The following is a 68,457-nucleotide window of genomic DNA, read 5'->3' as shown; positions in this document are numbered from 1 at the left end:
CTCTTGTAGGCTTTGAGGTTTGTTCCCCTCTCCCAAGTGTTCTCCTCTGCATCACAGCCCTGCCATTTCACTAGGAACTCTTGGTGATCTTTCCTTGAGGCATGAACCACTCTATCATCAAGGATAGCTTCAACACGCCTTTTCCCGGTTAAATTGGGCCCTCGAATACTGGGTATTGTGAGCTGGCTCCTTGAAGGATCCTCCGTGTCTTCCCGAAAAGGTTTCAGGAGGCTGACATGGAAGACAGGATGAATTTTCCACCAAGCTGGGGTATCCACCCGGTATGCAACTTTCCCAATGCGCCTTTCAATGGACAAGGGTCCAATGTATTTTTGCAATAGGCGAGGGTCATGGACCCCCGCAAATAAGTAACGCTTTGAAATTTTGACCATCACTTTGTCTCCTACTTGGTATTCAACAAAGCGACGATTCTGATCAGCATGCCTCTTCATCCAGCTTTTGAGCCTTGATAAGATAGCTCCGCACTATCTCCAAATTTTGCTTCCACTCTTTAGAGAAGCTAGCAACTCGAGGAGATTTAGACATATTTGGTGCATTGACTGTGTGTGGGAGTAGCGGTTGTTGTTCGGTAACAATTTCAAAAGCGTTTTTGTTTGTACTAGAGCTCTTTTGTGAATTGAAACACAGTTGAGCAGCATCCAGAAGCTTCACCCAATTCTTCTGCGATCCGGTTACAAAATGACGGAGATATTCCTCCAACATACCATTGAACCACTCCGTCTGGCCATCAGATTGCGGATGAAAACTTGAGTTGTGACTCAGCTTCGACCCAAGGCACTTAAAGAGTTGGGTCCAAAAGTTACTAGTGAAGCGTGAGTCACGATCACTAACAATGTCTTTGGGCAGGCCCCAATATTTGACTACATGAGAGAAGAAGAGTCGAGCTGTATATTGTGGGGCAGCAATAAAGGTAGCATACTTGGAAAACCGATCTACCACAACCAAGATAGTTGTTAGATCTCCGACCTTGGGCAATCCGTTGATGAAATCTAGGGAAACACTTTCCCAAGGTCTCTTTGGGACAGCTAGTGGTTCCAAGAGTCCCGCATGTGTTAAGCGGTCTGACTTGTCCTTCTGGCATACTAGACAAGTCTTCACATATTGAGCAATGTCATCGGCTATTTGAGGCCAATAATATGCATGGCGAAGTAACGCCATGGTGCGTTCTTCACCGGGATGGCCGGCCCACAGAGTATCATGACATTCAACCAGAAGAGTCCTTCGTAGATCTCCTCATTTAGGAACATAAAGTCGGTTCCCTTTCACTTTCATAAAACCATCTTCCATGTAGAACTGGCGAGTCTTGCCCTGTCCTACCAAATCAACCAAATACTGTGCAGCAGGATCTTTGATGAGTAAATCCTGTATCTGGTCTTTGATGGAGGTGGATACTTCGCTCCCCCTTAGGGCGGCGAGTAGGCACACCGATGCTAGATCAGCTCTTCGACTGAGCGCATCAGCAACATGATTGGTCTTCCCACTTCGGTACTACAGGTTGAAGTGGAATTCAGCTAGGAGTTCCTGCCACCTGGCCTGTCGACCATTCAACTTCGGCTGGGTCATGAAATGGCTAACAACTGTGTTGTCTGTCTTGACCACGAACGGGGTCCCCAGCAGATAGTGCCTCCACAGGCGCAAGCAGTGGATGACAGCCAATAATTCTTTCTCATGGGCGGCATAGCGCCGCTCTTTATCTTTCAGCTTCTGACTCTCGTACGCTACATGATGCTCTTCTTGTAGCAAGACTCCACCGAGGGCATAGTCAGATGCATCTGTTTGTACTTCGAATGGCTTGGCCCGATCAGGAAGGGCCAAGACGGGGCTACTAGACATAGCTTCTTTCAATGCGTTGAAGGCCTCTGCTCGCTTGGGTCCCCATTCCCAAGGCGTAACCTTCTTGAGGAGTTCTGTCAATGGTACTGCAATGAGGGAGTAGTTTTTCACAAATCGCCGATAGAAATTGCATAGACCAAGGAACGCCCTCAAGGCGTGGATATCCTTAGGCGGCAGCCAATCTGTGATTGCTTGAATCTTCTGCTGGTCCATCTTGATCTGCCCTTCCTCGATGACATGTCCGAGGAAGTCAATTTGCTTTTGAGCAAAGGAGCACTTAGATAGCTTCGCATATAGTTCATGCTCCCGCAATCGAGCTAGGACCTTCCGCAAGTGCATCAGGTGTTCCTCCAATGTTTGGCTATATACCACAATGTCATCCAAGTAGACCACCACGAATTCATCAATGTACTCTCGGAAGACTTGGTTCATCAAAGTGCAAAATGTAGCTGGGGCGTTAGTAAAGCCGAATGGCATAACCAGGAAATCGTACGACCCATATCTTGTCACACAGGTCGTCTTGTGCTTATCACCCTCTGCAATCCGAACTTGCCAATAACCTGTCTTCAGGTCTATTTTGGTGAACACTGTCACACCACCCAGTCTATCGAACAAGTCTGCCATTAGCGGAATAAGGTACTTGTTCTTCACAGTAATTTTGTTTAGAGCCCGATAGTCCACACAGAGTCGTAGACTACCATCATGTTTCTTTTGGAATACCACAGGGGACCCGTATGGGGATTTGGAGGGCACGATAATCCCTGTGTCTAGCATTTCCGTCAATTGTCTCTGAAGCTCGGTGAGTTCGGGTTGTGACATTCTGTAAGGTGCCCGGGCAGGTGGCTTCGCGCCCGTCACCAGCTCAATTTCATGGTCCACAGAGCGCCTAGGCGGTAGTCGCTTTGGCATGTCTTGTGGCATGACATCTTCAAACTCTAGTAGTAGCTCCTTCACGGGTTCAGGAATGGGACCCGAGGAGCATTCTACATCTTCGATGCAGAGGGTTGCCAGGAACGTAGGTTCGTTTCTTTTGACCCCCTTCTTCAACTGCAAGGCCGAGATGTTTTCAACGGCCATCTTCATGGGCATGCACGGGATAACGCAGGGCTTGGCCCCGTTTGCTCCCATCATCAGTAACATGTCAGCATACGGTACAGGCATGGTGTTGGTTTGCCTCAGGAATTCCAATCCAACTATCAACTCGAAGTCATCTATGATCACCACGCGCAAGTTGAATTTTCCTTCGTAAGGGCCAAGCTTCATCGGTACTTCTTTGGCTATTCCACCCACTGGCTGGGGAGGTGAGTTGATAGCCTTGACACGGCCTCTACCTTTCCCTACGACTAGACCAAGGCGCTCCACCTGAGTCGAGGCTAAGTAGTTGTGGGTAGCACCCGTGTCTACCATGGCCCGAATGGGCTTGCCATTCACCTTCATCTCAACGAACATTAAGGTCCTCTCGTGCTTAAGAGGAGTCTCATCATCCGCCTTCTTTTTCCCTTTCTTGGTGACGGGACATGGGTCCTTCTTCTTACGGATACCAGCACTAGTCTCTGCTAATGCCTCAGAAATGGAGCCAACAATTGCATTGAAGGCACCTACGGGTTCAGTCTGATCCGCATCGTCTGAATCGTCATCTGTCCCATCATCAAAAGTCTGATGGGCATTCATCTGTGCATGTGGGCACTCATTGTTCCAATGTGGTCCGCCACAATGACGGCACCCTGAAGGAGGCTTCCTCCCCCGATCATTGTTGTTAGATGCAGCACTGTTGCTGCCTGTGGAGGGAGCCTTAGGTTTGGTTGAGTTCCGATCTCCCCCACTTCTGCTAGGGCCACCATTGCTAGACTGGCCCCCTTTGAATCCCGCTCGGGTAGGCGGTTGAGGCCTATCCTTCCGAGCTTCCATTTGATAGTCCCCAAGGCATTCAACTGCTTGGATCGCCTTGGGCAGGGTATCTACCCGTTGTCTTTGTAGCTCCATACGGGCATAAGGTTTCAGCCCTTCTAGGAAAGTGAAGAGCTTGTCTTTGTCCCCCATGTCGCGTATGCTTAGCATGAGCACGGAGAATTCCCACACGTAGTCCCGTAGGGATTTGGTCTGGCGGAGCTCCCGTAGCTTTCTCCTTGAATTGTATTCAACATTTTCGGGGAAGAACTGTAGGCGTATGGCTGCCTTCAGTTCTGCCCATGTTTCGAGAGCATCTTCACCGGCCTTGATGGCTTTGTATTTCACCCGCCACCAGAGTTTAGCATCACCCTGAAGATACATGGCAGCAGTTGCTACCTTCTTGGCTTCTTCTAGGCCCCCAACAGCATCAAAATATTGTTCGACATCAAAAATGAAGTTCTCCACTTCCTTGGCATTCCTAGCTCCACTGTATGGCTTTGGCTCAGGAATTTTCAATTTTTGTGTCGCGGAGGTGGGGTTTGCAGCGCCCCCGACCTGGTTTCCACCGCCTCGCAGTAGGCCCTGTAAGGCAGCATTGACAACATTGAGCTTGTCTGTCAAGTCGTCAATAGTTTGTTGCATGGCAGTCACCCTATCTGCCTCTTGTGCCCTGTAAGCTAAATCCTCGGCACGCTCCTGTTGGAGTCCCTCGAATTTGCCAAAAATTTCGGCTGCCTCTGTGGCTGCCGTTTGCCGATCTCCCTCGGAGTCACGACTGATGTTTTCTATGTCAACTTCGGCCTGGAGCACCCTGCGGTCCAGGTCATCCAACCTTTGCCCTAGGCTGGTTCTTAGTTCAGGCACCGTATCCATGATGGGCAGTAATCCGTCAACCGTCTGTTCAAGGGCCGCAATGCGGTCCCCATGATTCACCATGGTCAGAAATGGTGGTAATGGCAATGCGTTCCCTCGTCCGATGTCGAGCCTAGGCTCTGATACCAACTGTTACGCGGCGCCTTCCTGAGATTCCTTGGAAGGGCGACGTAAGGCTAAGCAACTGATGTCAGTGCAGTTGCTGTCCGCCAACTGAGGTCCCCTCCGTACGCTAGACTAGATTGTCAGTGCCGTACGGGAAAACCAATACCAAGAGCAATTGAGAGAACAGGAATGAGAATTGAGAATGAAAGAAAGCTTGATTGCATTAATGAAAGCTATTACAGAAAGGCAACGCGGTGTCGAGGGGGAGAGACACCAGTACAGAGAATTGTTTGCTTTCTAGAAAGTTTGATTGCTTGATCCCCCCTAATAATACTTAAAAAAAATAATCCAAATCTACAAGACTAGACTTGATTAAGCTACAGAAACATAATGGAAGTACATGGAATAAAACTACTCTATATTTACAATGAAAAAGACTTAGTTTGCTATTAGGCAGAAACAGGTCCATTGTCAGCAACATAGTCTTTGGCATCAGGGTTTGCGCGCGCGACATTGTCCGCGCCCGGCGCTGTTGGCAGCTGCCTGCGGTTGGGTGCTGGCGAGGGATATCGGTGGGGTGACAGAGGCACATGCGCTCTTGTCACTTGGCGCGGCCAAGACCACGGGGCCGTCCGTAGCGCTAGGCATTAGAAGGCTTGCTAGGACGCCACGGGGCGTGCCTAAGGGGTCATGGGGCACGGCTGAAAAGCCGCCCATGACAGATTAAATGTAAGTTAGATATTTATTAATAGATGGCCTCATTTTGTCATATAATTCCTTGCCTTGAAGTCAGTGTCACACCATACACTTTGAACTTCCAATCGTCATGTTCCCTTATATAATATTCCCTCTATTACAGTTATGTGAACCTATTTCCTTTTTGGTTCGTTCCAAAAAGAATAACCTCTTCTAAATTTGGTAACAATTTAACTTAAACTTACAATTCTACCCTTAATGAGAAGTGTTTATAACCACACAAATGCTCTGGCCCCTTTTTGACTTGTTTAGGACCACAAATTCCAAAAGTCTTTATTTTTTCTTAAACTTCATGCCCAGTCAAATAGGTTCACATAAATTGAAACGGAGGGAGTATTTGTACCGTTGAAGACAACTTACACAATTTACGTGCCACTATGTAGATCATTAGTCGGTCGTGATGAATTGCATCACGGGTCGACATGGCGATGGACGTACTGACTTGCTACATTCAAGGGAGGTGCCGTAGCGCATATTATTTGCAGACGACATTATTTTGCTAACGAGATGTGAGATGGTGTTAACGCGAGGTTAGAGGTGTGGAGACAGACCTGGAGTCTAAAGGTTTCAAGCTGAGCAGAATCAATATAGAATACTTGGAGTGTAAGTTTAGTGGTGTTACTCAGGGAATGGAAGGAGAGGTGAGGTTGAATTCACAAATCATCCCTAGGAGGAGAAGTTTTAAGTACCTCGAGTCTATTATACAGGGGAGTGGGGAGATTGATGAAGATGTCACATATTATATTGGGGCGGGATGGATGAAATGGAGACTTGCTTCCGGTGTTTTATATGACAAGAAGGTACCACCAAAACTTAAAGGTATGTTTTATAGAGCGGTGGTCAGATCAGCTATGTTGTATGGGGCTGAGTGTTGGCCAGTCAAGAGCTCTCACGTCCAGAAGATGAAGGTAGCAGAGTTGAGAATGTTGAGATGGATGTGCAGGCACACCAGGTTAGATAGGATTAGGAATGAAGTTATCCGGGACAAGGTGGGTGTGGCCCCTATTGAGGACAGGATGCGGGAAGCACGACTTAGATGGTTTGGACATGTGAGGAGGAGAAACACAGACGCTCCGGTAAGGAGGTGTGAGAGGTTGGCATTAGAGAGCCTTAGGAGAGGTAGAGGTAGGCCGAAGAAGAGTTGGGGTGAGATGATTAGGCATGACATGACGCAGCTACAGCCGACCGAGGACATGAACCTAGATAGGAAGGTGTGGAGGTCGATGATTAGGATAGTAGGTTAGGTAGTCTAGATTATTCACACCGGTAGTGTTAGCACGTACTTTTTTTTTCTTCTTTCCGATCATCTTACTATCTTTCTATGTATGTTGCTTTTACATGGTTTCTCGGTGTTGTCCTATCTTGTTTTATTATTATTATTATTGTGGTACCTATGCTTTCCTGAGCAAGGGTCTATTGGAAACAACCTCTCTACCTCCACAAGGTAGGGCCGTAGGGGTAACGTCTGTGTATACACTACCTTCCCAGACCTCACTATATGGGATTATACTGGGTATGTTATTATTGTTGTTGTTGTATGTAGATCATTAGCATAATAAGCAACCAATAAAAAACTAAAACGACAAACATTTTAAACCAGAATATGATCCTTGACAAGAGGGTGTGAAGGCCGAGTTAGTAGGTAGTCGAGCGTACTTTTTTTTCATACTAGTAATATTAGTTATGTTCTATTTTCTATCAGAAACAACTTCTTTACTTTCATAAGATATAGGTAAGGTTTACGTATACATTACTCTTCTGATACTTTACTTATGGGATTACATCAAATTTGTTGTTATTGTTGTAGGCAAATATTTTAAACCAAATTATGCCACCAATAGATGGAGCATGTAGAAAAATTTCAGCAAGGGGATAATTGTACATGTAATGTGTAAGCATCTATCTTTCTTCCAAAATAGCTTTGCATTGGTGAAGTGTTTAAATGAAAAAACTAAATCACACTCGTTATTTAAACGTAAGCTTTGCAGTTTACCATAGTGATAAAATTAAAGTCAAAATACATATTAATTAACTATGCACATGTAATAAGAGTCTATAAAAATACATGTCATGTAAATTGGTATAAATATTAAGTTTGAGTACGTTTTCTTGGTAAAGTGTTTGCATGTATTTGCAACATAAGATGTTTTCTCCATGTGTTGAGCATCTATTGAAGTATATCTTCTTGTGTTTTCCAGTAGTCAAGTTCTTTTGTATTCATCGATAATAAAATCCAAATTAATTACTATAATTTAAAAAAATAAAAATATTCATAAATTTGCACCATGAAATTCAACCAGCTGTTGTGTCGTTTGGAAGCATACATGTGAACCAGTGTGCTTTAAGTTACATTTACATGTAAAACTGCAATTCATCTCTTTCAGAATGTCAAAAATTAAACAAAACTATGCAACATGATACCAAAAAGACCAATATGACTATCATTATACCAGCAAAACTTGTGAGTAAACTGATACTATGTTTACTATGTGAACTGATACCTATGCTACTATAATATTGTACAATCTAGACGTAGAATACCGCATTCTAACACTATGCTCGCAACTATATATATACTTGTTACTATATATTCGTGCGTTGCACGTAATTATCTCGTATTAATCACTAAACGGCATGTAAAATCCAAAACTATCATGCATACTGTTGCGATCAAAAACACTCACGCAAGTATACATGGTCGTCAAGTAATAGAGTAGCGAGTAGAGTATCGTTCCCACGAAGACTTATGATTAACTTTTGACTGGTTCAAACTCAAATAACGTATCAATTCAAGAGATTTCTCACAAAATATATAAGTGATTAATTTACTACCTAAAACTATCAAGCAATGAATTAACTAGAAATCAACCAAAACAATTAAGCAATTTCGGATAACAATCAGTAGGAGAGGATATTCCAGGGTCAAACATTAACTAACAACCGTGTTGCGTTCTTGGCTTAAAATGACTAATTGATCTATCTAGATTGTTGATTGACAGGGTTGATGTTGCTCATAAGAATTTGTCGAGTTCTTACTCGCCTATTCAAGCTAACTTAATGCCTATATGTCTATGGAATTAAGATTAACAAGAATGCATTTAAATTCCTGTATTTCAACCAAGCAAGGCAATTAGGTATATGTCTATCCTAATTGCGAATCCGTTCCCCGATACCCGGGTTCAAGAACCTGCTCTATTCAATTCTATATGCAATCTAGAGTTCTCACTTTCGAGTTCAACTCTAGATTCGTAGATAGTATTTCACTGTTAGCATCAGTGAAATAATTAAAAACAGAATTAAATAAACAACCAATATGATAAAATCAAATTCGTCAATTTAAACTTCAAACATTAACATTCACGTAGCACCCATGACCCCAGACAATAGGGTTCTTAACCACTCATGTTCATACAATCATAAAAAATAATGTTTTCAAACATAAAATCAATGAATACTAGAAGTAGAATAGAAGAATTGATCAAATCCATGCTCCCGAGTGTTTCGTACTTTTGTTCCTCTCTCAAAGTCACGCCCCCTCCCAAAATAGGTTTAGGTTAACTTTTATATGAGTTGGGGGCGTCTTGGGGTCAAAATAACCGAGTCCTAATCGGAACAGGATAACTTCACGTCTCGAGCGTCCAGGGCAGCGTGGGGCGCCGGCCCTGGCGCTCAAAATTTCAAGCTTATGTGAATTGCACCACAAGCAGCGCCCCACGCTGCCTGTGGACCTCAAATTTTATTTTTCGCTTTTTCTTCCCAATTTCGCTTTAATTCGCGCCATTTCGTCCTAAATTGCATCCGAATGATTTCTACACATAGAAATACCATAAATTAGCGTAATTCATTATATTATACATCTCGAATCTTCGAGACATGAGCAAAATGTGAGGCGATATACAAAATATGCATACATTAAATCGATTATCACATACAACATATATAAAAGTAAACTAAAATAATAAGAAAAATGAGACATGGTTCCTTCAATTGAAAGATGTTTAAAATCAAACGATGCTTTTGAAGAATTAGAATCAACAACTAGAAAGTAAACAACTAAATAAGCCTATAGGATGATTTAGAACAAATTAATGGACTTTCCTAAAGATATGTACCGATAGTGTGAAAGTATATATGAATTAAACAACATCAAGTACCTGTATCACCATTGAAAAGCAGTTCAATGAGAAAATAAACTGACAAAAAACCAACATCTCAAAGTGAGTATAATAAAATATTCCTTTGCAAATTCATTTTATCAGCTATACAAATAAAAGTTGTCAAAAAGTTCAAAATAAATTGATTGTTTTTCCTATTCATTCCCTTAAAAAATAAATTGTACGGCCTTCTGCTCTACTTCTATTTTTAATAAACATAAGGTTTTGAAATATTCGAAAAAAAAGAAAGAATAGAAAATCATGGTTCACGGTAAATTTAGGAGTCTTCTCTTGTCATGCTACTTCATTCTACTATTTCTGTCTTTTCTCCAAAATTCTTTTTCTAAATGTATCATCGATTCTTATAAGAATTCAATTTTAACTCAATTGTTTTACTATTTGAATCGTTATTTCCTACTAATTCTACAATTCTACTTGCATAACACTTTAAAGTGCCTCTTACCCAATTTAACTATAAATTTATATACTTGATAATCATCATCTAACTTTCACTAATGCGCTATTAAATATCTTTAATTGAGTAGCATGACAAATATACTCCAAGAACTCATCAAGCTAATCTCTTTACCAATTCCACACGGACAAGAATAGTATTTCAATATATATCATGAACCTTGAGAACTTTAGTTCTTAGTTATCGCTGAAGTTAATGCGCTTTTTCATTTGTCTTCTCTCTTTCTTGCCAAAATTCTAAATATTTAGGTTGGTTAAATAATTTTTTAAAGAGATAATTTCATGTTGATTAACTTATACTCAAAATTAAAGGGAATAGATAAATATAGATAATTGTTATAAGTATACAAATTTATAATGAGGGAAGGGGAAAAGGAATTAGTGTTTCCTTCTTTTAAACATCCATCAGATTGTTTTTTTATACTTAAAATCTATTAATTTTATGTACATATAAATTTAATATCCTATTAATAAGGATTAGGAGAAATCTTAAATATTCGATTACTTTAATGCCTCCAAAAAAGAACCACAAGAACCATCCGCTACTTATTTTCTTTTGCAGATATTTGCTAACTTTATGGTTAATTGGTTATAGCTTTTACTCTTTCGGAAATATGTATATCAATTAAATATGATTTATAACAACAAAAAAAAAAAACTTCACCTAATATCTATTTACAAAATCATATATGTGTTTTCTACTGAAATATGCATCACGTCCGGCGATATTAATACTTATATATTAACCATGCAAAGAAAATTAGATTGTTTGCATTAATATATATATACTTCTAGGATGACAAAATAAAATAATTTTTATAATGCATATACGCTAAAAATCATCTTATCTTGGTAAGAAAAATATTGTTGATGGATCTGGCTGTTATACAACCAGCAATAGTTGCCACGAGATCTTTCTTATATTTTTGTAGTGCCAATAGTTCCATTTGACTCTACCTTTCAGCTTTCCATCATCCATGAAAGAAATATATTTCTTGCGATTATTATTATACATAAAAATTTAGCTTATGCGTTAAAATATTTCTACAACATGAAATATTCCATACTTCATATTTATAAGAGAAGGAAAATGGAATTGAAAGTCTATGCAAAGTCATGATTCTATGGTATAATGTTAACTTGTCCAAGTGGATAATACATTTAATAGATGACTTCAAAATCCTAAATATTAGATCAATCCCTAAATAGTATAGTTTAATATTCTTGAAATAAAAATAAGCAAACTGAATTCCAATAATTAGGTATTTATTTATGGGATAGCTTAGTAGATTCACCCGTCAAAGAAATTTGGATTTGTGTCAACTTCCTCCAAGAAGAACGTGTATGGAAGATATTTACTTGTTCTAAATGTAATATTTTTAAGAATTGTTTCCTAAAAGTAAATAGGAATCAAATAGGTATTTTAAGGTGTATCCTAAAAGTAATAAGATTACATGACTAAAGATATTTACTTGTTTAATTTTATATGAATTAGACATCCCGAAAGTAATTATACTAATAGGATTCCTAAAGGTAATCATGTAGGATTCCTAACGTGTAGTATTATGTCCTAAAACTAATAGGATTATATGGCTAATATCTAGAATTCTGGTTATGTCATTTTATTATGAGTTATTATACTTAATATTATAAGTATTATTATATTATTACTAGTCCCTATGTTCGTGTGTTGCACGAGAAATACGTATTAAAAAAGAATAAACTTTCAATTGCTTGTACTATTGAATATGTACACAGTAGGAAGTTTAATAATCAATTTCTTAAAATAAAAGTAATATAATATATAATTCAAATCAAGTTATCAATAAAGTTTTTGGCTTAATATATTAAAATATTTTAGAATCACAACGTTATGTGATTAAAGCTGTAAAATACAATATTATTCACTATTATTTATAAAGCGATAATTTACTTTAGTTAAGCCTTAGAGTTTTATGAAAGTCTAATGTGTTAAGCGTGTTGAACTCTACTTCATGCCTTCGTGGCCCTAACGTTTTCTTTTTGCGTTGGAAGTTACTTTGTTTTAACTATTATATATTTTTATGTCTAAATTTTTTAAATTTCTTGACCGCACATCCAAAACACATTTGTTTTAACATACGAAGAAATCATATTGTACAAAAGTTATGGAAATGAAATATTTTATGTCAAACATTATAAAATGCATATCGAAATAATAAACTTTTTATTACGATAAGTACTTGACGTCACTTATTATTGAATATGTATGAAGTTCAATAATCCTGTTTAAAAAAGTAGTATATATATTATCGAAACCAACTCATTAATAAAATTTTGACACAATTACAAAGTAAAAATGGAACTGAACATTTTGAGAGTTATGTTAAAAGATTTAAAATCACTTCGAGAATGCATCAAAAACTGATGGAGAAGATATATTCAAAATTTATGATCATGTTGTGTAATAAATTAACTTTGATAACTGAGGTGTAAAGATTGCTATTTGTGGTGATTTTTGTACTTGGTTCTGCAGAAGAATTGAACTATATCTAATATTTGACTTGTTTTGGTTCTAATCCACAATCAACTTCCCGATTGTCTAATATTTATAACACAGAACTATAGCTAATGAATATAGAATTTAATTTCCATTCAAATAATGAATGGACAAATACTTTCCTTTACAAACTGGACTCTAAGAATGATATCTTGACTTGGACTCTACAATAATTGAATTGCTTTTACTTTTCTAGGCATAACGTTTAAGATATAATTTAATTATGGAAAGGCATAATAGGCGGCTAATATTTTATGATTATTTTTGCCGGTCAACATTTAGCGTAGAATATTCGTGCTTTTATAATAATATAGATAGATAGATAATATAATATAATATATAGATAGATAGATAAATAAATAGATATAGATATATACACACACTTCATTTTTCAATCCATGTTAAGGTTCCTACAGTTAGGTATATGTTTGGAAGTTCCCAAGCACATGGGGCAAGGTGTGTAATTTTCCTCCTGAAAATGAAAATGGCGATCATCGAAATAAAGATCATACTGGCATCTAAGAATAATAAACATGACTAAGATAGTTTTAAACCTTGTCATGTCGATGTCTCTAACGTAGATGAAAGTTGAAACCCGCAACCATACTGGCACGAAAAGAGAAAAAATTCATAAGGCCAAGAGTGGTGAAGGAAACTAAATTGGATAGAGATCAAGATTTTACTAAAAGGAAATAAAAGAAGAGAACTGTATTTTACTAAACATAGAAATATGGATTGAGAAAGGAAGTCAGCATTACCTAGAGATGATTTGCTCTGGTTCTTTGGCATATGAGACCGCTAGAACTAAATGGAGCAAGTCGAGGCTGATATTAACAGGAACCAATTTTGTAGGATCTGCAGCAGATTCTGCACCAACTGGTATAAAGCTGATACCGTGGAGCATGTGTTCCACCTCCAATTTGGTAGATTGACAAATCACTGAAGTTTAATAGATTAGAATATGGTGAGAGTTCATTTGACAGGCCATAAAAGTACTCCTAAATTTGGACTAGACTTAATGACTGCAAATGAACGTGGTCGAGGATTAAGTCGACCGCGGCATAATGGCGAGGAGTCATCTTAAGAAAGATTAATTCCGTGGTCAAGTAAAGGGTGTATGAAAGTAACGGTAAGATAAGTTTAGAAGAGAAAGAGGGAATATTCCATTGAATATTCCTGCAATTGTATCTTTTTAGGGTTTCTTAGGAAAATCCCTTATAAATAGGAAGAGATAAAGAACAAAAGGGGGATCTTCACTTTTCTTATAAGAGCACATTGTAAAGGGTTGACTACAAAGATATACAAAAAGCTTGTCTTGTCCACTGATTACATTGTTCGATATATGCTTTTTGTTTACAAGATCCAAAGATTCCTTGTCCATCTTCACTTTCTATTACTCCACGTTGTTGTCACGAAGGAGAATCATCCAAGTTATCTAACATTTGTGTGATAAATTCCTTCTTATTACATTTATTGCCATTATCTACATTTATTGCATGCTTTTATTACCGTATTCATTGACAATCATTGAGCATTTGTAGGTGGTATACAACACTTTTGGATTCAACCCTACATCATCAATATACATCTAAACGTTAGATCTAGTGGTTATTATATTTAACTAGGATTCACCCTCTGTTTTCTCATTAATTCGTTTTAAGAAAAGGTCTAGCACTTTCTTGGTAAAACAATTTGGCGTCGTCTGTAGGAACTTTCTAGTTAATATTTTAGTTTTTTATAGATAATATATATATATATATATATATATATATATATACGATCTTTTTCTCATTTTGCACGAACTAACAATGATAGGAAAAGGATATGAAAGAATGAAAGCAGTAATGGACGTCACTGCCAACCTCTTGAACACCATCAACGAGGTTGACAGAGAAGACGAGGAGAATGTGACACCGAGCGCTACACCCAGGCGGAGTGACTCACCTCCCCCCCATGGAAGTGTAACCGCTTCACGCGAAAGGAGAGCCTCCACGTCCATAACTGAGGAAGTACCACCAACAGTGAAAAACTACTGGATATGTGGTTGACAAGTACTCTAAAATCCTTACTCAACAAGCCCGTTCAAGGGGCGATTAGAAGCGCCGCATGAGCGGATACCACAACAATCGCCAATGAGCAACCTGCTCCTGCTCCTCTCCCAACAGGTAACACTCACACAGCTGTTGACGCAGGTAACGATGCAGTTGCGGCCATTCTAAAGAAAATGGAAGAAATGAAGAACGAGAATAAAGCGCTCCGCGACCAAATGAGGGAGCATCAAGAAAGGGTTGATAAGATACCGGGCACCCTGAAACTGCTACCAAAATGGGACGTCGACCGGTTCATCGAACAACCGTATAGCGATGAAGTAGCCCCACATGCCATACCCAAGACCTTCAAAATTACTACATATTTGAAGATATACAACGACACAACAGACCCCGAAGATTACATCATTCATTATGTCACAGCAGTAAAAGGAAACGATCTTTCAAAAGAGCAGGTACCATCAATGTTGCTGAAGAAGTTCGGCGAAACCCTAACAGGGGGAGCCTTAACATGGTACTCACAATTACTAGCGCGTTCAATAATAACGTTCGAGGAAATGGCCAACAACTTTGTCACCGCCCACGCCCGGGCTAAGAAGGTGGAGACCAGGGTGAACAACATATTCACCATCAGATAATCGCCTAGCGAGGGACTCAGGGACTTCCTCGCCCAATTCAACAGAGTAAGAATGAGCTTGCCAAACGTATCAGAAGGGATGGCGGTGGCAGCTTTCCAAAATGGTTTGAACAAGAATGGGTCGAGGGCGACCAAAAAATTTTTAAGTAGACTCATGAAATACACTTCCACCACTTGGGAAGAAATTAACAACGCCTATTGTGCCGAGGTGAGGGCAGGCGAAGATGACCTCAACGGTCCAACCCAACAGCTAACGTCAGTCCAAACGGAGTCGAGGAAAGATCGTCGTAATGACGGCCGAAGAGACCATTCAGGTCCACACCTCAACCGGGACATGCACCAACCATATGTCAGAACGGCCATCCCACCATCTCCTCGCCATACAGAAGGGCCGTCCAGGTCACATACAGGGACTCAGCGAAACGAAAGAGGTATTCCACCACTCTTATCTGCTCACAATTTTTGTGTTTCCCCCTCAGAAATAGTGTACGCACTGGAGAAACTCGGCCCAAAGATAAAGTGGACACAAAAGATGAAGTCCGACCCAAGTACCAGAAAATCGAACCTCTTCTATGAGTTTCATCAGGAAATGGGCCACAAGACCGAGGATTGCATAGCCCTATGGCAAGAAGTGGTGAACATGCTTCACCAAGGACACCTAAGGGAGTTAATCAATGGCCGAGGAAGAGCCAACTTCGGCCGCAGACGAGAACAACACCAAGGCCCTCCAAATCCACCCTCCCCTGCCCGCACCATCCAAATGATTATCGACGGGGGCGACTAAGCAGCAATCAACCATGTGAATTTTACCACCACACATAAACTGAAGCGGTCGATCACCCACTAGCGGTATGATGATCTCGAAGACAGTATCATCTTCGATAAGTCAGATACCCACAGTTTGACCTTTCCTCACTTCTATGCTCTTGTCATTACTTTACGTATTTCAGATACTGATGTAAAAAGAATAATGGTAGATGGCGGAAACGGAACATGTATTATTCACCCTCGAGTTCTTGCATAAATGAGACTCGAGGACAAGTACCACACTGCATAACGCTAACAGGTTTTAACAATCCAGTTGAGCGAACCTCAGAAGAGATAACGCTGCCCGTTTTGGCCGGAGGCGTCACCCTAGAAACAACGTTTCATGTCATGAACCAGGACACAACTTACAACGCCTTCATAGGGAGACCATTGATACACGACATAAGGGCCATCCCGTCCAGCCTATATCAAGTAATCAAGTTTCCTACTTCATGGGGGATATTCAGCATTCGAGGCGAATAGCGCATAGCCCAAGAATGCTATCGCATCGCCCAAGATTGTACATACACTCAATAGTCAAAGGGAATAGGCTCGGAAGCATAGCAATTACCAAAGTCGGGGCCCGAACTCGACGAACAAAAAGATGTCATCAAGGACCCCGACGTCATTGAAGCAGCAGGGTCAACGGTAGAAGACCTCGACCCTATCCAACTAGACAACAGCGATAACAACAAAAAGGCTTACATAGGCCATAAACTCTTAGAACCAGGTAAATTTCATAAGTTTTTAATTGACAACGCTGATCTGTTTGCTTTCTTCCACGCAGATATGCCAGGTATCCCAAAAGATGTTGCCACACACAAGTTGAACGTCGACCCACTCTACCTACTAGTACGACAAGTAAGAAGAAAATTCAACACCACAATCAATGAGGCCGCCAGTGATGAAGTGGATAAACTACTCGCTAACTGCTCCATCTGAGAGTCGAAATACCCCCAATGGGTCGCCAATATGGTCATGGTGAAACAGAAAAATGGAAAGTGGTGGATGTGCGTGGATTTCCTGAACCTAAACAAGGCCTGCCTGAAAGACTCCTTTCCGCTACCTCACACCGATCAACTCATCGATGCAATGACAGGGGCACGAGTTATTAAGCTTCTTGGACGCCTACTCAAGTTACAACCAAATCCTCATAGAGGAGGAGGACCAGGAAAAAACCACTTTTATCACCCATCAAGGGACGTACTACTACAGAGTCATGCCATTCAGGTTGAAGAACGCAAGAGGGACTTATCAAAGGCTGGTCACCAAGGTGTTCAAGGACAAACTTGGTAAAACAATGAAAGTTTACATAGAAGATATGTTGGTCAAATCAAAAAGGAAAGAAGACCACATCGACCACCTAAAGGAAGCCTTCGATATACTAAGGCGATACGGTATGAAGGTGAACCCCCGAAAAGTGTGCCTTCGGTGTAACCTCGGGAAAGTTCTTTGGCTTTCTAGTGTCACAAAGAGGCATCGAGGTCAATCCCGACCATATCAAAGCCATTAAGGGTATACGCGAAGTATTGACCAGCAAGAAATAGGTACAAAAATTGGCCGGCCGTGTAGCTGCCCTGTCGAGGTTCATCTCACGACCCTCTGACAGATGCCACAAATTCTTCAACATGCTTAAAAAGTACAATGGAATCCAATGGAATTCAGAATGCATTGAGGCCTTAAGAGAACTAAAGGCATACTTGTCCTCGCCCCCGCTACTCGCCAAAGCAGAACTCGGTGAGCGCCTCCTAATATACTTGGCCGTATCAAAGGTCGCAGTAAGTGCAGTACTGGTCCGCGAAACCAAAGGTACACAATCTCCAATCTATTACATTAGCAAAACCTTGGTCGACGCCAAAACGAGGTACCCCCACCTCGAAAAGTTGGCCTTGTCATTGGTTACAGCTTCACGAAAGTTGAGACCCTAATTTCAATGCCACCCCACATCGGTGGTCACGACCTTCCTCCTAAGGAGAATCCTACATAAATCCGAGCTATCGGGGAGATTGGCCAAGTGGGCCACAGAATTAAGCAAGCACAATATAACATATCAACCGCGAACAACGATAAAATCGCAGGTACTCTCCGACTTCGTCGCCGATTTCAGTGCCAAAATAATGCCTAAGGTTGAGCAGGAAACTTCTCATACCTCTCCTAGATTACCCGAACTATGGGTCCAATACACCGATGGCGCATCACACGCATCAGGATTTGGACTGGGAGTCATACTCGCGGTCCCAACAGGCAAAGTCATCTGCCAGTCCATACGGTGCCCCGATATGACTAACAATGAGACCGAGTACGAGGTCGTAATTGTAGGACTAAAGCTAGCTCTCAAGTTCTGAGAACGACGAGTCATCCTCCGATGCGACTCACAACTCCTTGTCACCCAAGTCACAGGGACTTTGCAAATCAAAGAGCAAAGGCTACAAACGTACCAGGCAGAAATTCATAAACTACTGCTAGAATTTGACGAATGTCAACTCGACCAGATACCTCGAGCACAAAACATCGAGGCAGATGGCCTCTCCAAGTTAGCACCAGCCACCAAAAACATTACAAAAGAAAACGTGGTTACCCTCCTCCACTCGTCAATAGACCAACTTGAGGTACACTCTGTAAATTTGACTTGGGACTAGCGCAACCGTATTATAGCATATTTGCAGGAGGGAATACTCCCATCAGCCTAAAAAGAAGCCAAAAGAGCTTCGAATGTAGGTGGCCAGATACAACATCATAAACCACGACCTATACAAAAGAAAATTTAGCGGTCCTTTGGAGAAATGCCTAGGGCCAAACCAAACAAGAAGTGTCCTCGAGGAAGCACACGAAGGCCACTACGGTGCCCATACCGACAACAGAGCCCTCGTTAGATGCCTCATACAAGCAGGCTATTATTGGCCCACCATAAAGAAGGAAGCCACCGACTTCGTCAAGAAGTAGGAGCAGTGCCAGAAATACGCTCGTATGATACACCAAATGGGCGAGCACCTCCACTCAGTCACATCGCCATGTCCATTCATCAAATGGGGAATGGACATTGTCGGACCCCTTCCAGCAGGACGAGGTAATATACGATTTCATTTGGTTTTAACTGACTATTTTTTCAAATGGGTAGAAGAAGGTGCATTCGTCCAAATATGTGAACAGGAAGTTATCACATTCATATGGAGGAACATCATATGCCACTTAGGCATCTCCAAAGAAATCAGCTGTGACAAAGGACACCAGTTCACTGGGAAAAAGACTACCGAATTCTTCGAGAAATGGCACATCAAGCGAATACTCTCGGCGCCATATCACCTTGCCGAAAACGGCCAAGATGAGTCCTCCAACAAAATAATAATAAACATCTTGAAGAAAAAGCTTGAGGACGTCAAGGGACTGTGGCTGGAATTACTTCTAGAAGTGCTATGGGCATACCACACCATGCCAAAGACAAGCATAGGAGAAACACCATATTCAATAGTCTATGGAACTGACGCAGTGATACCATTTGAGGTCGGGGAACCAAGTTTGAGATACTCCAATGAGAGCGGACCAAGCAACAACAAGAACAGATTGCAAGACCTCGATGAAGCGGAGGAGCGAAGAGACATGGCTTACATAAGAATGATAGCCCAAAAACAACAAGCAGAATGGTTTTACAACAAAAAGGCCAAAGTACGACCACTTAAAGTTGGGGACTACGTACTCAAAGCCAAAATATAGGCAAGCAAAGACCCAAGAGAAGGTAAACTAGGAACCAATTGGGACGGGCCATACAAAATCACGGCAGCAAGAAACAAAAGATCATTCCAACTAGAAACAATGGAGGGAAAGCTACTACCAAACAATTGGAACGTCGCCCACCTCAAATACTTCAACTTCTGAGAACGGACGCCCTCCAAGTCGTATTCTTTTTCCCTCACCCGAGTTTTATCCCAATTGGTTTTATCGGGGAGGTTTTTAATGAGGCGATGAAGGGGAAATCTCGAAGTTCAAGAATAATTCATCGCCCCGCCTATCGACTACTTCTCCAGGCCGAACGATGAAGGGACTAGGTAGACTAGAACTTCTCAAATGTATGTATGGAACAAACAAAAACATGTAATATTCTCCAATGAATGAAATAAGCAAAGCAACATGCAACATATTTGCACAACTCCACCAAGTCATTTTACATTCTACATTCGACCTCGCTCGAATCACTCGACATTCGACCTCGCTCGAATTACTTTACATTCAGCCTCGCTCGAATTACTTTGCATTCGACCTTGCTCGAATTACTTTACATTCGACCTCGCTCGAATTACTTTACATTCAACCTCACTCGAATTTCTCGACATTCAACCTCGCTCAAATTGCTCGACATTTGACCTCGCTCGAATTACTTTACATTCGACCTCGCTCGAATTACTTTACATTCGGCTCGCTCGAATTATTTGATTTTCGACCTCATCAAACCTCGACCTTGTTCGAGCTAATTAATGCTCGGCCTCAAGTCGGTCTATGTTCGACTCAGCCAAAATCAACATCACATACAAACGGCCAAAAATTCAGGGACTTCCCCACAACAAAAAAAGAGAACGGGAATCCGAAAATACATAGCAAAAAGGCAATTGTTCCATTTCAGTTGTCGGATTACAATACTTTTTACAAAGGGCTCGAGGACGCCCTCACAAAAATAGCAAAGCAAAAAAAAAGTACAAAAGCTTCATGCCATATCATTGCCATTAGCATACTCATCATCATACTAAGGATTAAAGGCAAGCCTATCCGTGGCGTCGTCATCCTCATCCTCGCCAGGTGTACCAGGGTTGTAACCACAAGCTTCATGGGCTACATGTGCCTTGACATGGATGCCCTCAAGCTCCGTCTCGGAAACCTTCTCGGCAACCTTCAAAGACTTGTACACGTCAAGTTGAGCCTCGGCATGGACCCACATCTCATACAACTCCTACGACACACCAGGATCGGCGGAAGTATGAGATGTAGATGGTTGTGCCTGCCGTTGTGTCTTCTCGGCCCTCAGGACAACGACTTGCTCATTTAACTCAGACAATTATGCCTCTAAACCCATGATCCGCTCCTCCAACCTCGCCACCTTGAAATCCAGCGTCTCCGCCTCGTTAGCCCACTCAGACCTGCAAACACAGAGGGCATCTTCTAGGGCTGTCGCCTCAGCTGCAACGACCATTCTGACTTTTTCAGCTCGACCCAACTCGTCGATCTTGGCAGTCAACTAATCCCTCAAATCGACGACCCTTGCCTCCCTCTGCTCGAGTTCAACCATTAAAGATGCCACCTGCACATGAAGATCAACATTCTCGGCCATCACTCCCTTGCTCACCTCGAGCTCATCCACTTTAGCCTTTAGCGCTGCCTCAAGCATGATGCACCTGCTGATGGCCCTCATAAGTTCCTCGTCCCTCTCCCTCAGCTCTTCATCCTTCTGTTTGATCCTATCACAGACGATTGAAATTGTCCATCCTGGCTGAGAAAATCGGCTAGAGTTCGGTACTCTCGGTACTTGGAGGTTATCTTCTTGCTCTATCTTCATATTAAGGTTCTGACATGCAAAAAAAAAAAAAGAGGTCAGTGTAAGCAAGTTACACATAGGAAACTATCCTAACATGGGAAAAGCAAACTTACTCGCAGGGCTATACCAGATATACCCAACGATAGGTTCGCATGCGTCCTATTCTCGGAAGCCGTGCACAATAGAGCAAAGTCCGACACCGCCTGTTCTTAGTTGGCCAAGAGGTCGTAATACACGGGAATGACTATGTGACAATTAGGACCCTCCACCCTTATCTACACATGAGTCCTCTCCATGAAGGTTCGTACCTCCTCAGGCTCGATGTCCGAGCCAGAGTCATCATCCCCGCAGGGACAGCTTTACCTCTCCCGGCTGCCGATGTTGAGCCACCTTCAGCAGCCCACGTAAGCTCTCCGCTACCACGAACCCCCTCAACCTCAGAGGAACTCTTCTCCATGGCAGCACCCGCCGTAGAAACGGCCTCGGCATCCGGGGTAAGCACTGATTCTTCTTCCAAAGCAACGAATCTTTCTGGCTCGACGTCAGCGACAATGGCCTTCCCGGTCTCCACCCTTTCTCTTTTCCTTGGCGATGCCTCCTCGCTGGTAGATGGCTTGTCTACAAGGTGAAAGATAGGCTGAGAAGATATCTCATCCGATACGGCAACAGTTCGAGGGGCGCAGTCCCTCATTGGTGGAACTTGAGTCCGACCTTCTCAAGCAGGCTCAGCTAAAGCAAAGTGCATTCCAGCCGATGCGATAGCCTGGCGAAATGCAGGCTGGAGCCTTTGCCTTTTTGTAAACTCGCCGACCTGGCACCAAAGGAAGGTCGCATCAAAAGATGATAGTGAACGACAATAAGTTGAAAGGTAGAAATAACGCTTACTAGACGGAGTCTTGGGTCCAAAGCGCTTGTAGAAAGATACCTAATCGTGAATTCCCATGGTGTGGGGTAACATGCGAGATACCCAATCTTTAATATCGAAGATGGGAGAAGGTGCATGCCTCTCAGCTAAAAACAAGGAAGCCGCGAGTGAGTCAAAAATAAAAGAAGAGGAAGAAAGAAAATAACGAACATACGGAAAGATACTTACGATTATAGTTCCATTGCTCGGGAAACCCGGTCGGATTCGCCACCAGGTGCTCAGTCTTGATAAATAAGTATTTATGCCAGAACTGTCGGTTCCCCTTATCATCTATCCCAGCCACCAACCCTTTGATCCCACAAAGTCGCAAATGTATCAACGTGCCTTTATAAAAGTTGGGCGAGAATAGATGCAGCAGATGGAAAATATCGACTTCACACCCGGCCAACTCTGCATACTTCGCTAGCATCGGAAAATTTTTGTACACATAAGGGGAGAGTTGAGCCAAGCAGACGTTGTAAAAGCAACAAAACTACTCCGCTAAAGGGGGAGAGGAAGAGAATAACCAACTAAGAACGGATAAACATAGAAAACACAATATCCAAGTTGGTGAACCTATACTATGTCGACTCCCGCCGAAATAATCTTGACATGAGAAGGAATACGATATTTGGACCGGAGGTCGGCTATTTGAAGCGGCCCCATCTCAGAAAGCTCTTAAGCAGGAGCGGGAGTAGGTTTTTTTGGAAAGTCATTTATGACCAAAGGATTCTTGGGAACCACCTCCTCTACGGTGGGGAAGCTTTCTTCCTCCTCAACCATGGATTCCTCACCACAGGGAGGAATGGCCACCGATAAAGGAATGGCATCTGAGGCTCCGTCGTGAATATGAGGGGAATATGACATATTTTCATAGTAAGGCATGTACAACAAAGTCAGAAAGAGAAGATATCAACTGGGAAAGAAATCGGGGACTGGAATTGAGAAAGCTATAAGAAATCGAAAATGGAGATCAGAGAAGAAGGTCAAAGAAGAACAATATGCATGCAAAATGAGAAATGTTGAAAGCTTCGAAAATGAAACCCCTCTCCTCTATTTATAGGGTTGGGTAACACTGGAATCAAGGCAACAAGCCACTAATGGCACCAAAATCGAAGCGACAGAAGCACAGACACTGCATTGGGAAGACGCATAATGATAATGCACGTGGCATGACATCATCCTACGATAGCCACACCAATTTTAGCCTCGCCGCCAGTTCGACCTCTGCCGATTCGATTCAATCGTCACGACCAAATTTCCCCTAAACGACTGCAGACAGAATCCGCTTATCGAGGGCATCCAAGATCACGACCTCAAAAAGCAGAGGGACTAACTATATTGGTCAAAATTTGGACTAGACTTAATGACTTCAAATGGACGTGGTCGAGGATTAAGTCGACCACGACATAATGGTGAGGAGTCGTCTTAAGAAAGATTAGTGTCGTCTTAATTGAATATTCCTTCAATTATACTTTTTAGGGTTTCTTAAGAAAATCCCATATAAATAGGAAGAGATAAAGAATAAAAAGGGGATCTTCACTTTTCTGATAAAAGCACGTCGTAAAGGGTTGACTACAAAGAATATACAAAAAGCTTGTCTTGTCCATTGCTTACATTGTTCGATATACGCTTTTTGTTTACAAGATCCAAAGATTCCTTGTCCATATTTACTTTCTATTATTCCACATTGTTGTCAGGAAGGAGAATAATCCAAGTCAGCTAACATTTGGGTTATAAATTCTTTTTTATTATATTTATTGCCATTATCTACATTTATTACATGCTTTTATTACCGTATTCATTGACAATAATTGAGCATTTGTAGTTGGTATACAACACTTTTGGATTCAACCCTACATCATCAATACATCTAACCATTAGATATAGTAGTTATTATATTTAACTAGGATTCACCTTTTGTTTTCTCATTAATTCGTTTTAAGAAAAGGTTTATCACTTTTTTTTGGTAAAACATCAATAATAAGTATAGCATATATTCCTCTACAGCACCACAACAATGTGTCCAAGCAACTTCAACACAGTTATCTGCCTCATCGTCAATCCTAAATCATTATAACCACCTAAATTTAGTGGTTGTGTTCAATATCAAACCGACGTCCATTTAGTAACAGGAAATGTAAAAGCCAAAGTGTGTTTTACAAGTGAAGAGCTACCAAACCATATATTGACTCTAATAACTTTACTGTTGAGATGCAAGGCCTGATTCATTAATCAATTTTTCCCAGATCCTATCAACTTCAAGATTCTTTGGTTATATCTCATCTAAGACTTGATTTGTTACGAACCAAGCCCATGACATGTATTGTCCATTTTTCCCTTAGGCCCATACTAATTTATCCTTTTTTGGTTGCACGTAGTATGTGGATTTGTGTCATGCCTTATAAAGTTCTTCACTTCCTCTCCCATTCTGATGTAGGATTAGCCTAACGTGACATATACACCCCTTTTTTGCTTGACCCACCCTCATCAGCCTCAATGAGGCTTGCCCTACCACCTTTTCAAAGAAGTGGGATTCGTCTAATAAACTCAGTTGGCCGCTGAGGTTTACCTCACCACCGTACTAAGGGGATTCGACTTTGATACCATATTTGTCACGACCTAAGCCCATGGAATGTATTGTCCGCTTTGTGCCTAGGCCCATACAAATTTATCTTTTTTTGGGCTACGCCACCTCGAGCTCAAAAGCAAGCGTACTATGTGAACTTGTGTCATGCCTTATAAAGCTCTTCACTTCTTCTTCCATTCCGATATGAGATTCGCCTAAGGTGACATGTGCACTTCTTCTTACACAGAAGCTTGCCACACTAGAAGCCTACCAATCCTGTCTGACCTGCCCTCATGCCTACCAATCCTGTCTGACCTGCCCTTATTAGCCCGCCCTCCGTTATAGGCATCATATGATTGTTTCTAAAGTCATAAATGGTCATGCAAGGAGGACCAACCTATATCCGATAAGGGGTTCTCCCATCATACGATGGTTTCCTCATTCACTAATTTAATTCTCATATACCTTGGGTAATACTATTGGAAATATATCAATTGTTCCATTTTAGATCTCTCTCTTTCTCTCTTCAAATGACATTCCATTCTCTCTAGAGGTACATCCATTTCTTCTTCTTCTAGCTCTTTTATCAATTTTCAAGCAATTGTTCTTTTGACGAAGCTTTTGCTGGAGCTACATTTGATTCTATCACTGGTGGTCTACAGTGTTCAACCAAGGAAGAGTTTTCGGATATAGAGCCCGTTTGGATTGGCTTAAAAAAGTGGCTTTTCCATAGAAATAGTTTTTAAGCCAAAAAGCAATTAGTTGGAGGTGCCCAACTTATTGCTTTTGGCTTGTTTTAAGCGGTTTTAAGCTTATTTCAAGCACTTTTTGACTTTGCCAAATATTAAAAAAGCTAAAAACAAAAGCTTAAAAGCTGATTTGACTAGCTTAAAAGCTAATTCAAACACCCTCATATTAAAGGTTGGGTTAATTATATGATGGACCTGCTTAATATCTCTTATGTTATTAGGCCAAACTTTCAACAACAATACATTTTAAGTTTAAAATAATGTGTATATCTGGATAAGGAAGAGATATAAAGATAAGAGCAATTTAGTATAGAATATTCTAGAATCACATTTAGGGTAATAACGTTTATATTAATTGTCTCATTGTATAATTGCCCCATGGTACAAAGTCTATTAGAGGTCTTTGTCTTTTTATTCCTTATTTTTATAAATATAGGCATATACACAATGTAATATGATAGAGAGACAAATACAATATCAAAAAGTTTTTTTTTTGAGAATTCTTCTTTGTCTTTATGGTACCAAAACATGTGCTTTGAATTCTAGAACTGTTTTTTGAGTTCTCGATTTTTTTCATGTTCATTCTTCCGTGGAATGGCTGTCAATCAAGCCACACCTTCTTCAGCTAGTGGAACCTCAACTGGAAATGTCACCAATCCTGTTGATGGAACTACCACAGTCATAACCTCAAATCTAGTTGATGGTCATCCTTATTTCCTCAATTCTTCTGATTCACCTGGAATGAATATCATTAATGTTAGTTTTGATTGAACCAACTATGGAAACTGGAAGGGGAGTTCTAATCTCTCTTTCAGCCAAGAACAAGCTAGGCTTTACTAATAGAACATGTCAAAAACCAGATGAAAGATCACCACTGTTTGAGCGGTGGAGAAGATGCAATGGCATGGTCATTGCTTGGTTGTTGAATTCTTTGAGCAAAGACATAGCTGAGAGTGTGATTTATGCTCAGACTGCAGAAGAACTTTGGAGTGAGTAAGAAGAAAGGTATTGGCAGGCTGATGGTGCAAAGCTGTTCCAACTACAAAGGTCAACAATTTCTCATAAGGAACCAATGATGTTGCAGCATACTTTACTAGACTAAAGAATATCTGGTATCAAATGAAGGTGCTTAATACTTTCATGACTTGTTGTTGTGAATGCATATGTGGGGCTAAGACTCACAACCACAGGGTGAATGAGGATAAGAAGTTGATCCATTTTTTATGGGACTCAATGAGGGATATTCTAGTAACATGGGGACACAGTGGGGTTATGACTAAAACAGAAGGTTACAGGACTTGGGTTCTGCGGTCTGCACATATATGTGCGGCCGCAGAAGGGAATTACGTTCCGCCAAATTTTGAGGTGCGTCCGCAGAATGGAAGTATGGTCCGCATAATTGCAAGTGCAGCTGTACTTCAGACTTTTAAAGTTCAGAGGCTCAGAAGCCTCTCTGAAGACAATGCGATGGCCATTTTGCAGCCACATGAGAAATCTACGGTCTGCACATTTTAAATTGCAGATGCAGATGCACTTGCTTCACTAAGTTACCTAGAACTCTTTATCTGCGGACCACATAAATTTAAGTGCGGTCACAAATTTCAAAAACTACGTACAATCATATTTTTCTACTTAGATTTTTCAATTACTTGCACAAATAGACATGACAACATGGTATAAACATGAAATTTCACTAACCTAATAATTAGAGCATGTATTATGATTACCCAGTTCAGATCTACCTCATATGGACATATGGATGAACTCTAATAACAGATGGCCTAAAAAGAAACTAAAATTCTAAAAATTAAACTAACACAAAAAGTTATCATGAAATGAAGCATACTAGATAGAGTGAGTGCACTAGATGAATAAGCACAGGTGGTTATCTGTGGGGATAGTGAAAATCTCTCAAGAAAATCAACAAAGCAACAGTGTTTGGTAAGAGAGTGAAAAGTGAAAAATGATTGTCAAACTTCTAATTATACCACAAGTTTTTAAGAGGGCAAAGGGTCGAGTGCGGTCCGGACTATGTCACCTGGAGCAATTGTCTTTGATATCATTGTGCGGTCCGCACATTTTTTGATGTGGTCACAGATTTCACGTTCGGTTGCAGATCAGCCTCCGCACTGACAAGCTCAAACTTCAGAGAGTTAACATTTTTACACCTTTTCAATATTCCAATTGTGCGGTTTGCGTGAGAAATATTGGTCGTGATTGCCTTTCTGTTGTGGCACACATAATTGTGCAGTACGCACAAATATGTGCGGTCCGCAGATTGTTTGAACACTTAGCCATATTTTTGTCCACCTTTCTTGCAAATCGCACTCAACCCTGCAGCGCACTTCAAATCAAGTTAGAATAAAAATAACACCTAACTACAAAAGAAAAAGGAAAAAGAACATGGGTTGACTCCCAAGAAGCGTCTGATTTAACATCGCAGCACGACACACAATACTCTTAAGTGAAGTAAATGACCGCCACCATGTGGCTATCTACAACCTTGCCTAAGTAGTGCTTCACTCGGTGACCATTAACTCAGAATACTTTATTACTTTTGTTCTTCAAGTCTAATGCACCGAAAGGTGTCACAAAAACAATTTCAAATGGACCACTCCATTTGGATTTTAGCTTTCCGGAAAATATTCTCAACCTTGAGTTAAACAACAATACAAAATCGCCTACCTTGAACTCTTTGTTCCAAATATATTTGTCATGGGGTTATTTCATCTTTTCTTTGTATAAGGACGAACTCGCATAAGCATGATACCAGAACTCATCCAACTCATTCACATGTGTAATATGCAAGTTAGCGGCTACATCCCAATAAAGATTCAACTTCTTTAAAGCCCATATTTCCTTGTGCTCTAGTTCTACCGGAAGATGACAAGCTTTTTCGAACACCAACCGGTATGGAGACATTCTGATAGGTGTTTTGAAAGTCGTCCGATAAGCTCATAACGCATCATCTAGCTTCTTGGATCAATCCGTCCGATTAGCATTCACCATTTTAGACAAGATACTCCTTATCTCCCGGTTAGAGACTTCCACTTGCCCACTAGCTTGTGGGTGATAGGGAGTCATGGCCTTGTGAGTAACACCTTGCTAAGTAAAGTGTCAAAAGATTTGTTGCAAAAGTGTGACTCCCTATCGCTTATAATTGCACGTGGAGTACCGAATCTTGTGAAAATATTCTTCTTCAAGAAGGCCACTGCACTTCTCGCCTCATTATTGGATAAAAAGACATCCTCAACCTATTTGGACACATAATCTACCGCAACTACGATGTAGGTGTTTTCACAAGAACTCATAAAAGGGCCCCTGAAGTCAATGCCCCAAATATCGAAAATATCAATCTCCAAGATGGTTATGAGAGGCATTTCATTTTTCTTTGAGATTCCACCGTCCTGTTGACATTCATGACATCTTTTCATCAAATCACTAGTATCCTTGTAAAGAATAGGCCAATAGAAACCACAACTAAGTATTTTGGCCGCCGTTCTCGCTCCACCATGAAGACCACCATATGGTGAAGAATGATGATATTCGGCCAAAAATACATATATTTATATTTTGTTGCCTTATGTTCTAGTACTTTTAATCATCTTTTGAGTGTTAATTATATTATTTTGTGCTTAATATTATATTTTAACTGTGTAAAAATAAAGTGGTGTGAAAATAAAAAAAATTGAAGCAAAATTAAATAAAATACGGAAGAAAAAAAAGAATAAAATAAGGTGACAAAGAGGTGTTACCCTTTGGTGTTTGTCCCCCAAAATGTAAGACAAAAGGGAAGGGCAATTCAATTGAAAGCAAAGAAGGAATTGAGTGTGCAAAAACTCACTGGTTTCTGCGCCAGCCCCAACACTAGGTGTTGGTCTGGACGCTGGGGTGCGTGACTTTTCCTATTTCTCTCGGATTAAGGTTATTTCAGCCCTACACAATCCCAACTTGTATAAAAGCGATCCTAAACCTAATTTGGAAAGAGAGAACATTTTTAAGAGGAACTTTTGACCAAGGGAGAGCACAGAGCTGCCATGGAGGTAGGGTTTCATCTTTTCTTCCACTAAATTTAGTAATTTTTATATTTCTTTGTATGATTTGTTATTTGGCTATCATTTCTATGTGGAGCTAAACTTTACGTTCTAGGGTTGTGGTTCATTCATGACTATTGTTATTCAGATATTGATTTTGCTTTCTTAGTTTATCATATTGGTTTATTTATTCAATCTTCGCTTAATTATTTTATTTTATCAATTAAATATTATCTACGAATCTTGAATTGAATTCGAAAGTGGGAACTTTAGATTGCACATAGGATTGAGTAGAGCAAGTTGTTGAACCTGGGCATCGGGGAATGGATTCGCGGTTAGGATAGACATATACCTAACTGCCTTGCTTGGTTGATGTTTAGAAATTATAAATGCGTTCTTGTTAGCTCTAATTCCATAGACATATAGGTATTAGGTTATCTTGAATAGGCAAGTAAGAACTCGACAGTTCCTTATGAGCAATATTAACCCCGTCAACCAATAAACTAGATAAATCAATTAGCCAATTCAATTGAAGAATACAACAGGATTATTAGATAATCCATAACCCTAGATCGTTTTCATCGCATTGATAGCATAAAAATCTGCTATCCCTTTGTTTAGAGTTCATTATTTGTTTTTCTTTATTTTAATTAGTTTAGAATCAAATACTTATAGGTTTAATTCTTGTTTAGATAATTGAGATAGTTTAATTTAGTAAATAGTTGATAACAAGTCCTCGTGGGTTCGGCACTCTATCTTATCACTTTATTACTTGACGACCGCATATACTTGCGGGTGCATTTGACCGCAACAAGTTTTTGCCGCCATTATCGGGGACTTAGAATTAGACATTATTCTAGATTAGAATTTTACTTTTATCTTTGCCGTTTTTTTTTTCATTTTTGTAAATATTTTTATTTTTATAGTATTTTGATTTTTTCTCTTAGTGTGTTTCTAGTTCTCTCAACATGGCATTGATAAGTGGGGATTTTGACAACTTATTAGCGCCTTTTTGCTTTCGTTTTAGTCCAAAAGTGTTTAATTGTAATTTCGAAAACTGATGAAATATGCTTAATTGCAGGAGTATTGGGAAATGAGCCACAAATATGAAATCCAACTAAAAAAGAAGTGATCTGAACTCAATGACAAAAATCAGGCACAAAGGGCCAAATGCGGACCACATATTTCCATATACGATCGCAGAATGTGAAGGAAGTCCATTAGAGTCTCAATGTGTCATGCCCCGAACCTGGGGGGTGAGACTGACACCTGATGCCTCACCTAACCAAGCGTACCAACTTGCTACTGAGGTATTCTGAACATATAATGTCATACTTTGACCATGGGGCCACATTGCAAGACAATTTATGAAGCAAAATATAAAACTGAACAGAAACTAGCTCTGGCTAAACATCAATATAAAGCTGGGCCGACAAGGCCGTCATAACTACTACAGATGACAAACCAACAAAATATACATGCAAGCCCAACATACTGCACTAACTGACAAAATATATCTACAAGCCTCTACTGATGGATGTACTATGATCGTAGTAAGGCCCTGACCTACCCATAACATATATACACAAGATGTACACAAAACTCTAGACCTGTCAACTCTGAAGGACATGGAGCTTACCGATCAAGCTAAACTGCAACACTTACTGAGGAGGTTTACCCGTCTATCTATCTGAACCTATACGCATGAAATGCAGCATCCCCAGAAAAGGGACACTAGTACGAAATAATGTACCGAGTATGTAAGGTAATAAAATAACTGAAAGCTGAAACTGAACTGATAATATAATAACTAGAAGTAACTGGGAGTCAAAAATGATTTGGAGATATACTTACCTGCTGATACTGACTCAACTCTCTCAATATAGTAAGTAAAATAAATTTTCGGCCCTATAAGGCTTAGAACGTGTAACTGCTCTGCCATAGTAGGCTCGCTCATAGGCTATCGACCATAATAGGCTCTGTATCTCTGCCATTCTAGGCTCTCTCATAGGTGCTCCACCACAGCAGGCTGGTATATAACTTAACATCTGATCAAGATTACCCAATAGGGGCCTGCCCACCGATTATAGCTCGATGGTGGTGAAAATACAATAATATTATATATATATATATATATATATATATATATATATATATATATATATATAGACCCTCTGCTCTCTTTACTGAAAGAAGACAATACTCAATTGAATATAAAGTCCCAATAAGAGAGAATACTGTAACTTATGAGACTATGATAATGTACATAAGTTCAAGAATACGAACATCTCCTTATGTCTCGTTAACACATGTTATTATGAGATCATGCCAAAATGAAGGAAAGGTTACCCATAACATACCTTATCACAATCTTTCCAATCACCAAGTTGAACTCGCCTCTTCACACCTTAATCTACAACAACGACAATAATACTATCATTAAGTGTAACAAACCGACCGGTTGTTTTGAGAGTTAGAGCCTCAATCCCCTATTAACTGCTTCCCCCGTATCTATTTCTGCTATTTTGACTTGCCGGGAGGTTTCATTTTGGTTTCTGAAGTATTTTGGCACACTTAGTCCCTAAATGGGAGCTTAAGTCTTAGAATTTGGACCGTAGTCAGAATTGTGTGAAGATGACTTTGGAATGGAGTTTCGTCGATTTCTTTTAGCTCTGTTAGGTTATTTTGGGCTTAGTGGCGTGCCCAGATTATGTATTTGAGGTCTGTAGCTCATTTAGGCTTGAAATAGCGAAAGTCAAATTTTTGAAGTTTTGGGCCAGTAGTGGAATTTTTGATATCGGGGTTGAAATATGATTTCGGAAGTTGGAGTAGGTCTGTAATATTGAATATGACTTGGGTACAAAATTTGAGATCAATCGGGCGTGATTTGATAGGTTTCAGCATCGGTTGTGGAAATTTGAAGTTTCAAGTTCATTAAGTTTGGATTGGAGGGTGATTTGTGTTTGTAGCATCGTTTGATGTGGTTTGAGGGCTCAACTAAGTTTGTATGGTGTTTTAGGAATGGTTAGTATATTTGGCTGAGGTCCGGGGGGCCTCAGGTGTGTTTTGGGTGCTTAACGAATTGGTTTGAGACTTAGGAAAAAGGCTAAAGCTATTGTATCTGGTGTAACCGCACCTGCGCACTTTGGGCCGCAGGTGCGGAGCCGTAGAAGTGGATATGAGACTTGACATTTTGGGTCCGCAGGTGCGGTGAGGGGTTTGCAGAAGCGGTTGGGGACCACAGGAGCGGGCTCGCAGGTGCAGCCCAATACTCGCAGATGCGGTCCCAGCCCTCTTAAGTTAATTTCGCACCTGCGATGGTTTTTCCGCAAGTGCGGGGCCGCGTATGCGTGTAAGTAACTGTAGGTGCAGTTTAGCTAGTAGAAAAAGGGGCTAAATCGAGGGATTATGTCATTCTTCACCATTTGACTTTGAGAGCTCGGATTTAGGCGATAATTAGAGAAGTCTTTTGATTAATCCATATTTTGATTGGAGAATTGGGGATTTTTAACAAAAACTTTTCTAAAGTCAGTAATTGAGTTTTGAAATCGATTCGGAATCGGAATTGGATGAAATTAGTATGGTTGGACTCATAATTGAATGGACTTTTTTTTTAGTTTTAAGGTGTGGGCTCGGGTTGGGAGTTTTGGTTGTTTTTGGGCTTTTGATTAAAGATTCGACCTTTTTTGATTGGGATTGGTTCCTTTAGCATTGTTTGATGTATTTGAGTCATTTTTGGCTAGTTTCGAGCAGCTCGAAGGTCGGAACGCGTGAGATGGCATTTTTTGAGCATCGCTTGGCTTGCTCGGTATTCGATCTTTTTCGAGGTAAGTAACTCTTCTAAACTTAGTGCTGAGGGTATGAAACCCCGAATTATGTGTTATGTGATGGGTGTTGAGGTAGCGCATATGCTGGGTCATGCGCGTGTAGGCGTGCACCGTGTGACTTGTAACTCCGCTATTCCTATGGTACTATTTAGTTACCTGATCTTACTTGTAATCATGAAATTTCTACATACTTGAGCTATTGAGCAGTGATCCATTTTAGACACCTTGTCTAGGCTACATGTTTATCCTGTTGGGACCCACTGAGGTCATTTTTGTTGTTGAGTTATCTGTTTTCATTGCTTTATATACTCAGTCATACGCATTCGTATGCATATCATATCTCAGTCTCTACTATTATTTATTGATACATCATTTCATCATATTTGGGCTAGTTTCATGACATTGTGAGCTCGAGAGAGAGAGACTGGAGAGATTGATGACTGAGTGAGGCCGAGGGCCTGACTGTGAGGATATAGATACTATAGCACGTGAGTTGTCCATGCAACACATGAGTTGTCAGTGCGGATTCTGATATTGATACTATGGCACGTGAGTTGTCCGTGCAGATTATAGCGCTTGGGTTGTAGGAGTCCCTCCGGAGTCTGTACACGCCCTAGTGAGCGCGGTTGATTATATTGGGGGATGGATATTCCCTGGGCCAAATGGGACATATACAGTACCGAGTAGTTGATCATGATGAGTGGAAAGTGTGAGACAGTGAGATTGAGTACTCTGAGAGTGTGAGTACATGATTCATCTTTGAGATACATGGCACTGTATGCACACATGACACACAGGCATAGAGATGAATTTTTCCTCATGATGTATGGTATCACATCATTCATGACTTTTTACACACATTTATATATGGGCATAGAGAGGTATTTCACACATGCTATCTGAAAAGAAAATGAAACATCTTATTTATTGTGGAAATTGTTTTTTTTGGAAAATTTACAGTTATCAAACTATCTCAGATTTTTCGACGATTTCGGTAATAAATTTGGATTTTCATTGATATTCTTGAAAAAGCGAAACTATTTTAGGAAAAATTTAGAAAAAGCAGAGCATTTTATCTATAAGTTACTTCCTTATTTATATTCTCTACGTTGTTATGAATTGTTGTTGGTTATTGGTGTTGGACCTGACCTGTATTCCAACTCGTCACTACTTTCAACCTAAGATTAGGTTTGTTACTTACCAGTACATGGGATTGGTTGTACTGATACTACACTTCTGCACATTGCATGCAGATGTTGGCTGATGTTGTTACTATGATCGATGGTTGCTGGATTTGAATATGTACCTTTGTTCCGGTTGTTGCTGCCTCTTGTTCATGGTAGCCGTAGATTTATAAAACTCTATTTATGTACTTTTCAAACAGAAGATGTATTTACTTCATATCAGCTTTATAAATTCTATTCTTAGAAACTCATGATTTGTACTACTAGTCCTTGAGAAATTTATAAGATTCAGATAATTCCTTTGTTTAATGGCATAACACATACGGAGACACCTAAAGTTGGTACAATCTTTCACTTAGACACTTAAACTAGGCCTCTTTCCAATTAGACACGTTTCTTAGGCAGTTCTCATACCAATTAGACACAAAACTATGACATGGCAAAGAAAGTGTTTCTCAGTCTCCTTGAGCGCGTGAATGAAATAAACATGGCATTTTTTAATTAATTAAATATTAAAAATGCATTTGACCACAAAAAACCCTATTTTCACTAATCCCCCTCCCCCCCCCCACCCACCCACCCACCCAAAAAACAAACTGTGTTCCATTATCTTCTCCATTTTTCCACTATATCAGCTCCTCCACTATCCTAAACCTTCCTCCTCCGTAATAATACTCCAATAAGTCATCTTCTCCTCATAAATTACCTAACAACAACCATTTTTCATTTATCATCACTAACCCTCAATTCCAAAATTCCACCAAAACTTCTCCTCCAACCACCATAATATTTCACTGCCATAACATCAAAAAGTAAATAAAGCTGCAGGAAAAAAACCATCAAGCAGAACTATCAATCTCAAACCAAGACAACTAAAAAGTGGTGAACAAATGAGACCAACATCCTAATAAATAGAATAAAATTACTTGGCCATTGTTAATGTAGTTTTGATATTTTTGCAGAAATTCTTGACTTCATTAAGGAGTTTGATAAATGGGTTTTATGAACTTTAGGCTTTGGAGTTTGGATCTGTTTGACGCCGCTTGCCAGACGAGATCAGACGACAAAAATTGGACAACGAAGAGGGAGCAGGGGTGATGTCGGCGACGGGATTGGAGACATCGGCGGGTGGGGGAACGTTGGAGGTTGGGGACGAAAGGGGTATTTGTATTTTAGTGGAAATAACACTATATAGCTGAGGTGGACAAAAAAAATGATATGACACGATTTATAATGGTTACTTTTGCCACATAGACGGAGATTGCAGAATACGCGCTTGGTTAATTAATAAGCCAGCAAAAAATGTGTCTAATTGGTATGAGAATTGCCTAAGAAATGTGTCTAATTGGAAAGAGGCCTAGTTTAAGTGTCTAAGTGAAAGATTGTGCCAACTTTAGGTGTCTCCATATGTGTTACGCCTTGTTTAATTATCTTATTAATATTTTTGATAATAGATAGTTATTAGTTGCCTTACCTAGCGGGTGCCATCACGACTAGTGGATTTTGGGTCGTGATAGATTGGTATTAGAGCTCTAGGTTCATAGGTTCTACAAGCCATGAGCAAGTATCTAGTAGAGTCCTGCGGATCGGTATGATGACGTCCATACCTATCTTTGAGAGGCTACATGGCATTTAGGATAAATTTCCCGTCTTTCTTTCCTTATCGTGCAACATTGATTCAGCTCGAAGCGTAACTCTTTGAATTCCTTCCACACATTCGTATGCGCTCATGAGCGCTCGCTATCAGCTGTGCATCAATGGCTTATGATTCCAGGGATCAGGTGTGAAATGTGATTTCAGTATGCTGATGATGGGCCAGTCTAGAGGACTTGAGGCCGGGTTTGATTGTAGCTTGAGTACAGAGGTGTTGATTTTGTAAGCACGTGCTTTTGGATTTATATGTCTGATAGTGTCCCTATTAGTGGAATTTTTGGCTGGATGGCTACATGATGAGTATGATGTGACTACGAGATGTGTTCATATGGTTTGAATATGACGAGAAGGGTTTGCTTGAGGTGTAGAAAGAACTATTGGGTGCTTGATTTCCATATTGATTTGACATATAGCCTCGAGTTATGAGTATATTGGAGGATTATTTTTCATGTCGTTTAGCTGTGAAACGATTTTGGTTCTCATGCCTTGTTGGTGAGTTCAGACTTAGAAAGATTAAGTAATTGCGTAGTAGTTGTCATGTGAAAGGGTATAAAGAGATGTTAGTTTGAGACAAAGCAGGTGGGTTATAACCTGTGAGGTAATATACAGATGTGTGATTTTATGATGTTGGGTGGAGGCCTTGTTTTCCACCAGTGGGTTATATTTGTGTGATTTGAAGTATTATATGGTTTGTGTTACACGAGCTTATGAAGGGTTTAGTTGAACTTCAGTGCGGGCTTTTAGCATCAACAGAGTATGAGTATTGTAAGTTATCAGATACTTTATTCCTTGTCTTTTAGCTAAGTGGGGGAGTCTGCTATAGATGGGTTGATTTCATGGTTACGTGTTATATTGGTTTCAGTTTGAGGTATACTAGTGAATTAGTTATGACTTGTAGAGGTTGAGTTCGAGGATGACTCGAGTAAAAGAATTTCTGGATACGGGTTGTATTATGTTTTGTGGGTATATGGGAAACATTGAATAATTGAGTTATTATTCGTAAAGGATGTAATGTGCATGAAGCAGGAATTTTTTTGGTTGCATTAAGGTGGGGTTACTTCCTTGGGTGTTGGTGTGCTAATGGGGCACAAGTCGTTTAGTCCGTTTGGGCAGTGCAACTGAGATTTTGGTAGAGTGGATGAGTCTCGAAAATAGTTCTAATGGATTCAAGATTTAGATATGGCAATTGAGAATTTTGTGGATTTGTATATGGCTAGAGGCTGAGAGTTACATTGGATGGTGTCGAGACTCGCAGTATTTCTATATCATTATGGATTCTACATTCAGTATCAGGAAGGTAAAATGAACAGCTTTAGATTCGCAGAAGGTCTCTTCATAGTGGGTATCTTGGTTGTGGTACTTTTTGGGGTACTTAAGAGGAAATTCAGCGGCTTATAAGCCTTAGGGCGGTGTGGTTCTATGCTAAAGTTTGTAGGGCAAGTTTTGGTTAAGATAGTAGTGTTCTAGCAAGGAAAAGTGTCAATTTGAAGGCATTTCGGAAGGAACTCGAAAAATTAGGACAACTTGGTAGTAGGTTGGATCAGCACAGTAATGGATATAATCGGTTCCTTGGGTACTTATGATGCGGCTAGTCTCTATAGGTGTTTCGTGGTAATGCTCTTGGGTTCTGGCGACCTACGTAGCTTGGTTGAGTTAGAGGGATTCAGTCCTGACGGTTTGGTTATGTGCAAATGGGATTCGGAGAGTTCTTGATGGTTTCTACCACGGTTAGAGATGTATATTTCCTACTGGAGTGAGGAGCATATGATGTATAGTATTTTCTTCTGGATGGGATCAAATGGAAAGTCCTTGGCTAACTGTATGCAGTTGCTTGTGACTCGGAGTGGATTGCAAAGTTCTAGTATTTTTCATATGATGGCATGGTATATATGCGGTGTGTTGTGTAGGATTGAGATTTGCATGTGTAAGGTCACAGTTTATTTTTGAAGGAAAGTCATGAGTCCTTAGGCAGCATGGATGGTTTCAGATGACTAGGTAAATGATATTACTATCTGGTATGGCTTGATGAGAGTATACATTTCAGAAGGGCAATGTGTTTTGATTTATGGATACTTCATTAGTATTGCGGCACTCTCCTAATTGATCGACCACTGCTATTCAAATTTTTCTATGTGGCACAACAAAACTTTAGAATTATTTCTCGTGGGATGATCGTGTAAGAGAGATATTTTAGACATTCAGGCGGTGGATTTTGGGATTAGATATGTTGATTTGTGTGTTCTATGGATTTGGAGACTGGGAGTTTCCAGGAGCAGATTGTTTCATGGTTGTGGACTATGAAGTTGTGGTCGAAGCTAGCTAGATGATAGTATGTGTTATGATTCAGTCATTGGGGAATTTTAGAGGGCTATTTATCTATTTGTGGATGACTATAGTTGATTTTGCGGTCCATTGGTAGGGCCAATTAGGATGTGTATTCTACACCGAGCCAGATTGGTTGGCTCCATACTGCTATTGTTGAGGGATGTTACATTCGGTTATTGTTGAGCTTATTTGTGTTCTGAAATGATCTGTGAGTTACTCTTCTATGCTACGAGGAGTTGTGATTAGTTGGTTATATGCACATATGGTGCGGTTTTATTGGGGTATTTTAGCGAAATTTGAGCGAGAAGAGTATTGGGTATTGCTTGGTTGATGGCGTATTGGTTATGCTCTTTCGGGTTTTGTGTGGCGCTGTTTCATTTGCTTCTCCGTGGTTATGGTAATGCACTTTGGGTGCTTGATGTCGAATTTTGCGTGGCATTTTGATCAGGGTGGCTTGAGGTGTATAATATGGACCAGCATTTGGATGGGTCACGCATATGTTGAGACATGATCCTTTGTGTTAGATTCATGTGTTTTTGTTATACGGTGTGTGATAGGTTCTTAGCACTACATTGTGGCGGTACATGTTGAGCTTGCAAGGCAGTTCTCTCGTCTGAGTCTTTTTCCATTATTGAGTACATTTGGAATGTTGCTTATTGGTGCACGAATTCCAAGAGTTGCAGCTTTAGATTGTATTGATGTGTCATGTCACTAGAATGGTCGTGTTGGATGAGATGGGGTCATTGGACCTAGAATGAATACTATCGAAATTGATCAGAACGTGGTTGGAAGAATAATATCGAAAGTCGGCTTAGAAATTTGCTATAGTCCTTGTCAAAGGAGAGGGAGCTCCATGACTTGTTGATATGACGAATGGTTATGCGTTTCTGCGTGTTTTTTTCAAAATTGGCAGTATATGAAGGTATTAGAATGAGGCTTTATTTGATAAGAGGTTTATTACCTGAATTGGGTTGTTTTGAGCAGCTACCGAGATTAGAAATTATCGCTATGAGTATTTGAGTTTTGAGGTATATCATGTGATTACATCTTCGGTTACGAATATGGCTTGATACAGCTTGTTCATACTTATACAGTGTGTCGATGCGAGATTTTGATCTTATAGAAAATTCCAGATGTTGGAAATTGGATTCTAAGACTTATGGGCTAGGTTGGATTAAGAAATTTCAGTCATGTTGTGTTATCAGACCTATATGGGATAGGGTGATGTGGGATCACCCCCGGGTATGTGCATGGTAAGGTTACACTGCAGTTTGATGGCTTTGAGAACAACTCTGGGCACGTTCGAGGACGAACATATGTTTAAGTGGGGGAGAATGTAACGACCTGACTGGTTGTTCTAAGCAATTTCACTTCGCTCGGCAGTTTTTGGGCATGAGTAGCTCCGTATGATGTATTATGACTTATGTGAATCGTCAATTTTGGTTTTCAAATTATTCGGAATTGATTTGGAAGAATTATTCTTAGCTAGAAGCTTTAAATTTGAAAAGTTTGACCAAGTTTGACGTTTTAGTAATTGATCTTGGATTGGATTTCTGATGGTTCCATTAGCTCTGTTGGGTGATTTTGGACTTAGGAGCGCTTCCGGATTGTGATTTGGAGGTCCGCAATTAGAATTTGGCTTGAAATGGCGAAAGTTGAAATTTTGGAATGTTTGACCTAGAGTGGACCTTTTGATATCGGGGTCGGATTCCTATTCCGAAAGTTGGAGAAGGTCCGTAATATCAAATGTAACTTGTGTGCAAAATTTGAGGTCAATCAGACGTGATTTGATAGGTTTCGGCATCGGTTGTGGAAGTTTCAAGTTTACTGTAATGACCCGAGCGGCCGTTTTGAGATTTTGCACTTCTCTCACTAGTTCTCGGGTATGGCTAGCTTCGTGTGATGTATTATGACTTATATAAATTGTCAGTTTTGGTTTTTAGGGTAATCGGAATGAATTTGGAAGAATAGTTCTCAGTTTGAAGCTTAAAATTTGAAAGGTTTAACTAAGTTTTGACTTGTTTGTATATGATCTCGGATTGGAATTTTTATGATTTGGTTAGCTCCGTTAGGTGATTTGGGACTTAAGAGCGTGATCGGAATGTATTTTGGAGGTCCGTGGAAGGTTTAGGCTTGAATTGGCAAAATTGGAATTTTGGCATTTTCCGGTTGATAGGTGAGATTTTGATTTCGAGGTCGGAATGGAATTCCGGAAGTTGGAGTAGGTCAGTTGTGTCATTTGTGATGTGTGTGCAAAATTTCAGGTCATTCGGACGAGATTTGATAGACTTTTTGATCGAAAGCAAAATTTGGAAGTTTTTGGAATTCTTAGGCTTGAATTCGATGTGATTTTGGAGTTTTGATGTTGTTTTGAGCGTTCCGAAGGTTGGAACAAGTTTGAATGATGTTATGGGATATGTTGGCATGTTTGGTTGAGGTCTCTAGGGCCTCGGGTGAGTTTCAGATGGTTAACGGACCAATCTTTGGTTTTGAGTGTTGGCAGATTTTACTAGTTTGTGTTGCAGAAGGTTTGTTCATCGCGTTCGCGGAAGGGCTTCATGTTCACGAAGAGTGTTCTCCGGGATGGCAAATATTTTTCTTGGCGCTCGCAAAGGTGTAGGCGCGAACGCAAAGGGTAAGCCGAGTATTCATCGCGTTCGCGAGGAGGTTGTCGCGTTTGTGATGGTTGAGCTAGTAAAGGTCCGCGTTCGTGAGTGGTTCATCGCGATCGCGTAAAAAGATTTCTAGGTCTGAGGCAATTGTGCTTTGAAAATGCGAGGGAGCTACCGCATTCGTGAAGGGTTAAACCTGGGCAGTTAGTTTATATTTTAAAAACGAGGGTTTAAGTCCAATATCACAAAAACCATTGGAGAGCTCGGGAGAAGGTGAAATTTGAGGAGATTTTCAGTGGAGCAATTGGGGTAAGTATTCTTGATTCATATTTGGTTTAATTCCATGATTTAGTCTTGAATTTCATCATTTAATTTGAGAAATTTGAGTGGAAATTGGGGAAAAATGGAAGAAAAGTTTGAGAATTCTTTTGGGGATTCGAATGGGCAATTGAGGTCGGATTTTGATGAATTTGATATGGGTAGACTCGTGAGAGGATGAGGATTCTACTGATATGATTTTTATCGGATTCCGAGACGTGGGCCCAGGGGCCGGGTTTGAGCAATTTCGGGATTTTTTATGTAAATTGGATACTTTCGAGTGGGCTTTGTTCTCTTAGCATATTTTGATGGTATAAGTCTGATTTTTGTTAGATTTGAAGCATCTGGAGGCCGATTCGAGGGGCGAAGGCATCGCAGGCTAGAGTTTGGACCGGATAAAGGTAAGTAATGACTGTAAATGTCTGTTTTGAGGGTATAAAACCCCGAATTTCACATCGTTGTGCTATTTTGAGGTGACGCACATGCTAGATGGCGAGCATGGGGTCGTGCACCGTTGGGGATTGTGACTTAGTCCATCCCGAATGACTGTTTTACTGCGTATTTGATTGAAAACTATTTGCTATCATTATGTTTTGGACTGAATGTCATATTTGGGCCTCGTGCCAACTGTTTTGGACCCTTAGGGGATCTTTACTACTATTCCTCACTGTTTTGACTTTATACTTGTACTCAGTCATGCTATAGCCTACTATTTTCCTAATTCAGCCATGTTTACTTTGTTTTAACATCTTAAATGATATTTTGAGATGACCATCATATTTCTACTGTGCCCGAGTGGCTTTTAGAGATTTCTGACTGAGTAGGGCCAAGGCCCTGTGTTGTGAGGTTATTATGGGATCGGGCTACGCGCCACAACGATATTTTGTTGATTCATGATTATTAGGCCGACGACCGATTTGTATGCCTTGAGGTGGATTGATATGAGGCCGAGAGCCTGTTTGATTATGCCACGAGATGGCTTGATATTGTGCTTGGGCCGTAAGGGGCCCCTCTCGGAGTCTGTACACCCCCAGTGAGCACGGGTACCCTGAGTGAGTGATATATTGATTATGCCATGAGATGGCTTGTTATTGCGCTTAGGCCGTAAGGGGCCCCTCTCGGAGTCTGTACACCCTCAGTGAGTGTAGGTACCTAGTATGAGATGTGATATAGCCCGAGGGGCTGATGTTGTTCCATGTTATTGCCCGAAGGGCAGATCGTGATTTATGATATGCCCCAGGGGCTGATTACGAGTGATTGTGAGGTAGCCCGAGGGGCTGGTTCTTTTGATATTATGCCTGAGGGGCGGTTTATGGTACATGTTTTTGCCCGAGAGGCCGTTTATGTTTCCATCCTTTTTACTCAGTGTTTTATCACTCGTTTGAAACTATTGAAAGTTGTTTTAAAAGGCTTTTACGGAAGCTGAGCTTGATTTACGAATTAAAATATTTCTGTACTTTTTTGGAAATATACTGCATTTGATGTAGCGTTATGACGTGGTTTATGTGTTTTCTTACTACTCAGCTTTCATTTACCTTTATTACTTACTGAGTTGGAGTGCTCACATTACTCCCTGCACCTTATGTGTAGATTCAGGTATTTCTGAACCAGGTAGTGTGTGTTGATTGCTCAGAGGCAGAGTCATCGGAGTTTAGCAAGGTAGCTTCCCGGCGTTCGCAGCATAGCTTTTCTCCCTCTTGTTTCCATTAGATTGTATTTAGTACATTTTTAGACTCTTCATTGTATTCAGACCTTAGTAGATGCTTGTGACTTGTGACACCCCGATGTCGGGCTTGTATATTATTTCCGCACTGTTCATTTAGACTCGTATTATGAAATATTTGATTAATTAAAAGCTTAAAAATGATTCTTATTGATTAAATGGTTAATTCAGGAGTTGTGTCGGCTGGCCTAGTTTCACGATAGGCGCCATTATGATCGGGTCGATTTTAGGGTCGTGACAAGTTGGTATCAGAGCCTAGGTTACATTTGTCTCACGAGTCATGAGCAGGTTTAGTAGAGTCTCACGGATCGGTACGGAGACGTCTGTGCTTATCGTCGGGAGGCTGCAGAACCTTTAGGAAAAACTTCACATTCTTGAATTCTTATCGTGCGTCCTTGATTCATCTTGAAATGTAACTTTTTGAATTCTTTCCACGCGTTCGTATGCGTGCATGAGCTCTCGGTATCAGTTGTGCATTGGCGGCTTGTGATTCTTTGATCGAGGGGTGAGATATGATCTCTGTGTGTTGATGTTGGGCTAGTCTGGAGGACTTGAGGTCGTATTTTTACCTATAGTTTGAGCACTGAGGCGTTGATTATGTGAGCACGTGCTTTTGGATTCGTATGTCCGATAGTGCCCCTACTAGTAGGAGTGATGAGTGGATAGCTACATGATGAGTGTGATGTGACTGCGAGATGTGTTCATATGAATTGAAGGAGACGAGAAGGATCTGCCTGAGAACAGAAAGAACTATTTGGTACTTGATTTCCATCTCGATTTGATGTATAGCTTCGAGTTATGGGAGTGTGAAGAATCTTTTCATGTTTTCTAGTTGGGGAGCAAAGTAAATTTCATGTTACGATATGAGTTTAGAATCAGGAAGATTAAGTGACTTTGTAATGTTTATGATGGTGGAAGGGTGTAAAGAGATGCTAGTTTGAGGCGAATCAGGTGGGTTATCTTCTGTGGAGTGTTCAGAAGTTGGCGTGATCCTTTATGTTGTTTATTCGAAGATATCCTTTACCAGTGAGATATATATGTGTTGCAATTTGAATTTGGGTTGCTTAAGAGAGTGGGCTTGACTGTTACGAGGGTGAATGTGAGATTTGTAGGAGATTTAAAGTACTAGATGGTCTGTGTTTCATGAGCTTATGAAGGATTGAGTTTAATCTCACTATGGTATTATGGTAGTAATAGAGTACATGCATTATGAGTTATTGTGTGTTTTGATCTATGGCTTTGAGCCAAGTGGGGGAGTCTGCTATTGATTAGTTGATTGCACGGTTATGTGCTATATTGGTTCCAGTTTGAGGTGTACGGGTGAATCAGTTATGGATTACAGAGATTGAGACCAAGGATGGCTCGAGTAAAGGAAATTTTTTACAAAGGGTATATTGTGCTTCATAGGTGTATGAGAATCACGGAATGTCTTGAGTGGTTATTGGTAAAGGATGTGCAGTTCATAGAGCAGGAAGTGCTTGGTTGTAGGTGAGGCTACATTTTGTGGTGTTGGATTGCTATTGGAGCACAGGTCGTCCAGTCTGTTTGATCGGGCTAATTGTGGTTTGAGTAGAGTGGATGACTCTCGAGAATGGTTCTAACGGGTTCAAGATTTTACATGTAAAAATTGGAGATTTTCAAGTTGTATAATTGGCTAGAAACTGAGGTTTGCATTGGAGGGTATCAAGACTCGTGGTATTTCTATATCATTAGGGGATTCTATATAGCAGTATCAGGAAGGTGAATGTAATGGCTTTGGATTCGCAGGAAGTCTCTTTAGGGTAGGTATTTCGAATGTGGTGCTTTTGGGAATATTTAAGAGAGTATTCAGCGGCTTATGAGCCTTAGACGGTGTGGATTTTATGCTTGGGTCTCGTGTGGTGAGTCTGGGTAGGGGAATTGTGGTGTTATATCAAGAAGGAATATCAAGTTGAAGGTAAACCAGAAAGAACTTGGATAGATAGGATAACTTGGTAGTATGCCGGATAGGCATGGTAAGGATATGATTAGTTCTTTGGGTGCTTACGAGGTAATGAGTTTCTACATGTGTTTTGTTGCAATTCTCTTAGGTTTTAGTGACCGGCATGCTTGGTTGAGTTAGAAGGATTCAGTCCTGACGGCTTAGTTTTGTGCAAATGAAATTCGGAGAGTTCTTGATGGTTTCTACCATGGTTAGAGATGCGTATTTTCTACGAGTGTGAGGAGCAGATGTGTAGTGATTTTCTTCTAGATGGGATCAATGGAAAATTCTTGGCTAGTTGAGTACGTAGCTGCTTGTGGCCCGGAAGGGATATGAAGTTCTCATGTTTATCCTAGAATGATATGGTATGTGCGGTATGTTGTGTAGTATTGATATTTGCATGTGTAAGGTTACTGTTCAGTTTTGAAAGGAAGGTCATAATTCTTGGGTAGCATGGACAGTTTAAGATGACCAGATAAATGAGATCACTGACTGGTATAGCTTGATGAGAGTATGCATTTTCAAAAAAAGAGCAAGTGTATGAGTTGATGATACTCCATTAGTATTATGGCACTCTCTGGTTGGATCGACTGCTAATATTCAATTTTGCTTAGTGGCACAGTAGAGTTATAGGAGTACCTCTCATGGGATGATTGGGTATTAGAGGTGTGTTGTATATTCAGATGGTGGAGTTGGGATCGGATATGGTGATTCACGTGCTGAATGGATTTGGAGGCTGGAGTTCTCATAGACAAGTTAGGTCGTGGTTGTGGATCGCATGTATCGGCCTTGTGTGGTGGCTATCGGGGGTTTGGAGAACCGAGGGGATCCTTTGTTGCTTGGTATGTTAGATTTTGGATGTGATATTGAGAATAGACTAGTTGTCTCAATGTTGTGTTATTCTAGGCTGATGTGCTAAGACGACGACGTTGGCTATGCCGGAAATGCCACGGATTGAGTAGCAAGGTTCGATGGATTATGTTCCTAGTAGGGTGGTTTCATTTATTGAAGACCCAGCGGATGGCTGGGAAGGGTTGTCTTTCTTATTTGGCCTTCGTGATGCAAGTCAATGCAGAGACTCCTACCACTGAATCAGTTCCAGTGGTGAGGGATTTTTCGGATATGTTTCGTACTATCGGGCATGTCGTCGAGCAGGGTTTTTGATTTCGGTATTAATTTGGTGGCGGGTACCATATCGTATGGCACCGGCAGAGTTAAAGGAATTGAAGGAGCAGCTTCAGGAACTCCTTGATAAGGGGTTTATTGGTAGGCCAATATGGATGTGTGTTCTACATCGAGTCGGCTTGGTTGACTCCGCGTTGTATTGTTGAGGTATGTTTTGATTCAATTGTTATTGAGCTTATTAGTGACCTAGGGAGATTTATGAGTTACCTTTCCGTGTTGCGAGGTGTTGGGATTTGTTGGTTAGAGGCATTTGTGGTATGGTTTTTTTTTTGGGTCTCTCAGTGGAATTCGAGCGGGATGAGTATTGAGTATTGCTCGGCGGATGGCGTATCGGTTGTGTCCTTTCGGGTTTGTGTAATGTTATGTCAATTGCTTCGCACTGGCTATGATGATTTGCTTTGGTTCTAGACAGCGAATTGCGTGCGGTTGTCGATTTTGAGCATAGTGACTTGAGGTGTTTCATGTGGACTAGTGTTTGGATAGGGTCGCGCATTGCAGCGAAGTTATGTGAAGGTATGACCATTCGAATTGGATTTGTGTGTTTTGTTTCTATGACGTGTGACGGGTTCCTAACATTTGTTGCGGTGGTACTAGTGAGCTTGCAGTACAGATCTTTCATTTGAGTCATTTTCATGATTTGAGTATGTTTGGATTGTTTCTTATTGGTGCGCGGATTTCACAAGTTGTGGCTTTAGTTTGTATTGATGTGTCATGTCACTAGAGTAGTTGTGTTGGATAAAATGAGATCGTGGGATCTATAATGAATACAAACAGATTCAATTTCAGCATGTTGGAAGGATAATATCAAGGTTCGGCTCAGAAATTTGCTATGATCCTTGCCAAAGGAAAAATGGCTTCATGAATGGTTGATCTGAGGAATGGCTATGACTTTCTACCTATTTCATTCATCATTTGTAGTATAAAGAAGTGTTGGAATGAGGCTTTATTTGATAAAAGGCTTATTATCAGAATTAGGATGTTTTGAGCAACTGCTGTGATTAGAAGTTATCGCTACGAGTATTTGAGTTATGTGGTATATCATGTAATTGCATCTGAGGTTGTAGGTATGGTTTATTACAGCTTGTTCGGGCTTATTCAGAGTATAGATGTGAGATTCTGATCTTGTAAATGATTTCAGAAGTGGAAATGTGGTTCAAAGGTTTATGGGCTAGGTTGGATTGCAAAATTTCAGTCATATTGTATTATCGGACCGTTATGAGATAGGGTGACATGGGATCACCCCCGGGTATGTGCATGGTAAGGTTACATAGAGATTTGATAGTTTTCAGAACAACTCTGGTCATATTCGAGGACGAACGTATGTTTAAGTGGGGGAGGATGTAACAACCCGACCGGTCATTTTGAGCTTTTGCACTTCGCTCGGTAGTTCTCACGCATGGCTAGCCCCATTTGATATATTATGACTTATGTAAATTATCGATTTTGGTTTTCAGGGTAATCAGAATGAATTTGGAAGAACAGTTCTCAGTTTGAAGTTTAAAATTTGAAAGTTTTGACCAAGTTTTGACTTGTTTGTATATGATCTCGGATTGGAATTTTATGATTTGGTTAGCTCCGTTAGGTGATTTGGGACTTAGGAGCGTGATCGGAATGTATTTTGGAGGTCCGTGGAAAGTTTAGGCTTGAATTCGCGAAATTGGAATTTTAGTGTTTTCCGGCTGATTGGTGAGACTTTGATTTGGGAGTCAAAATGGAATTCCGGAAGTTGGAGTAGGTCCGTTGTGTCATTTCTGAAGTGTGTACAAAATTTCAGGTCATTCGGACGAGGTTTGATAGACTTTTTGATCGAAAGATAAATTTGGATGTTTTTGGAATTCTTAGGCGTGAATCCAATGTGATCTTGGTGTTTTGATGTTGTTTTGATATTTTCAAAGGTTGGAACAAGTTTTAATGATGTTATGGGATATGTTGGCATGTTTGGTTGAGGTCCCGAGGGCCTCGGGTGAGTTTCGGGTGGTTAACGGACCAATCTTTAGTTTTGAGTGTTGGCGGATTTTGCTGGTTTGTGTTGCAGAAGGTTTGTTCATCGCGTTCGTGGAAGGGCTTCACATTAGCGAAGAGTGTTCTCTGAGATGGCAAATTTTTTTCTCCGCGTTCGCAAAGGTGTAGACGCGAACGCAAGGGGTAAGCTGAGTATTCATCGCGTTCGCGAGGAGGTTGTCGCGTTCGCGATGGTTGAGCTAGTAAAGGTCCGCGTTCGCGAGTGGTTCATCGCGATCGCGTAAAAAGATTTCTGGGTCTGAGGTAATTGTGCTTCGCAAACGCGAGGGAGCTACCGCATTCGCGAAGGGTTAAACTTGCGCAGTTAGTTTATATTTTAAAAACGAGGGTTTAAGTCCAATATCACAAAAAACTATTGGAGAACTCGGGAGAAGGTGAAATTTGAGGAGATTTTTAGTGGAGCAATTGAGGTAAGTATTCTTCATTCATATTTGGTTTAATTCCATGATTTAGTCTTGAATTTCATCATTTAATTTGAGAAATTTGAGTGGAAATTGGGGGAAAATGGAAGAAAAGTTTGAGAATTCTTTTGGGGATTCGAATGGGCAATTGAGGTCGGATTTTGATGAATTTGATATGGGTAGACTCGTGAGAGGATGAGGATTATATTGATATGATTTTTATCAGATTCCGAGACGTGGGCCCAGGGGCCGGGTTTGAGCAATTTCGGGATTATTTATGTAAATTGGATACTTTCGAGTGGGCTTTGTTCCCTTAGCATATTTTGATGGTATAAGTCTGATTTTTGTTAGATTTGGAGCATCTGGAGGCCGATTCGATGGGCGAAGGCATCACGGGCTAGAGTTTGGACCGGATAGAGGTAAGTAGTGATTGTAAATGTCTGTTCTGAGGGTATGAAACCCCAGATTTCACATCGTTGTGCTATTTTGAGGTGACACACACGCTAGATGGCGAGCTTGGGGTCATGCATCGTTGGGGATTGTGACTTAGTCCATCCTGTAAGCACGTGATTTTTGACCCTCCCCGAGAATTTTCACATTTTAGCATGAATATGTGAAATTAGGTCTAGTATAGCTATTTTAACTATTTTTACTTTATTTCGTTGCAAAAAGAAAATTTCAAAAAAATATAAATTTTAGTTTATGTATCTCTCATAAACTTGAAAAATACAAAAAATTGTACTTTATTTTGGTACTTTATATAAATTCGAAAATTACAAAAATATAGTTCTATTAATGTTTGCAGTCATTATAATTTTGAAAAATACAAAAAATATTACTTTATATTTTTATCTTTATTAAAGAACGAAAATTGCAAAAAATAGTTTTATTAATATTCTATAGTCATTTTAACTTTGAAGAATACAAAAAAACATTACTTCATATTTTATCTTAATATTTAAAAAACGAAAATTACAAAAATAGTTTTATTAATATTTTGTAGCTATTTTAAATCTTGAAAAAATATTTAAAAAATATATAGTTTTGTTTGAATACTAGTCTTATTTTTGGTAGTTATTTTGCTTACATAGGACTAGTTAAGCAACGTGTTCCTATTTCTCGGGTCCGGGCAAAAGAATAATATTCGGGTTCAAACTACCCGGTTTTAGGCCTAATTTTCGGACCTAGCCCATAATAAACCGTGTCCAGGACACGTGGGGAACCCCACCACGCGTGGGGGACATATGCCTTGAACCCCACCACGCGTGGGCTCATTTTTCTGGGCATTGTGTATCAAATACACGGACAAAGGACCAACGAAGGGGACTTTTGAATTTTTGGGGAAAGTTCGACATTGTTCATCAGCTTCTTCTTCTTCAAAAGAAGAAGAAGCAAACCCTACTGTAAAAAAAAACGATCCCTACCTCCCCGCGTCAAAACCCACCGGCAACCACCCTCCTCCTCCTGTCCAAACAGCCCCCTCCATCACCCGAACAACGCCCAGCTCCTCCGAACGACCACCATCGTCGTTACCATCTCCGCCATCGTCGACCTCACGACCACCAAACAAAACCAGAAAAACCATACCCCGAAACCACCTACGTCCACCCCCCGTCGTCTTCCCCACCGTGAAACCACCATAACCAAACAGAAACCAGTCGCGAACCACCCCCCCTAACGCCTGAACACCACCGGACAACCCCGACCGGAGCTGCTCCACCATTTTCAGCTTCGCTGCATTTCCGAGCAGCTGGTTCTGCATGCTTTCGCGTCGCACCCCCTCGTCGTCCCCCCCCCTCGTCAATGACCCACCACCAGTCGACCATCCTCCTGTCTGAACTCCCGTCGTCACTGCCCAAAACCACCATGAACGACCACTAAACTCCCTCCATCGCTGCAACCCCGACGACCACTGCTGTTCGTCGTCCCCATGTCCAGCGATGCCTCCGGCCATTAAACACTGCCCTTTGACCCCACAGTCGTCGACCAAACAGTCCGTCAGTGAGGTCGAGTTGTAGTCGAGTTCCAGTCCAAAGTCCAAAAGTTGAGTCGAGGTCCGGTTCGTCGAATTTGTTCCGGGGTTTCGTTGTTGTTCCTCGTTCAGTGAAGTCCGGCTTGAATTCCGTCGGGGTCGTGTTTGTCGTCCTGAGTTTGCCGAGGTTCAAAGGTTAGTAAACCTCAAGCATTAGATAAGGAAATGTCACGTTAAATGTTCGAAGATGCAATATAGAAATTGGTATGATAATTTTCTGCTTATGTTTTAATTTTTGCTCATTTTGCGTTATGTGATTTTTGTTTATCCGATGTCATTTGATTAAATTGGACTCGTTGTTCTATGACACAAGTTGGATGCTAATCTGTTCGTCATTTCCTTTGCTTAGTTCATTCGGACAAAATTAGTATTAGTACTTGTTGTTACTACTTCCGAAACACTCGCTCACTAAACTCATTTTATTAATTTTTTGACAAGTTATGAGATTTTAGCAGTAAAGAAGCCCTAAGGTTTAGTATTGTTAAAGGCGCAAAAATGACATCCTTTTAAAAATAAAAATAATAATAATAAAAGAAAAACGAGACAAGCTTCGCCAAAAAATAAAAATGTACAGATTGCGGAGCCCTCACAAAATATATGTATTAAACACTTAGACTCCGGGACGGGCCGTTTAGCAAAATTCACGGCCCTACCCAATATAATAATGCGCTAGTTGCTTTAGGCGCGCCTTTAATAATGTTATCTCCCTAAACTCGGGTGTACATTTATGTGACCCAAATCCAAATCTCAACGAAATCGAAATGTGTCTCTAATCACGGGTACATTGACTGTGACGTGGTATAAGATGCATTTCCATGACGTTGCAAATTCCTTTTTTTTTAATAATGAATGAGACGAGCCTCGCCAAATAAAAATACAAATTGCGGGGCCCTCAATAATTAGTCATAATAAATACTTAGAATTTGGGATGGACTGTTTAGTGAATTTCACTGCCTTCCCTAAAGATAATAACGCGTTAGCCTCTTTAGACGCGATTTAATTAAATTACTTTCTTAAACTCGGGTGTGCATTTCATGCGACCCAAATCCAAATCCTAAAACATCAAATAAAATATGTTTCGGATTGTGGGTGCATTTCATGTGACACAGTCCAAAGATATGTTTTAAGCGATGTTCACATTCCTAAAAAATAATGATAATAAAGCGGTAAAAGATAAAATTTGCACATGGTTCATAATTGTATTAAAAATCAGATAAATAAGCCAAATATAACAGTTGAGCGACCGTGCTAGAACCACGGAACTCGGGAATGCCTAACACCTTCTCCCGGGTTAACAGAATTCCTTATCCGGATTTCTGGTACGCAGACTATAATATAGAGTCATTCTTTTCCTCGATTCGGGATTAAAATTGGTGACTTGGGACACCCTAAATCTCCCAAGTGGCGACTCTGAAATAAATAAGCAAATCCCGTTTCGATCGTCCTTTAATTGGAAAAAAACCCCCCTGCGCCCCCTCGGGTGCGTAAAAAGGAGGTGTGACAGCTCTGGCGACTCTGCTGGGGATAAATGACTCAGAACCACTGGTTCAGGGTTAAGAATTCGAGCTTGAAATAATTGTTATTATTTAGCTTTATTTATTATCTGATTTTTTTACATGTTTGAGCCTAAGGTGCTAAATGCTGCTTTTACCGCTTTGATATTATTTGAACTGTATATAAACTGTGCCGAAACCTTTCTCTTCTTACCTCCGGGGATGTGCTTACTGGTTGAGACTCCCTATTCTGTTAGTGTCATACCCTAAATAAAAGAGGCTCGGAAAGTTTCTAAGCCGGCTGGCCTTTTGGTTCCCGGAAAGGAGCTCCTTCCTCAGCTCGAGTTGTCCGCTCGGGTACACTGTCTAGAACACCGACCCAGGTTTTTGAACCTAGTATAACAAAGCCACATGCCGGATCCCTAGTAGGAACGTTTATTTGCATCATGTGCATTTGACTTAGGGGACTCAACATAGGGGTTGGGTCCGTCTAGGACAAGCAACCTGAAAATAATAGACCATCTTATGGCATCCTATGTGCTACATGTTGTATTCAGTCAAGGGCGAATGAGTCAATGGGTCATTTGGTCATTTCCAGCATGATGTTATTTTAATCAAAGCATGGGGAACATTTGTGGAATCCAAGAAGCCTTGGAATTCCCTATGTCCCCCACGCTTGCTTTTTGGGAAAACACATGGGGAACATTTGTGGAATCCAAGAAGTCTTGGAATTCCCATATGTCCCCCACGCTTCATATGTTGGAAAAAGCGCATGGGGAACATTTGCGAAATCCAAGATGTCTTGGAAATCCTTATGTTTCCCATGCCACATTTTGAAAATAACAATAAATATAAAAAAATAAAAATACATATAAAAACAAGGCATGAAAATTCAAAAGATTTTGTATGTTGTCATCATTTTCCACAAATTAGAAAATCGTGAAAAGATGAGGAAATGACAGTGTAGAGATATAACTACTTATTTTTAGAAAGAAAAAAAAAACAAATGTCCAAGTAGTGTCGAAACTCTGCCGAAATTTTGAGAATATAAAATAAAAAATATATGTCTTATTAGTTTGTTTTATTAAAAAAAAAGCATTAATAGAAAAGAAAATTGTTTGTCTTGCCATAAAAATGAAAAAAAAGAGTCTTGTTTTTAAAATATGTGTTATTTATTTGTTTATGAAAATGACAAAATTAAAATAATCCAAAAATATTTTCTCCATTATTGGCTTCTCTAGGAAGTCTTTCTAATTGTTTTCAAAAAATAATATAATATAAAATAAAATAAAAAAACAAATCCGAAAATATTTTGATTCTTTTTTCAAAATTGAAAAGAAAATTCAAAATCCAAAAAAAAACATTTTGAGAGGCATTTCTTTTATTAAAAGCAAAATTCCGAAAAAATATTTTCTTCTTCTTCTTTAGAATAAAGAAAAAAAGAGCAAATGAAAATTCAAAATATATCTTAGAAGTGTTTCTTGTAAAAAGAAAATCAATCAAAAAATGCTTCCTTTCTTCTTTTAAAGTAGTTCTTTTGCCCGAACTACGCGGGTTTGATTCTCACCGGATGTGAGATACGTAGGCAACCCTCATCGGGTCCAACCCCACCTTTTGCTAAAATAGCCAAAAATCAAAAAATTTAATCTTGTTATAAATAAGTCGGGTGATGTCCAAACAAGTCGGGTGATGTCCAACTTCCCCTTTTACAAAAAATAGCAAAATAATATGTCAAATTTTAATTTTGTTATAAATAAGTTAGGTGATGCTGTTTTGTCCTGAATAGCCGAATGTTCCCGAAAGGGACGCCGGAAGGCTGACTTTGCATAAACAACCACCTTTTGGGTCATTTTTTAAGACTTGGTCCAATTGACCCACACAGCCTTAAAAATCTTCGTCCCCGAGACGTCAAAAGGCCGTGTTTGCAATATTGACTTTTCTAAATTCAAAAAACGATAAAAAGAGTCATAAATAAGCCAGGTGATTCTGCTTTGTCATAAATAGCTGAATGTTCCCGAAAGGGACGCCGGAAGGCTGACTTTGCATAAATAGCCACCTTTGGGTCATGTTTAGGATTGTTGGTTTAGTTGACCCACATAGCCTTATAAATCTTCGTCCCCGAGGCGCTAAAGGGCCATGTTTACACCGCCAAATCTTTTAATGTAATTTGGAAAGAAAAAAAAATCAAAGAGTCAGCGGTCATGTGAATGCCGTCTTTTGTCATAATAAGCCGAGCCAGCTTCGGCCGCGTCTTAAACCGTTCTTGCCGAAATAGCCTTAGAGTATCTTTCAGTTGTCGAAAGGTTATTTTCGTAAAAGAATGGACAAGTTTGTAAAGTGTCAAAATAATCCTCCCCGGCCTCAAAATTCATGTGAAAATTGGAAGGGGCCACATTTGCAAAAATAACTGTTTGGTTGCATTTGTCGAACAGAGAAAGGGAGCTAGCCTTTTGTTTTTGAGTTTATAAATCTCTTGATTAGAATAATGTGGGTTGCTTGAGTTTCAAGTTTGTAGGTCATCTTCAAACCTTTGAAACTCAGTTTGTTCTAATATGAAAATTGAAAAATGTTTACTGTTGTTTATCTTTTATTGGCACGAACTACGCAAGGTCTGATTCATGCGGGGTCATGATACGTAGGCAATCTCCATAAGATTCGACCACAACAAAAAAAAATGAAAAAAAATGAAAAAGAGAAAAAAAAAAGAAAAAAGGAAAAACAAAGGTAATAAATAAATAAATAAATAAATATATATATATATATATATATATATATATATATATATATATATATATATTGATAATAATAAGGACCGACTGAGTCCATTCTAACATATTTGGTTTTGAATTGTGAAGAAAGTTGAGGTGGTTGGTTTGTGCCTCAAAGAAAAATGACAACTAACGTCGAAGCTGCTACAAGTGCTCCAGAGACTCAGAGTGGGAAGGTTCCTCGTCATGAGTCACAATTTGCGACACAACAAGAGCAGTACCACTCTCCTGAGTATCACTCGTACTCGTTTGATCTTGCTGCAAAAGCTGAGAAGCCTGCCCGAAAGATGGTACAGGAAGAAATGACCCAACGAGTGAAAAGCTTGGAACAATGGTTGGAAAACATGCAAGGGCTAGCAGGCCAAAAGAGTGTTGCCTTCAAAGATCTATGTATGTTCCCCGATGTCCACTTGCCGCCTGGTTTCAAGACCCCCAAATTTGAAAAGTACGATGGACATGGAGATCCCATAGCCCACCTGAAAAGGTATTGCAATCAACTGAGAGGGGCAGGAAGAAATGAAAAATTGTTGATGGCTTATTTTGTGGAAAGCCTTACGGGAGTAGCCTCCGAATGGTTTATGGATCAAGACACGTCTCGCTGGTATGTCTGGGATGACATGGCACAGGCCTTTGTCAGACAGTTCCAATACAACATCGACATTCCCCCAGACCGCATTTCCCTTTCAAACCTGAAGAAGAAACCAAGTGAAAGTTTCAGGGAATATGCCATAAAATGGAGAGAGCAAGCAGCTCGAGTTAAGCCACCCATGGATGACCACGAGCTAATTACTGTCTTCCTTCAAGCGCAAGAGCCAGATTACTTTCAAAACATGGTGTCCGCAGTTGGCAAAACCTTCTCGGAAGCAATCAAAATTGGAGAAATGGTAGAGAATGGTCTTAAGACAGGCAAAATTATAAGTCAAGCTGTTCTTAAGGCCGCAACTCAGGCTGTCCGGGTTGAGTCAGATAATCTTAGCGGCACAAATGAGGAGATTGAAGAAATCATGATGACATCAGGGTCTAGAAGAGGTCCCAGGAGAACATCTCGAGGGTATGAGCAGCCTCCTCAAATTTTCTATGGCTCCCCTGAGCAGTATTATCCACCTCAGGACGCTCAATACTCTGTCGCTCCACCTCAGTATGTTGTCCAGCCACCAAAACACCCCAGGAGGCGAGCACGAGCATCACAAAATCTCCAGAAGTCTCCACAAAATTTTCAGGTGCCCTATAACCCACAGCCAAGCCAGTGGTATAAAGGGGAACAAAGGTTGAAAGATAATTTTACACCAATAGGAGAGTCCTATGAAAGCTTATTTGAGAAATTAAGGAATCATGACATGATTGCACCTATTCCTCCAAATCGTGTGGACCCACGTGCAAGAAGCTTTGACCCTTCTAAAAGGTGTGAATACCATTCCAATGCCCAGGGGCACAATGTTGAAAGCTGTCGGGATTTGAAAAGAGAAATAGAAAGAATGATCCAAGAAGGGCGGATTGTGATCAATAACAGTGACATGGAGCACTCGAACCCTATCGAGAACTTGTTGACAGAGGGTGACGATGTTGAAGCTGGTAATATTGATGCAAAGCTCAGTGGCTAAAATGCCAATTTTGATAAAGTGGGAGGACGTTTTGTTCCTTGGTCAGCAAGAGAGAAGCTTGTGGTGGCTCATTTTGTTGTCATTTCTGTTGTTCGGATTATTAGGGTTATGAGTCGGATGTTGTCTTATCCAGTTTGTTTTTAGGATTTTGTTCGGGATTGTTTTGATTGTTTTGTTATTCAAACCATTTTGCCGGTAGTCTAATACAAAGTCGGTCTTTTGTTAGTTCCAGTCGTCTTTTGTTTAGTCCTTTTATCATTTCGTTCAATGACGATTCTAGGGACATGACATGCGCACACACTTTGGGCCTAGTCTTTAAAGTTAATCATAAAACCCTAGAAAGGCGATCAGACCATTTAAAGAAAATAAGGACGGTTTGAGATTATTCAGAGCTTGAGTCATGTGGAACTGGGGCAAGTTAAGCACAAAGAAAACCGTTAAAAGCAAGATTCGCCAAATTGGCATGAGGGTCAGTCATGATAATGAGAGTGTCGCCCAACGGTGCTTAGAAATGACAAAGGAAAATAAAATGTTTAACATAATTGTCAAGTCCAGCACCATCAGAAGAGACTACAAATTTAAAGTGTGTTGTTTGCACTTGGCATGTTTTGAAGGCTGAAATGACGAAGGCATTTTGTTCTGCTACCTAAACACTTTATCCTTCGTTACCCCTTTTGAGCCTTATTTATTTTTCTTTCATACCCCTCGTTCGGAATTAGCAGCAACGAATAAAATACACAAGCATGGCGGGTAAGAGAAAAGAAAGAAAAGAAAACAACAAAATGGAAAAAGAAGAATTAAAGAAAAAGAGAGAAAGAAAAAAAACGACAAAAAGAAAGGAGAAATGAGAAAAGAAAAGAGAAAAGAAAAGAAAAGTGATAACAAAAAAAGCAAAAAAAAGAAAAAAAAAAGAAAGTCAAATGGAGAAGAGGAATTGGGAACTACGTTTGACCTGATTCCTCAAAGAGGATACGTAGGCGCTTCACGGCTCGGTCATAGTTTTGAAAAATGAAAAAAATCAATTAAAATATCCCCAAGCAAGAAACTGGGGCAAAAGTTGCGTTTGATGTAAATAAATCTAATTCCGAAGGTTGTAATTAATAACCCAAAATTAATGCATTTTTGAGCCTTTAATACCCTTTCTTTCTAGCCCTATCCAAAACCCACATTACGGTCCAAAGAAAGACCTTCTGACCAGTCTTCAAAAGATGCCAAGTCAGACAAATAAGATTCTTACCGGCGAACATAACATTCTGTTCCACAGCAGAAAGGACTCTAATCTCCAGCAGAAAGAGTCATACCGGCGACACTCCAAATCCCCAGCTGGAAAGTGATACAAATGAGAGAGTCTTATCGGTGAAAACCTTCACAGGCACCATAAGGCGATGAAAGCTGAGAGAAGAACCCAAAAATGAGAGAGACTTGATAGTGAAAACCCTCCGGGCACTACAAGTCGAATAAGATTGAGAATCAGATGGGGAATCGCCAATTGAAGATCTTGAAAGATGATTGACGGTAGAGGATAGGCCACATACGCATGTCATGGCCATTAGAGTCGGTATCTGCATTTGATAGGGTTTTTATTTATAGTTTCTTTTGTTAAAGAGTCATGTTTTTTTTCCTTTGTCTTTTTATTCTGTTCCCTTTTATCTTTTTCCTTTCATAGAAAATCCCCAATAGAGTCTGTCTGGTCAGAACAAGTATGAAATGACTTCAAATAGGCCATCAGCTTTCCAAAATGAGATCTGACTAGTACATCTAAGTGGTATAGTCAGCAGGGAACAAACGCGAAGCCAGTGTCAAAAAGATATCCCCAGCAAAAGGGAATTGACAGAAGGATTGACAAGCGTCAAGAGGGATACCGTTGCCTTTATCAAAAGTTATAAACCTCAAGGCCAAGGCCCATGGACAAAGCAAGGAAAGCAGTGACCATGATTTGGCGAAATCCATACTAGACTAAAAGGTCGGGGAAATGCCAGTTTCCGAGCTATCCCACAAAAAAGAGGGATATCCCCAGCATAAAGGGATTGTACCCAGCAAGTAAAATCGTCCCCAACAAGTTGTGCAACGCAAAGCAAGGAAGGAAAAAAGGAAAAGCCATCCCGTTGGGAGTATCACAACCAACCACCATGTTTTAAACTAACAATTTTGTTTGATTTGAAACAGGTAAAGGAAACGGCATTGATGCAGAAACGCATGCCACAAGGGATATTATCAAACTGGGGCAGAAAATTTTCCTTCCATTTAGAAAATTTTCTGGAAGTCAGGTACCCCCAGCTGATAACGTTTTACCCCCCAACAGGTAAGTAAATCAAGGGAGGTAGTCTTTGAAGGAAGAAGCTATGCAAAAACAAAACAAAAAAAAAAAGAGAAAAAAGAATAATAAAAAGAAAAACAAAAAGAATAAAAAAAATAAAAAAAAAAAAAGAAAAGGAAAGTCATCCCCGTCTAAATAATCCCCAACAGTTTCGAGGGAAGACAACACAGGTAAGTAAATAATTAAAAAAAAAAGAGAAAGCGAAGGTTTCATTAATAGGAGACGCACTTCCTAGTTTGAAATCATTAGAGTTCTACCCATAGGAGATGCATTTCCTCCTAAGTTTGAGTTTTACCCATAGGAGACGCATTTCCTCCTAGGTTTGTTTCAGTTTCACCCATAGGAGACGCATTTCCTCCTAAGTTTAAGTTTTACCCATAGGAGACGCATTTCCTCCTAAGTTTAAGTTTCACCCATAGGAGATGCATTTCCTCCTAAGTTTGTTTTACCCATAGGAGACGCATTTCCTCCTAAGTTTATGTTTTACCCATAGGAGATGCATTTCCTCCTAAGTGGTTGTTAAAGATAACACCAAAAAAGAAAAGACCTAGTCTGATGAACCTTCTCCTAGGATCAAAATCTTAGTCTGACGAATTTTTCTCCTAAGATAGAGACCTAGTCTGACGAACCTTCTCCTAGGATCAAAATCTTAGTCTGATGAATATTTCTCCTAAGATACCAAAAAGAAAAGACCTAGTCTGATGAACCTTCTCCTAGGATCAAAATCTTAGTCTGACGAATTTTTCTCCTAAGATAGAGACCTAGTCTGACGAACCTTCTCCTAGGATCAAAATCTTAGTCTGATGAATATTTCTCCTAAGATACCAAAAAGAAAAGACCTAGTCTGATGAACCTTCTCCTAGGATCAAAATCTTAGTCTGACGAATTTTTCTCCTAAGATAGAGACCTAGTCTGACGAACCTTCTCCTAGGATCAAAATCTTAGTCTGATGAATATTTCTCCTAAGATACCAAAAAGAAAAGACCTAGTCTGATGAACCTTCTCCTAGGATCAAAATCTTAGTCTGACGAATTTTTCTCCTAAGATAGAGACCTAGTCTGACGAACCTTCTCCTAGGATCAAAATCTTAGTCTGATGAATATTTCTCCTAAGATACCAAAAAGAAAAGACCTAGTCTGACGAACCTTCTCCTAGGATCAAAATCTTAGTCGGATGAATCTTTCTCCTAAGATACCAAAAAGAAAAGACCTAGTCTGATGAACCTTCTCCTAGGATCCAAATCTTAGTCTGACGAATTTTTCTCCTAAGATAGAGACCTAGTCTGACGAACCTTCTCCTAGGATCAAAATCTTAGTCGGATGAATCTTTCTCCTAAGATACCAAAAAGAAAAGACCTAGTCTGATGAACCTTCTCCTAGGATCCAAATCTTAGTCTGACGAATTTTTCTCCTAAGATAGAGACCTAGTCTGACGAACCTTCTCCTAGGATCAAATCTTCGTCTGATGAATCTTTCTCCTAAGATACCAAAAAACAAAAAAAAAATGACCTAGTCTGATGAACTTTCTCCTAGGATCAAAATCTTAGTCCGATGAATTTTTCTCCTAAGATAGAGACCTAGTCTGACGAACCTTCTCCTAGGATCAAAATCTTAGTCTGATGAATCTTTCTCCTAAGATGCTAAAAAAAACATTTTGAAAAAGAGTCATTCTCCTAAACCCAGGCGCCCACCTGAATAACGAGAGGAATACATTTCAGTATTTGCATTTCATGTTCCAGGCGCCCACCTGTATAACGAGAGGAATACATTCAGTTTTTACTATCAAGTGTTGAAATTGGGAGCCCGCCCATAGAACAGAGGCATACATTCCAGTCTTTAAATTTCTTACCAGGCACCCACCTGTAAAACGAGAGGAATACATTTCAGTTTTACTTTCAAGTGTTGAAATTGGGAGCCCGCCCATAATAACAGAGGCATACATTCAGTTTTTACTTTCAAGTGTTGAAGTTGGGAGCCCGCCCAGATAACAGAGGCATACATTTCAGTCTTTACTTTTCAAGTGTTGAAATTGGGAGCCCGCCCATAATAACAGAGGAATACATTTCAGTCCTTACATTTCAAGCATTGAAGTTAGGCGCCCACCTGTATAACAAGGGAATACATCCTAATCTAGTGTCTAGTTCACTCTCAGCACTGCATCAGTAGTATCAGTGGGCTACGATTTTGCTAACGACTCACAAACCTCCCCAGGGCAAACTGGGTTAGGAAATTTTGTTTGTTTTGTTTGTTTTGATTGTCAGGGACCCGCCTGTAGAACGGAGTTTGTGGTAAAAGCAGAAGGACTACAACAAAAATCCCCAGCACTCAATCCAAGATAGAAGCAACAAGAAGCTCGCCCCAAGAATGCGAGTCAACAGTCTGAGAGGGTCAACAAAAGCTAGTCACAAAAAGAAAAAAAGAGAAAAAAAGAAAAAGAAAAAGAAAAAAATGAATGAATCCGAAGCACGGAAGTGGAGAACGGATGTGATCTGCTCAAGAACTAGCGCCTACAACTAGCAAGTATCAAGGTTCAAATCCAAAGTCTGTATGAAGCACCATTCAAGACTCAAGACCAAGTTTCAGAAGACTTGAAGATAGGAATCCTTGTAACTAGTAGCTGATAGGCTTAGTTAGTCTTTTTCAGTTTTCATTTTTTGTTGTAATGACAGGACCGCGGACCGGAACCTCAACGGAACGGCACCTCGATCGGCTCTTCACCTCGGTACACTCTACCATCTCTCTCATTCCCGAACTACACGTGGCCTGATTCCTGTATAACCAAGGATATGTAGGCAGCTCAGATACCAGGGCTCGGTCACATTCCCTCCCTTTCCTTAAGTGTAGTCCGTCCAAGTAATGGTCGGGTCAAAAACACGTCTAGTCGTTCTTTGTCGGAAAACTCTTCGTGTTTCCAGTCAAAGAGGGGCAGCTGTAAGCACGTGATTTTTGACCCTCCCCGAGAATTTTCACATTTTTAGCGTGAATATGTGAAATTGGGTCTAGTATAGCTATTTTAACTATTTTACCTTATTTTGTTGCAAAAAGAAAAAATCACAAAATATATATATAAATTTTAGTTTATGTATTTCTCATAAACTTGAAAAATACAAAAAATTGTACTTTATTTTGGTACTTTATATAAATTCAAAAATTACAAAAATATAGTTCTATTAATGTTTGCAGTCATTATAATTTTGAAAAATACAAAAAATATTACTTCATATTTTTGTCTTTATTAAAGAACGAAAATTGCAAAAAATAGTTTTATTAATATTCTATAGTCATTTTAACTTTGAAAAATACAAAAAAACATTACTTCATATTTTATCTTAATATTTAAAAAACGAAAATTACAAAAATAGTTTTATTAATATTTTGTAGCTATTTTAAATCTTGAAAAAATATTTAAAAAATATATAGTTTTGTTTGAATACTAGTCTTATTTTTGGTAGTTATTTTGCTTACATAGGACTAGTTAAGCAACGTGTTCCTATTTCTCGGGTCCGGGCAAAAGAATAATATTCGGGTTCAAACTACCCGGTTTTAGGCCTAATTTTCGGACCTAGCCCATAATAAACCGTGTCCAGGACACGTGGGGAACCCCACCACGCGTGGGGGACATATGCCTTGAACCCCACCACGCGTGGGCTCATTTTTCTGGGCATTGTGTATCAAATACACGGACAAAGGACCAACGAAGGGGACTTTTGAATTTTTGGGGAAAGTTCGACACTGTTCATCAGCTTCTTCTTCTTCAAAAGAAGAAGAAGCAAACCCTACTGTAAAAAAAAACGATCCCTACCTCCCCCGCGTCAAAACCCACCGGCAACCACCCTCCTCCTCCTGTCCAAACAGCCCCCTCCATCACCCGAACAACGCCCAGCTCCTCCGAACGACCACCATCGTCGTTACCATCTCCGCCATCGTCGACCTCACGACCACCAAACAAAACCAGAAAAACCATACCCCGAAACCACCTGCGTCCACCCCCCGTCGTCTTCCCCACCGTGAAACCACCATAACCAAACAGAAACCAGTCGCGAACCACCCCCCCTAACGCCTGAACACCACCGGACAACCCCGACCGGAGCTGATCCACCATTTTCAGCTTCGCTGCATTTCCGAGCAGCTGGTTCTGCATGCTTTCGCGTCGCACCCCCCCGTCGTCAACGACCCACCACTAGTCGACCATCCTCCTGACTGAACTCCCGTCGTCACTGCCCAAAACCACCATGAACGACCACTAAACTCCCTCCATCGCTGCAACCCCGACGACCACTGTTGTTCGTCGTCCCCATGTCCAGCGATGCCTCCGGCCATTAAACACTACCCTTTGACCCCACAGTCGTCGACCAAACAGTCCGTCAGTGAGGTCGAGTTGAAGTCGAGTTCCAGTCCAAAGTCCAAAAGTTGAGTCGAGGTCCGGTTCGTCGAGTTTGTTCCGGGGTTTCGTTGTTGTTCCTCGTTCAGTGAAGTCCGGCTTGAATTCCGTCGGGGTCGTGTTTGTCGTCCTGAGTTTGCCGAGGTTCAAAGGTTAGTAAACCTCAAGCATTAGATAAGGAAATGTCACGTTAAATGTTCGAAGATGCAATATAGAAATTGGTATGATAATTTTCTGCTTATGTTTTAAATTTTGCTCATTTTGCGTTATGTGATTTTTGTTTATCCGATGTCATTTGATTAAATTGGACTAGTTGTTCTATGACACAAGTTGGATGCTAATCTGTTCGTCATTTCCTTTGCTTAGTTCATTCGGACAAAATTAGTATTAGTACTTGTTGTTACTACTTCCGAAACACTCGCTCACTAAACTCATTTTATTAATTTTTTGACAAGTTATGAGATTTTAGCAGTAAAGAAGCCCTAAGGTTTAGTATTGTTAAAGGCGCAAAAATGACATCCTTTTAAAAATAAAAATAATAATAATAAAAGAAAAACGAGACAAGCTTCGCCAAAAAATAAAAATGTACAGATTGCGGAGCCCTCACAAAATATATGTATTAAACACTTAGACTCCGGGACGGGCCGTTTAGCAAAATTCACGGCCCTACCCAATATAATAATGCGCTAGTTGCTTTAGGCGCGCCTTTAATAATATTATCTCCCTAAACTCGGGTGTACATTTATGTGACCCAAATCCAAATCTCAACGAAATCGAAATGTGTCTCTAATCACGGGTACATTGACTGTGACGTGGTATAAGATGCATTTCCATGACGTTGCAAATTCCTTTTTTTTAATAATGAATGAGACGAGCCTCGCCAAATAAAAATACAAATTGCGGGGCCCTCAATAATTAGTCATAATAAATACTTAGAATTTGGGATGGACCGTTTAGTGAATTTCACTGCCTTCCCTAAAGATAATAACGCGTTAGCCTCTTTAGACGCGATTTAATTAAATTACTTTCTTAAACTCGGGTGTGCATTTCATGCGACCCAAATCCAAATCCTAAAACATCAAATAAAATATGTTTCGGATTGTGGGTGCATTTCATGTGACACAGTCCAAAGATATGTTTTAAGCGATGTTCACATTCCTAAAAAATAATGATAATAAAGCGGTAAAAGATAAAATTTGCACATGGTTCATAATTGTATTAAAAATCAGATAAATAAGCCAAATATAACAGTTGAGCGACCGTGCTAGAACCACGGAACTCGGGAATGCCTAACACCTTCTCCCGGGTTAACAGAATTCCTTATCCGGATTTCTGGTACGCAGACTATAATATAGAGTCATTCTTTTCCTCGATTCGGGATTAAAATTGGTGACTTGGGACACCCTAAATCTCCCAAGTGGCGACTCTGAAATAAATAAGCAAATCCCGTTTCGATCGTCCTTTAATTGGAAAAAAACCCCCTGCGCCCCCTCGGGTGCGTAAAAAGGAGGTGTGACACATCCCGAATGACTGTTTTACTGCGTATTTGATTGAAAACTATTTGCTATCATTATGTTTTGGGCTGAATGCCATATTTGGGCCTCGTGCCAACAGTTTTGGACCCTTACGGGATCTTCACTACTATTCCTCATTGTTTTGATTTTATACTTATACTCAGTCATGCTATATCCTACTATTTTCTTAACTCAACCATGTTTACTCTGTTTTGACATCTTAAATGATATTTTGAGCCGAGTATCATATTTCTACTGTGCCCGAGTGGTTTTTAGAGATTTCTGACTGAGTAGGGCCGAGGGCTGTGTTGTGAGGTTATTATGGGATCGGGCTGCGTGCTGCAGCGGTATTGTGTGATTCATGATTATGAGGCCGATGGCCGATTTGAATGCCACGAGGTGTCTTAATATGAGGCCGAGAACCTGTTTGATTATGCCACGAGATGGCTTGATATTTCTTTTGGGCTGTAAGGGGCCCCTCCCATCCCCCAGTGAGCGCGAGTACTCTGAGTGAGTGATATATTGATTATGCAACAAAATGGCTTGTTATTGCGCTTGGGCCGTAAGGGGCCCCTCCCGGAGTCTGTACACCCCCAATGAGCGCGGGTACCCAGTGTGAGATGTGATATAGCCCGAGGGGCTGATGTTGTTTCATGTTATTGCCTGAGGGGCGGATCTTGATTTATGATATGCCCGAGGTGCTGATTACGAGTGATTGTGAGGTATCCCAAGGGGCTCATTCTGTTGATATTATGCTCGAGGGGCGGTTTATGGTACATATTTTTGCCCGAGAGGCCGTTTATGTTTCCATCCTTTTTACTCACTGTTTTATCACTCGTTTGAAACTATTGAAAGTCGTTTTAAAAGGTTTTTATGGAAAATGAGCTTGATTTACGAATTAAATGAATTCTATACTTTTTTGGAAATATACTGCATTTGATGTAGCGTTATGACGTGGTTTACGTGTTTTCTTACTGCTCAGCTTTCATTTACCTTTATTACTTACTGAGTTGGAGTACTCACATTACTCCCTGCACCTTGTGTGCAGATTCAGGTATTTCTGAACCCGATAGCGGGTGTTGATTGCTAAGAGACAGAGTCATCGGAGTTTAGTAATGTAGCTGCCCGACGTTCGCAGCACAACTTTTCTCCCTCTTGTTTCCATTAAATTGTATTTAGTATATTTTAAGACTCTTCGTTGTATTCAGACCTTAGTAGATGCTTGTGACTTGTGACACCCTGATGTCGGGCTTGTATATTATTTACGCACTATTCATTTAGACTCGTATTATGAAATATTTGATTAATTAAAAGTTTAAAAATGATTTTTATTGATTAAATGGTTAATTCGGGAGTTGTGTCGGCTGGTCTAGTTTCACGATAGGCGCCATCACGATCGGGTCGGTTTTAGGGTCGTGACATTTACTTATTTCGAATTGAGGTGTGATTTGTTGTTTAGATATTGTTATGTCTGTTTGAGGCCTCGAGTAGGTCCGTGTTATGATATGGGACTTAGTGGTATGTTCGAACGGGGTCCCGAGGGGCTCGGGTGAGTTTCGGATAGGGTTGGGTTGTGTTGCGTTCATTTTTGATGTTTTGATGTCGTTTCTTCAAGCATAAATAGTACCACATTAAGCGAATAAGCTCCATTTTCTATTTTGATTGAAGCATTAGATCTGTATCGTAATTACGTAACCATAGCAAAAAGAATCGTCGAATTTGGACATCGTATGAGGGAGTTATGCTCATATTAGTGTTGGAGAAGAGAGCTGGTGCTGATGTTTCGTAGATGCAAAGTTGGGTCCGCATCTACGGCCCCACAGGTGCGAAATATGGTCCTCAAAAGCAGAAATTATAGCTGGAAATGCGCAGGTGCGAAGTTTTTATTGCAAAAGCAAAAGTCCCTGAGTATAAAAATATCAGACTGCGTTCTTTTGGTATTTTGAGCATATCTTGAGTTCTAGAGTTTCGATTGAGGTGATTTTCACGGCTTTCTTCTGGTCCTTTCATGGGGGGTCGGTATCTAACTACAATTTTTCTATTTTAATGTAATCATAGAAGCTCATTTTTGAATTTATCAAAAACTTTTCTAAAGTGAGTAATTGAGTTTTAAACATCGATTCAGAGCCGGAATTGGATGAAATTAGTATGTTTGGATTCATAATTGAATAGGTTGTCGAATTTTGTGAGTTTTTTTGAGTTTCAAGGTGCGAGCCCAGGTTGGGCCTTTTGGTCGATTTTGGGCTTTTGATTAAAGATTCGACCTTTTTTGATTGGGATTGGTTCCTTTAGCATTGTTTGATATATTTGAGTTATTTCTCGTGAGTTTTGAGCCATTCCAAGGTCAGAACGTGCGTGATGGCATTTTGGAGTATTGTTTGGCATGCTCGGTATTGGAATTGGCTTGTTCGAGGTAAGTAGCTCTTCTAAACTTAGTGCTGAGGGTATGAAACCCTGAATTACGTGCTATGTGATTGGTGTTGAGGTGACGCACATGCTGGGTGACGGGCCTGTGGGCGTGCACCGTGTGTCTTGTGACTCTGCTATTCCTGTAGTACTATGTAGTTACATGATCTTACTTGTAATCATGAAATTTCTACGTACTTGAGCTATTGAGCAGTGATCCATGTTAGACACCATGTCTAGGCTACATGCTTATCCTGTTGGGACCCACTGAGATCATTTCTGTTGTTGAGTTATCTGTTTTCATTGCTTTATATACTCAGTCATACGCATTCATATGCATATCATATCTCAGTCTCTACTGTTATTTATCGATACATCATATCATCATATTCGGGCTAGTTTTATGATATTGTGAGCCCGAGAGAGTGAGACTAGAGAGATTGATGACTGAGTAAGGCCAAGGGCCTGATTGTGAGGATATAGATACTATAGCATGTGAGTTGTCCGTGCAGATTCTAATATTGATACTTTACCACGTGAGTTGTCCATGCAGCACGTGAGTTGTCCGTGCGGATTCTGATATTGATACTATGACACGTGAGTTGTCCGTGCAGATTATAGCGCTTGGGCTGTAGGAGCCCCTCCGGAGTTTGTACACGTCCCAGTGAGCGCGGTTGATTATATTGAGGGATGGATCTTCCCTGGGCCAAATGGGGCAATACAGTATCGAATGCTTGAGCATGATGAGTAGAAAATGTGAGACAGTGAGATTAAGTACTCTGAGAGTGTGAGTACATGATTTATCTCTGAGATACATGGCAT

The 68,457-nt window shown here is 40.3% G+C and overlaps 1 protein-coding gene across 1 annotated transcript; it reads right to left on the bottom strand.

Annotated features, from left to right (window-relative positions):
• Positions 1 to 50,544: 50,544 nt before the first annotated feature.
• Positions 50,545 to 51,078, bottom strand: LOC138881526 (uncharacterized). Its single transcript, XM_070161760.1, has one exon. The coding sequence runs from the start codon at positions 51,076 to 51,078 to the stop codon at positions 50,545 to 50,547; it is 534 nt and encodes a 177-aa protein (XP_070017861.1).
• Positions 51,079 to 68,457: the final 17,379 nt, after the last annotated feature.

Source organism: Nicotiana sylvestris, chromosome 11 (assembly GCF_000393655.2).
Source record: "Nicotiana sylvestris chromosome 11, ASM39365v2, whole genome shotgun sequence".
Lineage (NCBI taxonomy): Eukaryota > Viridiplantae > Streptophyta > Magnoliopsida > Solanales > Solanaceae > Nicotiana > Nicotiana sylvestris.
Note: the sequence above shows the minus strand (reverse complement) of the source record. Positions and strands in the feature narration are given on the sequence as shown.

Excerpts from the sequence above, each read along its gene's own strand:
- LOC138881526 (XM_070161760.1), bottom strand. The coding sequence starts at position 51,078 with ATGGCCGGAGGCATCGCTGGACATGGGGACGACGAACAGCAGTGGTCG.